The sequence below is a fragment of the Cuculus canorus genome, chromosome 4, assembly GCF_017976375.1.
Source record: "Cuculus canorus isolate bCucCan1 chromosome 4, bCucCan1.pri, whole genome shotgun sequence".
In the NCBI taxonomy this organism is placed as follows: Eukaryota; Metazoa; Chordata; class Aves; order Cuculiformes; family Cuculidae; genus Cuculus; species Cuculus canorus.
The window spans coordinates 56,677,117-56,737,021 of record NC_071404.1 but is presented as its reverse complement, the minus strand read 5'-3'; the positions used below and the strand labels follow the sequence as shown (position 1 = coordinate 56,737,021).

General features: G+C 40.4%; 1 protein-coding gene across 1 annotated transcript; it reads right to left on the bottom strand.

Annotated features, from left to right (window-relative positions):
- Positions 1-16,598: 16,598 nt before the first annotated feature.
- ENPEP (glutamyl aminopeptidase) lies at positions 16,599-51,818 on the bottom strand. Its single transcript, XM_009565003.2, has 20 exons — positions 50,944-51,818; positions 46,698-46,839; positions 44,099-44,230; positions 38,947-39,067; positions 36,651-36,805; positions 35,912-36,025; positions 34,121-34,255; positions 29,724-29,789; positions 28,193-28,258; positions 26,858-27,009; positions 23,224-23,303; positions 22,498-22,625; positions 22,328-22,383; positions 21,350-21,500; positions 20,521-20,594; positions 20,326-20,427; positions 20,045-20,215; positions 18,072-18,212; positions 17,741-17,819; positions 16,599-17,490 (listed from the first exon to the last, which is right to left on the bottom strand). Exons 1-20 carry the CDS (start codon positions 51,555-51,557, stop codon positions 17,344-17,346), a joined length of 2,826 nt encoding a protein of 941 aa, XP_009563298.2. The 5' UTR covers positions 51,558-51,818; the 3' UTR covers positions 16,599-17,343.
- Positions 51,819-59,905: the final 8,087 nt, after the last annotated feature.

Below are 59,905 nucleotides of genomic sequence, written 5' to 3'. Positions count from 1 at the left end.
TTTCTCCAAGCAGCGAAGAGGCTTGCCTCTGCCCTCATCGGCTTATCCCAGGAGAGAAAAATGGTGGTTTGCTACTCAAACCGAGGAGCCTCAAGCTGAATCTTTATTCATGGATGGGGGCAGGGGGCCAGAAAGCAGTACTCATGTGCAACATTCAGCTGCTGGGGTGGTGCGTATGTGATCAGGACTGGAAGCACTTCAGACTTCCACAGTGCATGCATGTGTCCCAGCGATTTCCCAACTCATATTGCTAGCTGATCGAGGGAGGTGGTTGTCCCGCTCTACTCTGCAATGGTGCGGCCCCACCTCAAGTGTTGTGTGTAGTTTTGGGCGCCACAGTGTAAAAATGATATCAAGCTACTGGAGAATGTCTTGAGGAGGGCCACAAAATTGGTGAAGGGTCTAGAGGGGAAGTTATATGAGGAGCGGCTAAAGTCACTTGGTCTGTTCAGCCTGGAGAAGAGGAGACTGAGGGGGGACCTCATAGCAGTTTACTGCTTCCTTCCTCACAGGGAAGGAGGAGGAGCAGGAGCTGATCTCTTTTCTCTGATGACCAGTGATAGGACCCAAGGAAGTGCTGGGAAGGTGTGCCAGGGGAGGTTTCTGTTGGATAGTAGGGAAAGGTTCTTGAGGGTGGTGGAGCACTGGAACAGGCTCCCCAGAGAAGTAGGTATGGCACCAAGCCTAAAAACACTCAAGAAGCATTTGGACAGTCCACTCAGACACATAGTGTGAAGTCTGTGGTTGTCCTGTGCAAGGACAATCTCTGATCCTTGTGGGTCCCTTCCAACTCAGGTCGTTCTGTGATTCTGTGGTTCAGGCCTTTGCTGGGCAAAATTCCCCATGCCTGGCACAAAGTTGCAATAGGCCTTGGGATGGAGATCTGAAGGCACACAGTGGCTTTGCTGCAAGTCAGTGTTGGCAGTTAGTAGCTTTTACATATACATGGGCTGGTTTATTCCTATGTATGGAGACTATGACTTATTGTTATGGTAGCTAGAGAAGGGAGATGTGGAAAGCTGAAGTTTGAGGAGGCTTGTAATCAATGCCACCCAGATCCCCATGTGACAGAGTAGGAGGCTTTCAAAGTGTTTCAAAAAAAGTTTCACTTTTCAAAGTGTTTCAAAAGTGTTTGCCCGAAGAGAATACGAACAATAAATTTTTCTGCAAAATAATTTTGTCAAACCCCACTTAGACCAATGGAAGTAATTGATACAAAAGTTACAGGTGAACAATGCCAGTGGGATTTGTACCATGTAATGGTGAGTAGCCAGAGCATAAGGGTGATACCTCTGACATAGGCTTGTTTTGTGGAAACTTCTCGACTTTAGCCTCTCCGTGCTCATTTTGCCATCTTAAAAATGAAGACAATACTTCTCCTTCTTTTCTTCCCCAGGAAAATTTTATTTGCCTTCTACCCTCAGGAAAATAGAGACAGGAACAAAAGAAAAAAGGAAAAACAAAATAAGCAAACAGAGTTAGGCTTGTTTTTTTCACTAGAAACTTTGAACATTTTAAAACCCAAACATTTTTCAGAAAAATGATCACATCTGTTATTTATAAAATTCCATTTTTATGTGATTTTTTTTTACTGACTCCCATTCAGATACCAACAAAACAAATCAGACATAAGTATTACATGTTGTACCAGTAAGTGCTAGAGTCCCTGAAAGAATATAACAGTGATTATTTTTTTTAAATAAAGATTTGGCAAGAATTGTGTTTGGAAGAGGGATAGAAGGAAGAGAGGTATCTTGAGAACAAAGAAAAGGATGATTAATAGAGTACAACCCACTTTATCTTCTTTGTCTCCAGATACCAAAAATATTCAGGTGAGTAAGGAAAATGGCGAGTAAGCGGTACATCCCTGATGAGAACCTCAGTCAAATGAAACTGACTTTCAGATAAGTCCATTTTCTTCTTCAGATGAATATGTTCAAAAAGGCGTCAGCTTGGGCACTAGACTTATTTTTAAACATTTATCTAGCCAGCACGTCAAGCTCCTAGATACGCTCACAAGCAAAATTCTTAAGCCCAGTGCTTTACAACTGCAGAATGGCACAGTTGTCTTTCTTGGGAAATGCATTATTTCAGCTGGGTCGGCACACAGAAGCAGCGTCATTTCGACGAATCTGGCATAAGAGCACCAGCACAACCTTTTCCCCCACCCCCATGTTGTGACTGTCATTATACCACTATAAAGACCCCATACCGATATTATTATTCCTCGCCAGAAAAAGGAATGAATTACAAGCACCTTCCTGCCACTGTAAGTGAATTGATACCAGGAGATGTAGATGCAGCTAAAAGACCCCCCTCGTGCTTCTTCCCCCAGATCTCCCACACAACCAACACAGTTACACTTGTACAAAATCTAGCTATAGAGCAGACTTTCATGGACCGGGAGTCTTTACTCTCTTTTAATCCACTTAGATTAACAGCAGTGCATGGCTAATTCATATGGCAAAGGGCAAAGGGCTTTCTGCAAAGCACAACTATTCCTTGTAGCAAAAATAGATGAACACACTTTCTTCCAAAGAACTGATTACTGGATGCCTTTGTGGGTTTTGTACAGCCGTCTGGCTGTGTGAATTAAATGTAGTTTGGTGAATGCAAAATCTTAACCCCCCTTCCTCCAACCATATGTGGGGAAAGAAGGCATTTTTGTTTAAGATTGTAAAAAATACTACAGTTGCATATTTTTTTACACTTAACATTTTTGATTTTATGTGTAATACCAAGTATTCTAAACTAAGAGAAATACAAAGCCCTCTAAATTTTCCTATAACATCTGTCAAGCTACGAATCCTAGTCTCCATTAACCCAGCAACATGTTTTAACAGGAAACAAATAAAAGAATAAATTTGTTGAGTTAAGGCCTTTGTTCTGTTACCATTGCTGCTAGTCCAAAGGAGTCTTGGCCCTTAAAGTAGTTACTTATGAGATGGACAACTAAATACTATCGATTTATTAAATAGTCAAGCATTACGTGCCCTTTACACGCATAGCTTGTTTGGAATAGTTTTTAGGCCACTCTGTTTTTTCAGTAATAGAAATAAAATAATTCAGAACCCAGGCTATTGCTGCTAAATCATTTGAGCTAAGTTGCTAAAGCAGATTTTAGACACGACATTGTCTCCTATGTGCTACCTACCATTTGGCTACATCAGTAATATCTGACCTAATGTGATAAAGATAGATGCTGCAATAATTCAAAGAGAACAGAAATAGATATGTACACACAATGGCAGGTGTCACCAGAAATGATTGTAAACTGGAAAGGAGGCACAATTTGTACCTTTGTTAGTTTATCTTTTTAAAATTGCCTTTAGTATTCCGACTTCTCTTTCTGGAATTTTTCTCAAAGCAATGGGAGTTGCCTCAGCAATTAAATGAAGGTGCAAATATTTTAAAGTTTCTAACACTGGGGATAAGTGTATGAACTAGTCAGTGACATTATTCATATAGTTGAAGTTAGGCTTGTTCTTCAGTACATTGCTGAAAGAACCAGAAAGATTTTTGCCTGCTCGCTCAGCAAAGGAGTTACATTGGTGTTAAGAAAAAGACTTTCTGTATGAACTGGTTATTAGTCACATTCTGTCAGTCTGTCAGATTTTGCTTCCTCCTTGCCTGACGCCACATCTACTAAATCTCCATTCACCTGTAGAGTGAGGCAAGAAGAAAAAAACAGGAACTGTTTTTTTTTTTTTTGCATAAAGTATTACTAGAAAATCTCAGTCTGGAACTAAAAATAAAAAACCTGGTGGATTAGCAGATATTGAAACTACAAAAAGTTATTTTCTCCCACTATTCAATCACATTTGAGGGTAGCTTAAATCTGCACTCACTTGTGCTTGCCATTCTTTTAAAATCTTCCAGTGGAAATTGAGATTTGATTTTCTTGACAATAAAAAGTCAGCAGCAGTATAAGGGAGGCTGTTCTTCTGGGTCGTGATGGAGATCAAGATTGCTTGGCCCTTCTTCTCCTCTCCCCGTCCTTAAGTTCTGTTTCGACTTCTTATCCTATGATAAATGGCACTGAGATCTTGGCAGATCCTGCTGTACTGCAAGCAAGGCTTCCTTAAGCATAACATTGTGCTCTCTGTACCAGCACATGGCCAGAGCCTGGGGTACTGCAGAGTGCGTACCTCCACCCAGCCTCCTCAAATGCAGAGAGGATATGAGTGTAGGCTGTCCTCTGTGTACATTGGATCTGGAAAGTAAAAGCTGAGTTTTGTTTGTATAAAGCATAAAGTCAACATCACCACCAAACATAACTGTGATGCTGATAATCTCTGCTAATAATGATAACTTCGGTCTAATACATATTGTCAGGGGTAGTAATGTCATCTTGCTTACTAACATACACCTTTTCAGCTCCAGTCCTGCAAATTGTATCATACAGTTGGTGCTTCATAGAAAGACTGCTCCTCTTTAGTGAACCAGATGGCAGGTTTAGAGCTTTTAAAGGCTGTATCCAAAACCCACCAGAGCAAATAGACTCAGTCATTTCGCATCCAGCAACTCTGCTGAGAACATGAAACAAAGAGTTAGCTTCTGCTCTCACACAGATGCACATAGCTGATCATATTGGCTTTGTGAGAAGGGATTAATCTCTGATGGCTGTGTCTTGCCTGCGACACAGGGGTGCTACACATTACCGCACCTTGTGAAGGTGGTTCTAGTGCCCTCCTAGCTCCCAGACCCCTTTTCTTGCTTCCAGACCCCTTTTCTTGCTTCCAGACTGAGCAAGGGGAAAAAAAGAATGATTGCATTCCCACATTTCATCCCAACACAAAGTCAAGACGTGGCTGAGAAAGGCAGCAAGACCCAGGAGCTAAACGATACTCAGGGTCAGACTGCATAAACACAGTCAGTATTAAATCCGTATTATTTTCTTTCGCTGCAGTGCCTCTGGTCTCTGAGAACCTTACTGTGCCAGGCACTGTACAAGTCCAGAACAAACTTACCCCAATATAGACTTTGAATAAGGACAGTATTGAACCACGACAGATTTAGAACACAGCCTTTAAAGTTATCATTAAAAATATTGAAAAACCCTGTTTTTTTTGAGCAACACCATCCCCCACTCCTTTAGAGGACAGACCTTGTCAGGCACTAAATAAATGTTTACAGAAAGGTGTTTATGACTTAACATTAAGTAATGATTTAAGATCGAAATGTTGACAGAGCCTGAGTGCTAGCAATTCTTCTGAAAATCTTGATGCACGTGGGAATTTATTTCCTTTTACAGCCTATGATAAAAAAGAGAATAGTTCTATCCATGTTTTAAAATAAAAGCAAAACTTCACATCAAGGGCTAACCAAAATGATCTGTAATCCATGAAAACAGGAACCTCTACTGGAAACAGATACAAAACCTCTACTGTAGATGTTTCAGCAGGAAAAACAACATAAAAAATCATCTCCATATGTCGCATAAATTCCATTTTCTGTTTCAGAGGTTAAGATTTTTAACTGGTGCTGTGTTTTCACTTTTCTATTCTCCTTGTTTGCCTTTTTATCTTAAAATATATATTTGCTTCAGAAAAGTCTTAATTTTGACCCACTGGTGGCCCGATTGAGCGCTGAGCTAATATTGACTAATATTTCAAAATAAATTGCTCCCTCTAGTGAGATTGCAGCAGTACTGATGTCTAGCAGATGTGACTGAAAACTGCTTGAATGTGGTTTTCTATACCATTTGATTAAGTGGTTGGCTCATTATGGATTTGATTCTGTGCTTCTTACTCAGGCAAAATTCCAGACGATCTCAAGACAAGACTTGCCTGAGAAAGGAGCGCATGATAAAGACTTCTGCATTTAAGATAATATTATTTACAAAGGCTTATGCCTCCTACACCATTAAAACCTTCCCTTAAACAACATGTCAATTAACTAGCAGACCTTTGGAGAAGAACGCTAGCTCACAGAATGCTAAATCCTTTTCTATGAATAGGTTTCATACAAACAATACTGTTATCACCATTCCCTTAATTTCTTTCAGCTCCAAGTTGTTTGAAAAAAAGAAAATCCAATTAAAGCTAGACCTCACTCTAAAGATGAGCTGGATGATTTAGGATGCTCCCCTATATCCAGAGCTCTTAAAGTAAAAAAATATTAATACAGTAAGTTTTGTGGCATCTTCAAAAGGCTCCTGAGCAAAACAATGTTAAAAAGGAGCAACATCAGCATTCTTTTCAGCACCCTCTATCGTGTCAGTATGGTAATATCAGAAGTAAAGCATTTCATAAGAAAATGGGTGCCCTTTGTCTCCTTTAATTAACAGACCTGCTCGAGGAAGACTCGGGAGTAATTCCTGGAGAGACAAGGACCAGGGTGCTACTTCTCTGCTAATGTGTGTCGAGTACTCACTAGAAGCATTCTCCTGAAGCTGGCCACGCAGTCACTGCCAGCGCTGCAGGTGCCACCTCCCAACCCAAGCGTATGCACCAGACAGCCTGCGGAGACCATCACTCGTGAAGGCTCAGCCTGGGTGGCCTCCTCTCCCAGTCCATGCAGGTGGCAGCTTCCCAAGTGACACCACACTGAGGTGGTGTGCAAAACTGGCAATTGGTGTCTAGTTATCAGCCATCCTGCTCTCTGCTCCGTGCCATCATCTGGGCAGGGCAGGGGCTGCTGCTGGCGGATAGCTGGAGCCAGTGCTGGTGGAATGGCTGGCAGCAGACCTGCTGGCTGTCCCCACCAGCGTCAGTGGGTCTGGGGGGCTCTCTGTCCGGCATGGCTGACTCGACACTGAGTGCAGCAGTGATGCTGGCTGCCGCAGGGTGATTTCGTTAGCAGCACAGCCTGATTTCATTAGCGGGATGATTGGATTAGCATTCGATGAGTGGCTGTAATGAGAGCAGTCCTGGCCACCCGTCTGTGCTCTCCCTCACGCACCAGCAGTGTGGTGGACCAGACCTGATGAAGGTCTGGATGTTGCCCAGCCTCACACGGGAGAGGGGATGGGCACTGCAGGACACGCAGTATGGCAGCAGGGACTTTATTTCTCCCTCCTGCAGCCCTATCAGCTACATGGAGAAGACACAAACACTTGGCAGACTGTTGGCCACTCAAGAGAGGTCTTCCTCATGTTGGTGGCCTTGGGTTAGCTGGGGACATGTTCTGCTGGGTGGGGCCATTCTCTCCCACGGACTGAGCTCATCCCTGAGCACTGCTGTCATCCCCTGCCATCAAGGAGGCAGACTTGGCTGTGGGTGACCACGCTACGGAGAGTCTGCTACATGGAGAAGACACATACCCTTAGAAGTGACCTCACTGGGGAGAGCCTGCTACATGGGGAACACACATACATTTGGAGGTGACCCCACTGGAAAGCCCATGAGGGGAGCTGAGGCAGCGACATCTTTGAGAGCGGTGAAGGGACCTCACTATCCAAGGGCTGAAATGAGGTGAAGTCGGAGTTGTCACGGGTGCCAGTGGGGCTGCAGGTGCGGGAGGCTGCCTTGCTGTGGGGGTCTGGCTCTGCTGTTGGCTGAAGCCCAGCTGCAGGGCCAAGCCTCGGTTCCCTCAGTCGGGTAAGAGCAAGACCACCCCACTAGATGAGGCACATGTGAGGGGAGGCAGGAGACATGCCTGAATATAGGGACTTCCTGCTGAAACACTTGTGTCTCTCGGGGTGAACTCTGCCCCACGGCTGGACACAGGCATTGTTCACCATGGCCCATGGAAAGTCATCTGTACAAGGAAGGTCTGTTTCTCCGGTGACTTCTCCTCCTGGCCTGCCTGCCCAGCTTGAGGGAGAAGAGCTGCACTCCCTGTGCCGGCTGCCATCTGCCTGGTGCTGAGGGCACAAGTGCCTAAAGCCTGACTGAAACCCAGCCTGGGCCACCATTTCCTGGCCTCTTGCTTTCCAGCCTCCCTTTTTAAGGTTGTTAGACTGGCACTGAATTACTGACCCTACAGACATCATTGTTATCAGGATCCTGGGTCCATTTTCTGTGGGGAAAGCTTGACTGGTTGGAGTTCTCTGGAGGTTTGAGCTGACCCGTGTGTGTGGGAGAGCAGCAGCCATGGGCAGTGGTGGATGGTTTGTCCTCTAAAGGAAGCAATGACTTACAGGAAGGTGCTAAGGTTTCTTGAACGAGTATTTCCTAACTTCTTTTCAGAGAGCAATAAAGGAACATATGACTCTAAAAAGCAATGAATTAAAAAAAACCACACTAACACAAGCCCGTTTTGGAAACATTTAGGGCTGTCTTGTGAGCTACTGGCAGGCATTTGGAGGACACTGCATCTGGGGGGAAGTGGCTTTGCAGTACTGGCCCTGCCATTCCCTGCCACACTTCTAGAATTGAGAGCTTGTTCCCAGCTGCAGCATGAGTCCTGCAATAGCCCCTCAGCATTTTGTTGAGTGCGTGAGTTACCTGGCATAGTCACAGGCAGATGCTTGTTCCCACAGTCCCTCAAATGCATGAGTGAGTGTGTGTGTGTGTTCTTAAAGAATCATAAAATGGTTTGGGTTGGAAGCCCATCTAGTTCCATCCCCCCTGCCGTGGACAGGGACACCTCCCACCAGCCCAGGCTGCCCAAGGCTCCATCCAACCTGGCCTTGAACACTTTCAGGGAGGGAGTATCCACAACTTCCCTGGACAACCTGTGCCAGTGCCTCACCACTCTCATCATGAAAAATTTCTTCCTAATGTGTAATCTACATCTTCCCTCTTCCAATCTAAAGCGATTCCCCCTCGTCCTATCACTACCTGCCCTGTAAGTAAGAAAGTCAAGTTTGCGTGGAGAAGTAATACCTTTTTAGTGCCTCAGTCACTATTGGTGAAAAAAGCTAACAAATACCTGGCTTAGGGTGATGCAAGAGAGTTTGTAAGCATTTATGATTACTGTAAATTACATATGCCTGATCTTGCTAGGAAGCTTTTTTTAAGTTGCAAAGAACTGCTTGAGGTAAAATAGATGCCCGAGTCCAGTGTGCTGCTCTGTACAGGTCTGCGTGCGAGCTTGTTGTGACTGTCTCGAGTCCTGAGTGTTCAGCTTCTTAGTCCTTCATAGCAATGCCTGCTGTTTTTTGAAACATAACTCATGTTTTCAGCAATTTCTGATGACTTAAATGATTAAATGTGATCTTCAAAAGAGACATAGAAGCTTATTTTATGGATTGGATGTTTTAGGTCTTTTTTTATGCTACAGATTTTAGTGTTAGTGATTGTCATTTATTCTAGGGTAAGTTACTTAGGAGGACCTGTGTGTTTAATGACTGCTGCTGTTCATAAGATCTCTAAGGCAACTTTGGGGTTTATTTTAAAATATATTATAAATAGTTAAGGAAGTGTTTCCATAAGCATAAACACTGTGTTAAAGCTGGTTTAATTAAATGCAGTGGCTACCGATCGTCACTAGAGGGTGCTCTTAATACACTGTAGAGAGAGAAAAATAAGGACTAAGTTCCCTTCACGTCCTCTGACTCCCATAAAGGAGATTTTTTTTCCTTAATTTTTCACAGGGGTGGAAAAAATTCTTCACTATGATGCATCTGCATGGTTATCCTATTTATTTACATTGCTAAAACATTTGTTTAACAATAAAATCATTCTAGGTATTACAGCTCTGTGAGATTAGGCAATACATGGGCAAACCACATTTCCCAGACCACCAATATTCCTTTTTTTCTAGTATACACAGAAAGCAGACCAAAATTTTTGATTTATATTTTAAAAGGTATTTGAGCAATAGCTCCTAATTATAATAGGAAATTTATGTTTTACTTTAACATATGCTTTTGGAGCAATACATTTCTGATAGTAAAAACTTAATAAGACTTCACTAACATGTTTTTGAATGCTTGCTGTTTTCTCTCTTTAATTTTCCCCATCTGATTTGTCTTTGGCTCATTTCACTCATCTCCTGTATAAGGAGTCCTAGCTAAAGTAATAAAAATCCCTCCAATGTTTTGCAAAGAACTCTTAAATATTTTCTGCAGAACTATTAACATATAAACCAGGTGTGTTTAAATGTTTGTGCCTGTTTGTGTCACCAGGGCATGCATGTCAACCCACTTTGGCTACTTAACTGCCTTGCTGTTCCTTTGTCCAGTACGTTGTTTCCATGCTCATTTGGACAGCCCAGAAATTACACTAAAATGTCTTTTTCCTGAGTGAACTCACCCATCCGTGAGATCAGAATGAGCAGTTTGTTTTGGCAAAATGAGGTGTTCTCTGTTCTTTCAAAAGGTAAAGACAGCCAAACATTTCTTGCCCTGCTCTATTCTCTTCTATTCATGCATCTGCACACATGAGTACGGGATGTGGGGAGTGGTTTGGCAAGGGTGAAGAGCAGAGCAGAAGGTGTTGTATTGGCCTGTAAGTGTAGCATCATCCTCGCATGAACCACGTCCTTCATCCTAGCCCTGACATTTCTTGTCAGGCCACTCTAGCCCAACTAAGACATGCTGTTTGGCTACGTTCCTGATTTCCCCTTCCTGCAATCTGATCTTAGCCATAGCTGATCATCCCCTTGGTTGTGTTGTTTCAATGCTAATTACATGTTGTTGGCTCTGATGGCTGTTCCATTTTTGTAATACACAGTGACTGACTCAATGTTCATTAAAACCAGTCCCTGCTTGCATCAGCCTTTCTCGGATTGTGCAAATGTGTGCTTCTGTTTTGTGGCGAAGGCAATACCTGGGGGTTTAGTTTGCTTTGGTTCACCTCCTAGTCTGCACTGGTTCACTTTTGTGCCTGGAGCTTGTCTTCCTTCTGTTGCAGCTCAGTAGCCCATATGTGAAGCCAACAATCGTGTTATTTCGGGGTATTCACCGGGGAAGCACATTTTTGTTTGTTTGTGTTTTCTCCTGAAATAGGGAGGAGGGAAGTGAGCTTGCACAGCATGAATGAAGCTTTGTTTTCTGTTGAGGAAATGAAAAGCTAAAATCTTGTCTTGCCTTACACAGAAATGTTCCCTTACACAGTCCCTTACACAGGACTGAGTCTTTTAGTATGGAGTCCTTGAGATGTAAAAGAAGGGCTGCATTTACAAGAGCACTTGAGGAGCGGAACACCCCTTATGTGCAGTGGTTGGAGAATTTGTGGAGGAGGTGGAAGACTTGGTGAATTATTGTTTCTACAGGAGAGAATTTTAAACCACGTCTGTCCTTTCAGGCTATTGCTAAAACCACTGTACTGTGGAATGGTCTTCCTCTACATTTTTAATTACTTAGGGTCTATTAATGTAGATCTGATCTTATTAGCAGCCTCTGTTGAAGACATACATCTTTACTTAAAGTCATAATAAATATAAGGGTCTGGCAATCCTGTGTTCTCAGGTGCTCACATGAAGCACCAAATGAGAAGGTTACTAATTTCCTCACTATTATTCAAGTACCACGGGAGAACTTGAAAGACCAGTTCATGTTCATCTGTGTGGAAGAGAGAACTGAGCCTTGATCTGCTTACTTTCCTTGCAAGTGCTCCAGCCCAAGAAAGAAAGGGATGATGACTTTTCATCAGTGATTTTGTTAATTCAGGGCTATAGTATTTTCTCCAGCTCAAGTTGTTTAGCAAATCTGGGTGGTCCATGATTTTCAGTTTCCTGAAAGTGACTATTTGCTAAAATAAATGAAGAAAACCAGTTTTTGGCTGCCCACCAGACACCTGGAAAATCTGCTACTTAGACTGACACAGCAACTCTTCTGGCTCATAAGAACTTGACCTCTGGCTTAATACCTTTTTTTTTTTTTCTTTTTTTTTTTTTTCTGCCATAACACTGTGCAATTTTTGCTCTGGTTAATAGCTATGTTGACTGCCCTATGGAGAACATCCTGCAGTTGTTTGGTTTCAGGCTTCTTCTGTGAAAGACATAAAAATTACCCTTGAGTTGCAGATCTGCTATAGGTATAAGTTCTGTAGGTCCGTGGTATGCAGTTCCTGGCTGAAGAGGCTTCTTCACTGACCTGTGGTGTGTGAATATATTTGACAGCAAGCAATACAGAATGAGAACTCTGGAATGGCAGAACTTCATAATCGATATTTGGTGTTGCACTCCTTGGAATAAACGATATCAGTGACCCATTTCTTGTTCACTGCAAAAGATTCAAAAAATTCAGAAGTGTTTGGAAGGATATTTAGAGAACATCTGGCCATTTCATCCATCTCCAAAGGAAAATTAACATTAGTAGTTTAAGTTAGAGTGAAAGTTGTGTGGTTGATATCATGTATGTGAGGCTTGACATAAAACCCCATGACTGTAGGTCTTTTTCTTTAAGAAATTAAGAAAATCATCTTCAAAATAGTTCCCTTCTGAGTTGACACACAGCTGCATATGATACTGACAATGTTGAAAGCAATCCCGGACATCATTTTCTGAAGGGCTGTTGAGGATCTCTGTCATTTTTGCTCTCACATCTTCTACTGACAAAAAATGGGTTCCTTTGAGCATTGACTTGATCTTTGGGAAGAGGGAGCCATGTAGGGTGAATAGGGTGGGTGCTCAAGCACAGTGATGTTGTTAATAGCTAAAAACTGCTTCACAAAGCAGTTGTGGGCTAGTGCACACTGATGTTTTCCAACCAAGGGTAAGAAAATGTCTATATTTGAACATGTATCCTCTTGTACTGAGTGAAGTGATCGATCTAAGACTTGTCTTACTGTGACACGTTAGAACATGTTCTATAACAATCTGTTTGTGTCTCTCCTCCTGCTCTTGGTTCCTGAGATATAGGGTTAGTCTATTTTTTTTTGTGTTGGACGTTGTACAGCTGCAGTGTCCATTTCAAATTAACTTTTTGTTCTCTTGAGAATAATGACCTCGTATCCCCAGGCTCCATTTTGAAGAATTAGGCTCCAGGCCTCTCTTGTGTCTGGATCTCTTTCTTTCTGTGACTGGATCTTGAGACAATGCATACGCATTACTTCAGCATCATTAAACCAGCAAGCAAATATCGGCTTAAAAACAATCCCTGGAAATCAATTTGTGAAGAAGAGAGGGTTGACATGGAAAGGTTTGTTGCGGGTGAGGGATTACTGAAACAACCAGTGAGTGCTGCTTAAGAGTGATCTCTCTCAGATACCATGCCATGGTCATGTTTTCTTCCCTCACAACTCATCAGAATATACGGTAGGAAGCCAGAAACTCTCAGAATCATCTAAACCAAATAAATTTCAGATGCTCTTATAAAGAGATTTGGGTTTTTTTCAGCAGCACATCTTGGAAAAATTCAGGTATCCGGGCAGCCATAAGAACCACTGTAGTACCTGTGAATTGGATAGTCTCATATACCTCTATCTTTCTGTACCAGTTTTCCATATGCAGGCATACATTCAGCTACCATATGTGGATCTGAAGTTGTAATACCTGCAGGTCAATTGGCTTTTGCCTAAACACTTGGGAAAGCAAACGCAGCCCTCTTTGACTAGCTTTCTTAATTGGATATATATAACACAAAACAAAGTTTTAATCTGGCAGTATGGTATTGCTGCTGCTAACAACAGGATGAGGTCCTATCCTTCTGACCCTGTTTTTCCTATGCCCATCACAAACCAGCTTTTTCACTTTCACTTTGGGTCCCAAAAGCTGCTGGAAGATGCCATCATCCAAAATGGTAGTAGCGGAGAAATGAGAAGACTGGAGGGATAATTCCTAAGCATGTCCTATTTCAACAGTGAGACACACCATACATATATGCTACTTTTGTGTGCTTTTGTGTGTGTTTGCGTGCTTTGTAGTGATCTTAACTGCTGTTTTAGAAACTGACTCAGTTGGGATGCTGTAGACACTTTAGTATTTGCATTGCTGCTCTTTGTTTTTTTGTTCTGTGCAGTAATACAACATTCTCAGATTTTTTTTCTACCTGAATCATCAAGATAAAACTTTTTCACGTACCTATTAGGTTTACAGCCTCCTGGGGCCCACCAGCTCAGGCTCAATAGGATGCACAGCTGTGGCTGATATGAGAAGGATTTGCAGAGCTAGTGTAAGGCAACACTGCAACAGTCACAAGTGGCCCCTCTTTGACTCCACCACATTGCACTTCGATTACTCAAAGCATTTCTCTACCTCACTGCATGCAACAGCTTTTACTGTGGTACAATACGAATAGCAGAGCTTCAAAAAGCTGTGTGGATGTAAGGGGCCAGCCAGTTCTGCACTCCCTCACTTGGCTTTATCAGTGGAATTCCTTCCTTGCTGATCGAATGACCAAGGGGAAATTATCTCTTTTTAAAACAGTTCACATTTCTTTGGCTTCAGTTTCAAATTGGCATTCTTAAGCTTATCACAGACCATTTGTAAATGCACTAGTTCCTGACCGAAAGATTTAGCGCGTACCAGATTTGTTATCCGCCTAGGACAAACAGTCTGAAAGAGGCACATGCCATACAGTACATTCTCCATAAGCCATTTAAAGGTAGCGAGAGCACTGCATAATCTAGAGAACATTACTTAAAATTGACAGAACCTTTACCCTGCCATAAAAACAGCCTTCTTCTGGGGCTTTTGGATTTATTTCCATGTTCACCTACCCACTTAAGATCAGTGTAGAAATCCAGCTAACCTTTCTGTAACAGCAAAAGTATCCAAGCATGAGCCAAGTATCTTTCTGATTCAGTGTTGCCCAGGCACAAAAGGTACATGTGATCCTTTTCTGAACGGTGCAAGAATTAAATGACAGGCAGCAATTGCTTGATTCACTGCTTTAAATCTCCTTCTCTCCTCTATTCATTCAGGCTCACAAGCCCAGAAGTTGTTCAGGCTTGTCCTTGGCTTCTTCCTTTCTTTTCCTCAGTGGTATTTTTCAGTTGTTTCTCGCTGATTGACTTTCTTTAATTTTTTTCTACTGCAGTGGTACACAATACCAGCAATATGTGTCTTGTCTTGAACAGGGTATGTCTGCGTGATTTGGATGAAGGTTGCTTTTCCTATATCTTTTCAGCACTACAGCTTATGTTTTCTTTGATGAAAGCCTGCTACTGTAGCTAACAGTGTTGGTGTGTCTGTTCCCATTCAGTGATGGCAGGGGCTACATGTGGCAAAGATAGAAATCTCTTAAAGTAACTACTTAATTTTGTATCATTCCCATAATTCTCATACCTGGTACTTTTCTTCCTACAGAAAGTTGTGGCAGAAGCCTATGAATGGTTAGAGGATCCTTTTCTTTTCTGCCAAATTTAATTAAATCTCTGAAAGGTGAAACAGCTGAGCTGTGTGCTTAAGCATCTTCATATTGGTGTTGCACTGTTATGTGGGGAGCTGTAGTTAAAAACTCTCAATTAAAACACACAGCACCAGCAGAGCACAGATTTTTTTTCTAAGCTCGTTATACTCTTGTATAGTCAAAAAAATAAAACACGCTCATAGTATTAGAGTGCAGTGCTACCAAACCAGTTTGTGACCTTGAAACCAAGACAGCTGCTGTTTGGCTTCTGCTACTTCAATTCACTCATCAAAACTGTAAAAGCGTGAAGGTGAGTTGACATATGTTCTACTGAGCAGGCTACTGTCCAAGAACAGCCTGCTTCCTATGTGCTGAGCTGCTGGTAATTTGGGTGTAGACCGCAGCTTCACTTCCACAGTCTTCTGTGGGTGAATCTGAGCAAGAAAAAAACCTGGAAGAAATTGCCTCGCTCTTTGCCACCTCTTTACTTTAAGGAGCAGCTGGTACCTATAGCAAGTTGTAAGCACTGTTAGTCAAAATCCTGTCATGTTTTTTTTACAGAAGGCAAATGACTGGCATTTTCCTTTAACAGGACAACTGACTTGGTCACCAGATTTGTCTGGGCTTGTCACAGCTGTTTAGGTATCCAGGGAGAGGCCCAAAACAGCACCAACCCTGATTCTCCTGGGCAAGTGCGGTAAAGTGTTTCCACTTGGGGCTATATAAGCTTCTCTGGAGCCCTCTTTGCCATACCAAGGCCCAGAGGTAGGCAGAGCCTGTACCCCAGGATTTCTGTACATTACAGCCATCTTTTCCATGTCTCTGGCTTTCCCTTTGAATAGCATTGCAAGATGAGGGGAAGAGAAGTGGTTTTTCATACTTCTGTCCTTCCATCCTTCTGTAGAGCTTTCTGACAGCTGTGCCGAATCTCTCTCAGGGCTACCTATGGTGAGATGCTCTGTGGTCCAGCTCCCAGGGTATTTGGACAGGGAGTGGTTCTAGATGGTTCTCTTCTGCAGTACTTTTCCACCCAGAAGACCAAAGAGAAGGCAAGAAGGCCAGCACTGATGCTCACTGCATAGTGTCAGGGTTCAACACATGGAAACCTGGGAGCTCCAAGGCACCCCATCTCCCATCTTGGGAGAGGTTGATGTAATGGTCCTGCTGCCTTCTCCAGCCTCACAGCAGCAGAGAGACTTGGAACCAAGAGTCATTTCTTTATTGCCCGTACTTCTGCAGTAGAATGAGTTGCAGCAGTGGGACTCATCTGCCTTCTCTGCCTGAATTTGCTGTCTTTTTCTTGTATTTTCTTAGAGATAACAGATTTTGCCCTCTCAAAATCACTGAAACTATACATACAGTATATTTGGGCTACGTAACAGCTGCTTTTCTATATGCCAGAGAGTTTTACCACTGTATTAGAAAGAGGCTGAGATTTCCAGTAATATTTTTAAATTTTATTTTTTCCTAAGAAAAGAGAAAGTAAGTAAAGTATGTCTTGTTCACAGTAATGGCTGCCACAAATAATTCTTTCAGGAAGATTTAGAAATAAGACAAAAATAACCAAGACAACTCCTACACCAAGCTACAGAATCCCGACTAATAACATTGAAAAAGAAGATGGTAATATCAATTTCTTGTGCACTGGCAGTTAAATTTAAAAAATCAGCGGAGACAGAAGCTTAACTGGCCTTTCCATAGTAGCAGAATGCAAAGCTAAATCCCAAATGTAGAGTTTTTACAGGTATAAATATAGGGCATGATTTTCATAGAATGTTAAAATCACTGCTTAATTCCCTTTCCTTCAGGAGAAAGGTCTTATGAGGCGCACTTGGAAAGGAATCCCTGAGTATAGTAGATACACTTCCATGTGAAACAATAAGTAGCTTTCCAGAGCGGCATGTGGAAGGAGTGAGACTGACTTGATCAGGGAGGACCCCAGCTCTGCCATCGCTTCTGCTTTTTTTCAGCTTTAAACCTTTGTCCTGTTCATTCAGTCAAATTAATTTCAAAATATAAAGCTATTCTTGCACACAAGTACTGGCAAGATCTGGGATCAGCAAGTACATAAACATTGCTCTAGCAGTGGTGTCCTAAATATTTGTATTAAAAACATTAGGCCTTGGTCCTCTAGGGTACCTAGATGAGAAATTCACATTGCTAATGTGAGGATCTGAGAGCTCAGAATGAGTTCCTGGTATTTTTAACAAAGTAAGAGTTTAAGAACCTGACTGTTCTAGCCATGCTTTTATTTCCTCCTTATTTGATTTTAGCCATTCAATGTTGTTCTTCACCTGCTCAATTGACTGACTCCTGGGCAATTCTCCTGCCCCAGCATTAGGATATTTCTCAAAGAAATATTCCATCTGGAAAAGAGAGAGGAAAAGAATTTAGATGAAGCAAATAACACTTCTATTGGACAAGTGGCTTTCTACAGGGAGCTGCTCAAGGGCAGTTTTAGCTGGGAGAGATATTTAAGGTCAGGCTAGTAGCACTGGGGGAGTTTTACAGTAGCTCATACTCCTTTGCACATTTTGAGGATAAAAAGTCAAGTTGCCTGGTCAGTTGATCGTTAAATATATTAACTTAAAACTAAGAGAAGGGCTGTCACCATACCTCCCAAAGCTGGAGCTCAGTGTTGAAGTTTTGCGTGATAGTTACTATTCGACCAAGATTTCTGTCATTGATAGTGAATCTAGAAAAATAATTTAATAAATTATGTTTGATGCAGAACTGTTAGAAAGGAAAAGGCCCAAGTAATTATTTGAAGCTTGAACTTCTAACTATGCTACAATAAAACAGATAGATATAATTCCATTGAATATGCTTTCAGTTATGAAAAGGTCAATGATTATAGCCGTCTAGTGAAAATATAGAAAAACATGGCAGGTAACAAGATACGCAAATAGATGCAGACCTTAACTTTCAAATGAGTTCATCAGCATACCTGTCAACTAATTGCTGCCAGTTAAGTCGTATCCAGTCCCAGGCCATTGTTTTCCCATAGGTGTTATAGGAGATATATCTCAGGACTGTGAACACATCTTGGCTCTTGATGAGGCTGGTATTGGAAACAGATTTCAGATACCTAAGGGAAATGTCATAAGAGTCAATGAGAGACTTTCATGAAAGACCATGGAAAACAGATAAGTGTACTTCTACTTCTAGTGTAGACTTAACTGATGATGACAACTATGAGAAATAATGCAGTACTAATATCTGTATTTCTCAGCTATTTGCCACAACAGTCTACGTCTCATTTCAAAGCATGAATGTTATTTTTGTCTTCAGCATTTTGAAGGTGAAGTACACCAATCTAAAACATAAGTATCTGTTGACAGCTGTGTCAAGAGATAATTGTATTGAAAGAAATCTAAGCAGTTAGACATTTCTTGAGAAAGTAAGTAGGGTTTATATCTCTAAATTACTTGAAAACAGCCCAAACCCATTATTAGTCAAGTACTGAAAACAAGATTGGATCAGTCAGTAGGCCAGCCTGTTTAGCCAAGTCCCAAAAAAGTAGTAGTTTGAGCTTTAAAGATCTTATAGGGACCATGAGTACACATACAGATGGCTTGCTAAAACTGAAATCTCTGCTGTTTGTTCTGAAACTCTTATCCACAAAAAATTAAAATTAAAATTCATTTAGACATAGCACGCCTGCAAGTGCTGCAGTTATAGTTCCAGTTACCGCACAAATGGTTTTGACTGACAGAGTAGGGGGATCCCTCAGCACCCACATTTGCAGGGACATGAGTAGCATGGTCACAGCTTCACAGCAGCAGCTGTGGAAGAACACTTTCAAGCTGTTGTTTGCCGGGGTTAAAGACTGTCTTTTTTTTCCTGTATGTAAGGGACAATTTTCTCAATCTCTTTGCTCTTTCCCCTTTCCTTGTTATTTTAATAGTAAATTAAGTGACAAGTTTTCCCAGCTTTAGGGGGAATTTTTTATTTTCTGCAAGTATAGGCCGATCTAACTAATTAATTAATGTGTTAAGCATGTCAGATTATGGCTGTTGTGGTCACAAGAATTTAAGAATACAGCTGCCTCCTGCCATTACTTTAATTACTCTAATTCTTATATTTACTCTTGCTGAACCTCCTATAGTTCCTTGTTTTATCTTGTTTAAATTTGGAGGTCTTCCAAAAGGGCATAGACTGTTCCATCTTATGACATTGAGTCAGGGCTCCAACAAAATGGTGAATAGCCCTGGTGAGGATGTTTGCCTGTATCTCGTGGTACAACTACATGCAAAGCTATCAGAAAGCTTAAAGGAGCTGGTGTGTCTACACAGGAGCAGCAGCCTGGGGAGATACTTGCCCAATCTGACAGCTGGACCAGCCTGAGCGGTATTCAGACTCCCCATCACTGCCGTGGCAGCATGGATATGTAATTTCTGTTTCTAGCTCAAGTACCTTTGCACAGCTCTTCAGCCTTCATAGGGCTGTTAGTAAAAATTGCTCAAAGTTTGTTGCCTAATTTTTGTACTATAAGGCAGGCTTCAAGCCTAAGCAAATTCCCTCTGTATCCAGTGGTGGGTGACTATCAAGACCCAAAAGCAATTCTTTCAATTTATCTTATGTCCCTTTCCTGGTCTGGAATTAACAGTGCTCTGGGGGCCCTGCCTCCCTTTACATAGAGAAAACATAGAAGACTAATTTTCTTCTGATGCTGGAGGCTGTTGATTGTGTGCAGAAACTAGCATGAGTTCAATATCTTTCCACTGAAGGAGTAAGGCTTTTTTTTTACTATAGTACAGTCTCAGAAGATGATGTTAGACAAGCAGTCTTGAAAATGTACTACGTTCCTCACGCTGCAATCTGACAAAAATAACAGCACCGGAGAGAGGAGGGGGTAGTGAGCAAATGGTGACCAATTGCCTCTGTAAGGAAAGAAAAATCTTTGTGTTTTTAAATCACCTGTCCAAAAGGGTGATGTCACTCACTGATGCTAGGCCGTACAACAGCTTTTCTTTTTCTTGTGCTAATGAAGTTTCTTGGTATTTCTCAAACATGTAATTCCATGATGACCCATTCCCTGAGTTCTGCATCCCATAGCGATATACCAGGAGTCGGAGATTTGGAGGAATACTAAAACAAAGAAACAGTATTTGATTATTCTTCCCTCTTTCCCGCTTGAGATCAGTGACCAAGTCAAATGCTGTGTTCTTCACGAGCCACAAAAAGCCATAAGCACTCACCGCTCTCCTTGTAGCCATTCCTCAAATAGTTGAGAAGCATTGTTCAAAGATTCTGTGTCATCCATACTGCAAGCAAAGTCTAGAACGGATGTACGAAGAAGCCTTTAAAAGATAGAGGAAGAGAGATATTTTCCTACTGTTTAGGTTTCTTTGAATCCATCAATAATATGAGAAGGCAAAAGAAGATTGTTCAACCTCTCCAAATGGTCTCCAGAATCATTCCATTGCAGTTGATCCACAACGGGTTTTACCAGGGAGCGAAAGTATTCCTGAGGTAGAAAAAGGGGTTTGGTTACTTGTGCAGATTTCTTTAAACAATAATATATTTTGTTCATAGTTTATTCTTCTTCATTTTTCCCAGAACTAGCATATTTTAAACAAAAAGTAGCACAGGCACTCCCACGCACAAGCTTTCCAGTTCATCAGAGCATGCCAAGCCTGAATGCTTATAACACTGATGTGCAGGTAGAACAAAGCCAACCTGCTTGTCTCCAGCCTCATCTGTGCTGCCAAATGAAAGTTGGGTTACAGCAAGGACACACCGCCACAACTGTTTTCCAGAGGTAATGTTGAGTTCAGGATATACTTATTTTAGTGACTATTAAATCATATTCAGCATATTAGGTCAACTAACAAACCTGCTCACTGCCACATTAAGATATAGCCACCCTTCCTGATAGGGAGAGGTGCCAGAGATTTTTCTGCCCTATACATACTTCTTTATTGGATGCAGGACAGCCTCGACTAACAAATGTCTGTACTGTGACTTATGGTGATGGATTATATGAATAATCAGGCATAATTTCTTTCCTCCAACTGCATAGTCCTAAACGGAGTAACAAGGTAATTCAGAGATCAGCACTAATCAGCTTTCAGCACTTTTAGAAAGTCCAGTAACAAAAAGTAAACACTGATAGCTCAGCAACATTGGAAATGATTTGAAATTCAATATTATTGATGTTACAGATCCTGAACTGTCAGAATCAGTGGTACCATGCAGGAATGGGGTTTTTTCCTTCATCACCTGAAACCGCGGATAGAGATTTGTATCATCTTCAAGCATGTCTGCGAGGTAAGTCACAGATGAAATAACTCTGTGCCAAGGTAAATAGTCTGTTTCATTTTTTAGGTATTTTGTGAGCTCCAGGGGAACAGAGTAATTCACGAGTCCAGCTCTGTGGAAGGAGAAAACATAACTCCTGTTATTTTAATGAATTTGAAGAACTTGCTTCTTTAAAGATATTAGAACACTATTTACTTTAGAAGGTCTGAAATAATAAATTTTGTGAGGCAGAAAATAGAATGGAATGTAATTGGGAGGTGCTTTCCAAAGAGAACACTGAGGATCGCTGTCGGTCAATGTCTAACTGCAGGAGCTTTCACTGCTGTTAGGAGGCTGCTTACATTGCGCAGCAGCCCAGTGTGCCCAGAAGTGTGTAGTCTTCAGTGGAATATATTAACTCCCGTCACACAAAAAAGTAATTGATGGTTCTGGAGACACCTTGAAAGACTGAGGAGATTTAGACTTACAGGCTGTCACAGAAGGTGGCCTAAAATTTATCCATGTCAGCATGGCTGGGTACAAGAGTTAGAAGTTTCCAAGTAAGTTTCTAAACAAGATAGCTGAGGTGGTGACTTCCTAGTACCATGCTATGCATTGTAGGCATAGCTCTGATTTTCTGGACACCTAACTTCTTCCAGAGGGCTTCTACTATTCTTACTTACACTGCAAAACCACCCCTTTCTAAGACCTGTGCAATTAAAGCCCTCTTTTTTCCTTCCACTGAGCAGGACAGATTTCTCTTGACCTCATTGGTACTGCAAGTTTCCAATGCATGCTTGAATTTGCCCCTTTTGAAGGACAACATAAGCCAATAAAAAATTCAGTCTTGTAAAAAATTCAGAAATTTTCTTTCGTCCAAATAAGTTGAGTTAATTCTAATTAATAGGCAACAGAAAGTAGAAAAACTTGGATTGAAGTCCCTGCAGGAGATTGGTTTACCTTGCTAAAGAAAAGGCATCATCCAAAATCCCTGCGCGATCAGCAGCTGAAAAGCCCTGTGTGAAAAGAGGGAGTAGTGATCAAGAATTTACAGACTATTTGCAGAAAAAAACAGCCTCTACAGTCCTCTCTAAGTGACCCACCAGACAGGTTAATGTTATGACACTCACTTTGTGGTTGCTGACCAGAAGATTTCTTAAGTTGTCCCAGTTTTGACTATCATAATTCACTCGATAGAATCCAATGTGGTCTGGATTAACGTTTGTAAAAGAATTAGGGGTTGATGCTATTACAATTCCTGCAAAACAAACAAACAGTGATTGATTTGTGCATCTTCTATGACACAGAATTCACTGGAGATTCCTTGACTCCAAAGGTGTTATTTGGTTTGAATGGATATCAAAATAAGATCCAAACCTTAATTTTCTTTGTTTTATAAGTGGCTGTGAGTAAAGATGAGTTGTTACAGACTTTAATGAATACCAGCACTTGTCTTGGAATAGTGAATTGTGGTAATTACTTGGGCCACCTAGTTTGTTGAATTCAAAATGGAGATCATTGTGATTAGGGTGCAGGTGGTAAAAATTAATGTCACTGAGAAAGTAAAAAATTCCTGAGAAAATGTTCTTGCAAATACCTTTCTTAAAAGGTCTTTCACCTTCATGTTTACCATTAGTTTTAAAGTTCTCTTATTTTATCCTCTCTTTGTTTCATTTTTAGTTTATATCAAATAACTTTTTAAGGACTTTCTTCCCTATACTCTTCTCTGATTCAATTCTTGTATCTAGAGGTAAAGGAATTACAAAATAGGCTGAGACTTCACTCAAGCACTTGTGTTTAAGGACATTGAAAAGCTTTATCCATTCACTACTCTTAAAAGAGCAGGGGAAGTTTACCTGCGGAATCTGATGTGTTGTAGAAAGTATAGTTTGTTGAATGCCCAGCTCTCCATTTCACAGGTATATTCCACTGGTAACTGAAATTATTTACAGAGAAAGAAAATTTAATTATGTTTAAAACCAAATGCTGAAAATAAGTTCAATGCTTACGTCTTGTTTTATGAAGCCAACTGTGTGCTTATTTACATACGTATTTACCAAATATCTCTTGTAACAAAGCACAGCATTATACCAATGGTTGTTGTTTAAGTTGTAAAGACGTTTCTGTGTTCAGGCAACAAAATGTCAGGTATCAGTGTGGTATGATTGGGGCAGTTATGTTTCCTGAAAAGCCAAATAAATAGAGTGACTTGTCTGAGCATGTTCGTGATTTAGAGATAGGGAACAGCAGCAGCCTGTCTTAATACTTTGTACTTACCAGTAGTTCTCTAAATGCATCTGGTGGACTGAGCAAGGAACTGGAGTAAGATTTTGTCCAGTATCTGATGTGGATCTATTAGTCAAGTTAATATGGTGTAGTGTTAATTATGAGCCTAAAGTTAAGTCTCGATCTGGTTCTTTTTTTTTTTTTTCAAATCGGTGGAACTTTTAGGACCATGTCCTTCTGAACGCAATCTTCACCTCTTGGTGACTCTATGCTGGAGAGCATAATAACTACCCATACTCAGAGAGAGGTCACATGAACTAATTTCCATTGTTTTAAACTCTGTAACTTATTACCACAGCTCTGGAATACACAGCCCCACTAAGCAGTAACTTCCTGTTGCGTGAGATAATAATCTAGCAGGGCAAAAGGCAATTCATTTAGTTAAAGATGATTATATGGCGATGGTTGGTGTCACTATCAATGTTGATGTATCTAGGGCTTTGCACGGACACCAGTAAATCTTTAGAACGGTAACTTGAAATAAGTGGTTAAGTACTATGAAACCTTTTTTACAGTTGGGAAAACCAGAAGAGATTTAGCAACCACTGTCATACAGTTAATAGGACTTGTTGCCTTTTCTGGTCTATTTTCTTTCTCCTTAGACAACCTTGATTTCTCCACTGTAAAGCACCGGGAGTCAAAAGTGACCTTATCTCTTGCTCTCCAATTTCTTGAATTACTCCAGTGAGTAGGTGCAGGGTCTTCAGTCCAGGGTACGCCCAGGACAAAGCTGAGCCATTTGGGCCAGAAGTCAGCCATGGCCAAGGCTGTGACAGTCAGGGAAGTAGGGTGGCAGACCATCTTCTGAGTATACCTGCACAGCCACCTCCATGGGGCTGCTAAAATTATTAAGCCCTTTTGAGCAATTAACTGCTGTTTCATGTTAATATACTATAGGCCACCCCAGGGAAAGTTTTCTTCCATCTTAAGCCCCCCTGAGACCAGCACTACAGGAAAACCTGAGTAATCTTTACCACTCTGGATTATGCGAGCGTTCATTAACTGCCAGAAAATACCAAAATGAAGGTTTCTCTTGCTGACTCCAGGAAGAAAGATCAGCTATTGTTTTGTATCTTCTAAACAAAAATATCTTAACCGATTTATACACGTCTAGTTTTTACTCTTTCTCTTATGGAGCTTACTGCCGTAGAGTTTAGAGAGGTTACTCTTTGGTCAGAAACCTGAAAGAAAGCCCAGGATAGATTTTTTTTTTTTTTTAAATAAAAAGAACAACTGCTTTTGTCAACGCATTTAGTGAGGGGGATTTTATTTAGTTTTTTTTACATGTTCCTGAGATTACTTTTCCTGAGCAGGAGACACAATAGCTGTGTCATGTTAACTGTGCCTGTTGAGGACATGTTCCTGACATGCTATGCTATAGCTAACACATTTGCCTAGCAGCACCGTTTTAAGAACACGAGTTATTGACCTTCCATTTCTTTTGAACGCCATCACGCAGGAGAGGACTCTCTCAAGCCAAACAAGACTGAAACAAGCAAGCAGCTCAAGAGACTATCTCTGTGTGGTTCAGTGAATAAAGCATACACAAGGCCTGGAGTTTTCACTGCTTAAATCAAAACCCTGCACCAAGACATGAAATGCGCCAGTCCCAGGTGGGGTAGGATCACTTCAGGAACGTCCTCATCCTCATCTATGAGGATGGAAGATATTAATTTTCAGTGGGCTGACTTTTAGGCAAGGGAGTAAGTCTGTCCCAGAATAGATAATATCAGCATTATAATACACATTACTGCATTTCACTCCTAAGTCATTTATAAAAATTGCACACACAGAAATTATTTCCACTCTCACTTTGGGAATAGCAGGGGGCAGTGTGTAGCTCTGCTTCTTGACAGGTTAAGGTAGGAACAGTGCTGGGATTTTTACTCAAGAAATGACAAATAGCAATGTACTATAAGACCTGAGCCTGCTACCTTAAAGCACAGTGTACTAAGTCAACATTTTTAACAGAAAGAAGTATTTTGGCCCAAATAATCTGTAACACCAGCCTTCAGATGGCACAGTGCTGTAGTTTGCAGCTGGAATTGCTTCAAAAGCCTGCAAATTCTTCTGTTTAGGTTAGAAGAAAACAACATTGCAAATACACAGGCAATTATGTCATCCCAAATCTTTTCATACCTATCAAAAACTGCCAGTACCATGGGCCTTCTCATTGCTCAAAGTGGCCACTACTGTTTGTCCTTTTTTCTCCTTGTTCTTGCTATTTGTGTTAAAATAACTTGTAGAACCTAATGGAAAACTGCACTTGTGTAGATTTAGTTCCAGTTCATACAGGTAAGTTTTACTGGTTTAGTTGTATTGGGCTAGTTCAAGGAACAATACCTTCATAATATAGGTTAATTTGAATATCTTTCAATGAAATGTTAGCAAAGTTGTATTGCCTCAAAATTGGGGTTGATTAAGAATACACACAATACCAGCTTGGGACAGTTACTCAGCTGGTTAACACCAACATGCAGCCAAGTCATTTTTCTGTCCCCCAACTGGCAGGTAGTGTTCATCTCCCCTCAGGTTAATCATCTGTTAATTAACAAATATGTACCTCTACAGTATCCCATCTGCCTTGAATAGAGTGGTTTAATTTCTGCAGCTGTCTGTCTGCATAAGAGCCCAAGATGGCTAGCTTTGACTAGATAACTGGCTTCTAGACAGCAAAAATTAAACAATACCATCCTGAGATAAACAGGAAAAAAATAGCACTTTATCAGGATAAATATTTATACATGACTAGCTACATGTAGAGAAGACTGTATTATATGTGTAAATGGCTGTGATGTATGATAGATCCTATACCACGTAGGAAAAGGAATAAACTGTCGTAGTATGAAATACCTGGATCATGGTATCTGATTTCTGGACAGAGATAATTTTGAGTCGATTTTCCTTAGTCTGGCAGACTATAATTTGTGGTGGTTCAAAAGATGCATAGGAATAAGATCTGAATGATGCTGTCCAATTTTACTCGTCTGTGTTTGAGAAACAAACCCTGAGACAAAGGGCTGACGCTGTCCTAAATTTGCAATATTTGTATCTTAACTTCCTGTTGGTTTCTTTTTAAAAACAAATGCTGAGAGTAAGTTTATCAAGAATGGGTGTAACACTGCCTATTTGTAAGTGAATTGGAGAGAGTATTTGTATGATATTTCTACATGTTTTGGATAGACATTTACCACTGGAACTCACCCAAGATCAGAAGGAGGATAAGAAGCATTTGCATTGGGATCCAAGAGAAAACGTTTCTGTGTGAATACTGAGTTACTTCCCATCACCAAAACAGGGTAGCCCATCTGTCTAGTCCATGTATCCATGACTTCCTTCACAGGTTTATTACTTGCCTATGAGCAATGGGAGAAGGTTGCAGTGAAAATGTAAATTCAGTCCAAACAGGAAAAACCCAAATATCTCTGATATTGAGAGGAAAAAAAGCATAAAGAGGCAGAGGAAAGAGCAGATTCAGTAAAAAAAAATAATCCATTAAATCCTTTTATGGTGCCTGTCATTAAAAGAAGGAATGAGCTGGAAACTTAAACGTGGACAGAGAAAATGAGAAGTATGTGGCCAGGAGACTGTCCGGTAACATGCAAAAGGAACACTGAGAAACTTTTGAAGCCTCTTCCATGCTCTAATCTATCACAATTTTTATTGAGGAAATAACCAAACTGGACAGAAAAGATATAAAGAGACTTTTCAAAGCCAGAAGCCTCCTTGCAGCATACCCTATTTTGAGTGTGAAGGAGGAGCCAGTACGAACCACCAGCAGCTGCACTAACGCAAAATTTGATCCTTTATGTAGACTGTGAACTTCTGTCCTAGAGACTGCAGCTGGTAGGTTTATGTGAAAATGCAGAACACCAGAGAGAGTGAGCAGGAAGAAGTCTGGGACCAAGGAGAAGATGGAAACTTGAAAGGAGACACAAAAGCATGCCTTAGGCTGTGTGAGTGTCAGCAGTGGTAGAAGGAAAGATTATCAGAGGAAGAATGTGGTAGTATGCAAGTGGGCTTTTGCGGGTAATGAAGTAGATGGAATGAAAACAGCCTACCCTTAACGAAAAGGAAAGATCAGACAATGATGGCACAGAGAATGACCCAACTGGGACTCAGAAGTGAGAAATGGAGATAAGCACCAAAACTACTCTTGAGAGCTTTCAAAGAGTTCAGCCTGGTTAGAATGAAGGTAGAGTATGGGGTGCATGTGTGATGGATGAGGGGTATTTTCACCTATGAAATGAGTTTGAGTTGTGAGGGGAATGTTTCAGTAGCAGATTGTTTGTTAGCAAGGCCTACTTTCTTGTTTCTTATTCCACTCCCACAATCTTGTGCCAAAAAAAAAAAAAAAAAAAGAGGAAATAATACATATTTGCTAGAAATTAGATGTGTTGGAATATACTGGGAGGCTGCCTAACTTGTGATCCCTCATTGACAGAAAAGCTACAGAATAGAAAAAGCTTGGGAAACTGAAAGGAGTGGGTGAGATATGAAAAATTTATTAGCAAAGGTTTTGGTTGCTGCAAAACATACCTCTTCGAGAGCTTCCCAAAATTGTTCTGTCTTGGCATTCTGGAAATGGTATTTCTTCAGATAAGTCTAAAGAGAGGTAGAAGACCATGAAAATACTACCTGGTCTTTCTCTGGTAGTTTGTTTTTTTTTTTTTTTCTTCTTTCTTTTCTATTAAAACAATACACATATTCAGTTGTACAGAAATACAAAAGAGTACAGAGAGTACAGATCACTTGTACAGAGCATTTATCTATGGGTGGTAGTACTCTGAGTGGGAGGTTAAATAGATCAAAATTCAGCTGTTGACGTTCCTTTGCTTTCCAATGCATCCTCTGATACTAAAAATCAGCATTTTCCAGTGTGACTTGTTAGTATGAAATAATTTGATACTTGAAGAGTTCTCTGCGTTTTGTTTGCGTGGACATCAGCATAACCTGTTGCAAATTTCTGATGATGTAAGAGGTTGTTCAGAAGGAGGAGGATGTTTTAGGATATTTCATTAGCTGTGGAGTCAGAGTGGAGGTAGGAAAGTCTAGTCAGCAGTGAGTTGTGATCAAAATTACTATTGAAAGGAATATTGGTTTTCAGCTAAGTGTTTGCAGCTCCTAAACACTATTCCTAAGCTATGTCTTACCTGGCTGCTTAACAAGTGCTTTCCTGCTCTGTTAATCTGGATCCTAGTGATGTTTAGTCAGTAGGTGGTGCTGTTTGTTTCACAGTTAGCCACAGCTACCTACTTTACCGTTCTTGAAGGCTCTGAATAGAGGGGAAGTGGTGGTCTCTTCAGGACAAGGTGGCTGTATTTTTTCATCTTGTGCAATTATCCAATTGAATATATCAAAGGAAAAACAAAAGAAAATGCAATTGTCTTGTAGGGGTCCATAAATGTGCTCTCCTGGATGGAGGTAGGTAAGGACAAATGTGGTAAACCTGTGCTGTAACTCTTCAGAGACAACAGATGTCAGTTCAAAGGAAAGGGCAGATAACCTTTCTCTTTCTAGGAGGGCTCCATTCTCACATTTTTAACTTTCTGTAATTTTGTAATATCACATTTTTTTTCTCCATGAGAAAGGACTGTGAACTGTGCAATATCTCCCTTTTCTACTCCCTAAAGCCTACCTCAGCTCTCTAGGGCTGGTGCCCCTGCATCAGGGCACGGATATGTTTACACCTGTAAGAGTGTCCTTACATAGTGGGCTTTGGTGGGCTGGAGGATTGTGGCTCTGTGAAGCTGCAGACATGCTTTATAGCTGAACGAGAGGATCCTAGTTGGCAAGAAGAAAGCAGTGGGTGAAGGAGGTTTCTCCTCTAAAAGCTGCCATGAATTTAAATCCTCACTGGCAGGCTATCAAACCTTAATGCAGTTCACTTTCCTGCTTCTGTAGGAGCATGAGACTTCTTCCCCTTGACTTTGTCCACTTAGTACTGAAATTCATTATATACTTTTGCTACTGATGCTGGAATCTCTGATATTCATTTTTTGAATAATGGCCTTACTACTATCACTTGAGGATGTGCTGCGTTTCTGGCATGTTTTGGTGCCATACTTACCTGACAGCCTTTCCGGAAGAGTTCTGGTGTAAGCCAGTCTTGGAGCATTCTGAGGATCGATGCACCCTGAGGACAAAGGGAAAGGGGAGAAAGTCATTCCATGCTGCTCAAACACTGGATTTCTGTTCACCTAAAAAATAATACGTGAATGAATAATTTATAAAGTAAAAATAGAAACCATCCATCTGACTATGGAAGTGTTTTTACTGATTCCTTTGCGGCGTGGCATGCCTGCCTGCCTGAGCTTAATTCTGGATATGAGACCTGGTCTTCAGCTGTGATCAAATGCCCACTTCTAAGTTCAGCTATGCCACTGGAAGGACGTCCAAGCCCTGTTGCTGGGGGTTACTGTCCTGTCACTCCACCTGTTTGTGAGCAAGGCACCCTGTTTCACGTTGAACAGGACTGAGGTGAGGGCAGCTGGGGAACTAGCCCCGTCTGGCAGCACAAGCCTCATAGATGAAGTGACTTTGGCTGAATGCCCAGTAGAGAACTCCTAAAATACTTCACGTCTAGGGGTTTACATATTGAGTGAGCTTTGCTGAGGACTAGTGTAAGATCTTTGGCCTCTGAAAAAGGGTAGAATTGGTATCAGAGAAGTTACTTACTTGGGTGTCACAGAAAAAAAACAACAGTTAGGTCCTTGAAAGAAGAAAGAAACAAAGAGAAGACAGGAGAAAGAAGTAGGAGAATCACAATGGAACAAAGAACAATGTGGTCACAAATTGATGAAAAACAAAAACAATGCAAACACAATCTGAAGCACAGAATATTATTTTAGGATTAGCATGTTTTCATTTTCTGAACTAAATCGAAGGGCAGCTAAAATCCTAATGCTATAAATGATTTAAAAATCCAGTTGTCCCATAAAGTCAGAATGCTATCTGAATTCTCTGTAAATCCTGTCTCCTCTATTTATGTGTCTGAGAATAACTTGGCTGCACAAGTCGCAGTGGAGGGACTGTTGCAAGAGATATGCCTCAGACTGCTCACCAGACTATTGGTGCAGAGTCAAGGGGGCCAGCAGATGATTCTTTTCTGATAAAGTAGTTCAATATATTTGCCATGAATTATGTTCAAAAATTATTAACTGAAATTTAGAACAAATATCCATTAGTGGTAATCATAAGGCTGCTTACGATTAATGGTGATCATGAAGCTACGTGTGTGCACTACAGTGTCTCAGTTCCTCAGTTTTGTCAGCCACTTCTGTGGTTTCAATACAGGATGGGGGATGATGTGACTGAGAGCAGCCCTGCGGAGAAGCACTTAGGGGTGCTCATTGAGGAAAAGCTTGACATGAGCCAGCAATATGTGCTCGCAGCCCAGAAGGCCAACCATATCCTTGGCTGCATCGAAAGAAGCTTAGCTAGCAGATAAAGGGAGGTGATTCTGCCCCTCTATTCTACTCTTGTGAGATCCCACCTGAAGTATGGTGTCCATTTCTGGAATCCTCAATATAAGAAAGATATGGAACTGTTGGAACAGGTCCAGAGGAGGGCTACAAAGGTGATCAGAGGGCTGGAGCACCTCCTACACAAGGACAGGCTGAGAGAGTTGGGGTTGTTCAGCCTATAGAAGGCTCCGAGGAGACCTTATAGCGACCTTCCTTACCTGAAGGGGGCCTGCAAGAAAGCTGGGGAGAGATTTTTTACAAGGGCATGGAGTAATAGGGAGAGGGGGCATGGATTTAAATTGGAGAGGGGAAGATTTAGACTAGACACAAAGAAGAAATTCTTCGTGATGAAGGTGGTGGGACACTGGCACAGGTTTCCCAGGAAAGCTGTGGATGCCCCATTCCTGAAGGTGTTCAAGGCCAGGTTGGATGGGGCTTTGTGAAGCCTGGTTTATTTGGATGTCCCTGCCCATGGCAGAGGGTTGGAACTTGATGATCTTTATTGTCCCTTCCAACCTAAACCATTCTATGATTCTATGATTCTTATCTGGTATCAGCTTTTCCATTTATATTAAAGGTCAGAGTGGAAACACACACTTGTATACACACTTTGAGGGCAGTGAAGGTTTCTTTTGCTTTAAATTGCATCTTCTAGTGCTGCTTTTCAGTCTCTTCCCTTTATTCCTGTCCTTCCTCTATCACCCATGGTAGTGTGTGTTTGAGGAAAAACTCATGCTAACAAAATCACCAGTGTTTTCATAAATTTCCTTAACTATTTGGGGAGGTTTAAGAGAGTAACCTTGATTTGAATAGCCGATCTTGTCTGATGAGAATATGATGAAGTATTTTTATCAACACCCACATAACTTCTCCTAGAGAGTTGTAGGAATTGCCAAGTATAAGACAAGAGTGTATGTGGCAGAAATGTGGAATATTTAATCCTAAGCTTCTTTAGCTGGGAGGTTCCGAATACATGGGGATCCAAGAGCAATTTTGCAGCAGAACTTAATTTTAAGTATCTGTTTTTTGAAAAGGTAATCAATGTTTGTACTTCAAAGACAAAAAACCCCATGACTTTATACAATCTTTCACACTGAGAGAGAAGATTAAACTGAAAAATAGTTGAAATACAATTTATTTTTAAAAGCAGATTAAAAACATTATACACATTAATTGTGTAGTCATCAGCTTTACTCCAGCACACATTTCCTAGGCACATAATGCCCTGCTGTTAGAGGTTCCCTTACAAAATACAGCACAATTACTCCACAGACCCTTAGGCAATTCATTAGAGTTTTAGGGTTGTATAAACCCTGTAATTGCACTGGTAAAACTAACAGCATTCCAAATTATGCTTTATTTGTTTAATGATTAATAATATAGTGAGAAGGTTTTATTTATAAGAAGCACTAAAGAGAAGCCGAAATAAAGCCAACTCCCCCAAGTTAATTTTGTCACATATTTATACAAAAATACCAACAGTAATTTGAGCTAAATCTGCATGATGGCTTTCTCCTTCAAGCCAAATTATATTCCAAAGCAAATTATATCCCAAACAGTGCATAAGTCCTCAAGTATTTTCGATTAGAAAAAATTTGTTCGTCTAGCAATTATCTAGGCACAGAGAGATTAGTAACAGCTAGGATTTTTTCCTCCACTGTTTTTTCAGATCAACCAAAAATGTGTCTCTTTCTCATCAGCTTACCACTAAAATACATTTTTGTCCAGGCTATTTGATTTAGTTCTCTCTGTTTCCCGACTTTAGTTAGTTTGATTTAAGAATAGTGCTACACAATACAGGTTTTCACACAGTTTGTGAATTGACTGAGAGGCATTTATGATGCCATAAATACTGGTATTGCTGGATAGAGGATTTTACAATTGAAACCAGAAAACTTTATGGAAAAGAATGGATCAAGTCTAGCTAATAAAAGTAATATCTACGGCTACAGACTCCAGCACAGCTAAAGCTAAAGGCAATGCAATACATACTTTATGTTTAGCTAATAATGGGAGCTTGGAGGGAAAGCAACAAGTTGGACTTAGTAATGGTGGATTTTGTATGTTCAGTTGAGACTTGCTATGGCATCAGATACGAAACAATGACAGAGTCATACAAGAAGCTGTCAGTGCCAATGTGGTGTAGCAGGGTCAGAAGCAACATGGTTGGCCCAAGACTTAAGGGATTCTTCCAGTCAATTCCAGCTGACCCCTGAGAAAGAATTTATAGCACAGGTTCCCCGCAGTGACTGAGAAGGACAGCCTAAAGATGACCAAAAATCTTGTCAAATACCTAATGGGGTGTCCTTTACCACCTCCTAGGCTACAGACTACTGTACTGCAGGTCAGTCCTGAGCTCCACAACTCTGAGTGAAATGTGGAGCTAACTTATCACCCAATTTAGGGACAATGCCAGTAGAGGCTGAAGGTAGCCAATCTTTGCTATGGCTTCTTGGGTGGCTGGGATACTGTGGACAACATGAGAAAAAAAGTTAACTTTCCTGTTTTCACTGCTCTGTTCCCTACCTTGCTTCCTAAAAATGGAAGTTATACTGCCCTGAAGGTGTGAAGTAAGAGAAAGGACACCTGAACATCTGCCCTTGTATGATCTACCCTTGAATTAGATTATGAGGCTTGATATAAATGAGCTGCATCAGCATGAGGTGATGGGAGAAGGTAGTGCATAGGAGGTAGTTTAGGATTATTTCAAAACTGACAAATCTAGTGGCAGAATCTGCTGGCACTATGATTTCCCTTCTCTTCTGCATTCTGTGAACAGGTTTGCATGGCACATCATGGCTGGCTGGAACTCTGGCTGCACTGCTCCTCTCCCAGTCACTTTGACTGAATCATCACTGACAACAGTTGGTAATGTCCCAGAATAAAGATTCACACAGACAAGTAGCTTAGGAGTTATGATTTTGAGCTCCCCTGACTTTTACCTCCTCTCCCAGTCCTCCACTTTCTTTACATCCAAAGTCATGAGAGAAGTATATCCTACCTTACTGTAGGATATCCCATCGAACACAGAGGTGATTTCAGCTGGAGATGACACATTGACCACAATTGCATGGGAAGACAACAAAGAATCATCCTTCATTACAGGAAGAACATCATCAATTAAAACCTGTTCAAGCTGAGAAAGAGAAGTTGTTAGAATACAAACAAAGGCAGGACTATGTATCTAACTTCACAAAATAAATAGCTTGAACTGCATCTTCTCTAGGGGAAGGCAGTTGGAAATGGAATGAGATTTCTCTTCCTATACAAAAGGACTTCCAAACTCTTACTTCACCTCTGAGAGGGATATGTTTTTCCTTTAACTAAGATATATGACCTTTTGCAAATCGTGTTTTCCCATGTGCATCGTAACACTAAAAACTCCTCAGTAGGCAAAAAAGGAACCTGTATTGCCAATTTCAGTAGTCTGACAATATCTGCAAAGCATTATGGGCTTCTCTTGCAAAAGTGGAGCTGGGGAGGAAGGGAAGGAGGGAAGAAATAGGCAAGGTTCCCAATTCCAATGTTTGTAACTTTAAAAAAGATTATAATTTTTATTTTTTTTTGTTAAAATTTGATCTGCAGTCCAAATTCCCTTACTTCCTAATCAATAGTGTCCAAAAAAAGACTAAATTTCTATTCAGTTTTCCTCTTCTAATACTCACTAGGATGATAATACTGAAATGGCTCTAGATCTTAGGTAAACATGGTCACTAGATACAATTAAACAAAAATTTTGCTTATGTAGGTAGCACAACAGTTTTCCTATTTCAAAGTGTAAAAGAAGTGATCCAGGAATGATTTTGTTCTCAGCCTAACTTAACATGGATGAGAAGATATATTTATGGGGAACAGTGAGGGAGGCAGGGGAAGCCCTAAGTAGGCACTGCCTGCTTCTAATGTTGCTAGGCTCAGGAGCTAATAGATTTTGAAATCTGGGTCAACCTGTGCAAAACCTATCCTGCTTCCTTCCACTGATATATGTATTTTTTACTAGCCAGAAACTCATTATTCCTGGATGTCTGGGGGAAACACACAGGCTATGCACATCTTTTTGGATGGGGAAGAAGGACAGAGCAGGAAACCTCCCTTTATTCACACACTGCTACCATTCTTCTCAGTATAATGCATATTTAAGGCTACCCTCTTTGTCTACAACCCCCCTGAAGTGACTGGAGATGGTTTTGCGGCACACTTATGGGCTATCCACTGTCACTACCTATTTTTACATTGTTTCAGAGTAGAGATTATCTGAGCTGGAACATTTAAAACACTACTTAAGATGCTGGCAGCAGCTGAATGGAGGAGCCTGATATTCTCCTTGACAAACAGCCCGAGCTGTGGAGAGAGGCTCAGGTTCCCAACTCTCACCAGGTTGGATAACAATCCTAAGACAAGTGCTGTGACAAGACATTACAGCCCAATTAAATAAATAAAAGGGAATCTCCATCTTTCAGGGTTAGACCTTTAAACAACACTGCAAAATCGCTAAGGCCCTGTCCAGAATCCACCTAAGTATTATTTGGCATATTAATAACCAAACACTTGACTCACTTGTAAAAAACAATTACTCTTCTCTGCAGGCTAAAACATCACAAAGTTTACTTTGACTGTTTTCAGATCATAACATACATAGATGGAAAAGCTTATACCAACTTTTTCTTTATGTGGCACAGCACTACAATAGTTTTTCATAAATATACTTTGTCTTCATCATCCTTGTCTAATTTTTACTCCCTTCCCAAACACTCTTCCCAGCCCTGCCAATCCTCAGTAAGAAAGAAATAATTACCATTTGCCAATTTGGTTCTACAGCATCTACTCCCAGGAACTCAAAATAACTGGCAAAACCTTCGTTTAACCACAAGTCATCCCACCAGTCCATGGTCACAATATTTCCGAACCACTACAATTATAAACATTGAAAGATATAGGGTTAGCTAAATGGTAAACATACATTTCAGTTTCTAACATTTCTACATAGTGCATTCATTTGTTCATATTTCCTCTTTTTTTCCAAGCAAAAATTATCATAATTCCATGGTTTAAATAGGAATTCAGGCCTCAGTTTTTGATAAAACATCACTTTTATTATAAAATTACATATTACTGGGGAGATTGCTGATGACTCACGTGCCACTGAAAATATTTTTAGTCTCACTCTCTGACGATTTGCACTTGTAAGGATATGTTTTCAGACAGCTTTCACAGTGTATAGCTGTCCCTATTTGCTTGCCCCAAAGACACATCTGCACATGTAAATTAGTTCTTTTAAGACATTTTAGTCACATTTTCATAAGTTGGCTCACAGTCTGGACCTAAGCATCTAACTACTTGAGAAAAATTTAAAGTAAGTCATTATGGGACTTTTAAGCACTATCAGGGAACATTTTTAAAGCAATATTTTGCAATCAAATTGTAAGCACACCTAGAAAATCCCAAGATGGAGTTAACGACAGTATTTTCAGGATTAGAATTTTGTTATTATACATTTGAAGCACTGTAAAAATGAATCATGTCCTAAAACGTACCTGATGAACAAGCTCATGGGCCACCACAGCAGCTACTCTCTGTTTGTTGGAAGTGGCTGACTCATTGGGATCATAGAGCAGGTTTGTTTCTCTGTATGTGATCAGCCCCCAGTTCTCCATAGCACCTGTCCCAAAATCTGGAATAGCTATTTTATCTACATTGAAAAAAAAAGAGAACATGATTACTACTTTATGCTTTAAGCCACTTTGCTCGTCCTCTTTCTGTGTATTCACAGCCTGTTGTTTTGCTTGCCATTTGTGGGTCTGGCTTACTGCAGTGGACTGCAGCCTATAACCTAAGAAGCAGGAGGCTGGCCTATGGCAGCTGATAGCAAGTGCCCTGATTCTGCTGAGATCAGTAGAGCTAGGATCAGTTGAACTAGCTGAGGATCTGTCCTAAAAGGTGATGCTATGCCACCTCCTGGGAGTGTGCGTATCATGCATTACCTAATTTTGGCTCCAGAAATTAATAGTATTGTCAGGGGATGTGCCGTAGGCAGTAAACCTCCTGAAACTATCTGTAGCATAATGAGGCATGTCATTATTTGTCACGCTGTTGTATTAAAAATATTTATTGATGTGTTAACTGAAGTAAATCCCCCATGCAGTGAACAACATCTGCTTCTACTCCTGGCAATTTGTGGGGTCACTCATTTATGGTCAGTAATCAATACAGGTTTAAATGAGAATTGAGGACTCAATTGTAATGGCATTTTCTTATAGAAATAATGACCTCAGCCTTTTTGCGTGGGTTAGTGGGAAAGTACAGATGGATTTAAAACTGGATAGAACAAACAACCTTCTCTCCACTCTAACAGAAGATCAGCATTACTTATTTTAATTTAAACAACTCAATTAAAGAATCAAAGCTGATAGTCTGGCATGGGCTTCACTGTTAGTCCAAATGAGGATCACAAGAAGAATGACAATATCAGAAGCCATAAATCAATGAGAAATATAAGACTTAAATAAATCGTTAATTAGAAAAATTATTTATGAGCTTTGGTCTAAATGACTTCTAATACTGAAGGAACAACATGGGAAGTCAAGATTTGTGATCCAACAAATAGACATTCTGAGAAAAACAATGGAAAATCTATGAGGGCCCAGCCTCTGGTACTGCTGACCTGCTGTTATCAGTCCACCCTGTAGCACAGACAGGCTCCTAACTGTACACTGTTGCGACAAAATCATCAGGCTTTTACATAAACAAAAGTTTGAATGTAAAGCATAGGTGTAAAGCGTATAGTTCCATTTATCACTGGAGATCAGTGTACAAAATAACAACGTACTATATTGGTTTCCCCGATTCAGTTGCCATTGAAACACAATCAGATTTACATGGTAAACTCAGGTGATGTTCTGAAAGGAGGAGGTAAAAATCTGTTGTTAAAGCCTCAGGTTGGCCTGATAGGTACATGTATGAATAGCAAATAAAAGGTTTGCACAGCATGGTAAATTGTGTTCAAAATGTTGGTGGTTTTTTTCACCATTGCATTGCCTTAACTTGTTTGTAGCTAATATTTTTACATTTTACTTTTGAGTTCATGAAACTGACTTCTTTGGAGGTCTTAGAAGAGGCCATTTCTGAAACACTGATTACATTCCCAGCTTCACTAGTTCAAACTGCACAAATCAGATACAGAGTCCAGATAGCCCAAGCTAATGGATGCCCAACTGCACAACTGTGTTTTTGCTTGTTTTGTAACCACAGATGAAATCTGATAATGTATCCACTGTTGTTCAGATCTGGGTCTTTATTTAGCTCATCAGTAGAAACTACAAATAATGCGCTGGACCACATTCATCTTTCTAGGAAGTGGATACACATTCACTTTGCACTAAGATTAATAATTAGCATGACATACACTCTCTGGCAGCTTACATCTTCACTTATCTCATTACTGACTTGTGTTCTGAAATTCCTATGGAAATGGTGCATGTTTTTCTCAAACTTCTTCTGGCTTTATTTTAGCTCATGATGTTCCTTTGCTGATGACACAAATACTTCCCCTGTTTTTCTACAAGACACTTTAAAATGAACATGACTTCACTGCAGCAAACTGAACTGTGAGAACTAGTAACTAGACTATTACTGAGATCAACCCTCCCATCATGACATTTAAGAACATCTTAAACTGTATGAATACAATTTTAAAACATCCTGACATAATAGCAGCTGTTAAAACCAAAATGCTTTAATGCTCTGTTTTCCACCAATGCACAGAGTCCTGTAGAAGAAAAGTAACCGTGACAGTGAATTGATAAAATGAAAAATATAAGTATTAATAATCACCTAGTTTTGGAAGAGAATAGTTCATATCAAAGTACTCTTCAAAGAAGTCGAATATGAATTTTGTTATGTTTGCTGCATATTCTGCCGTTTTTAATTGCTGTGGCTGGGCATAAACTCTCAGCTGTAAAATACAGAGAGACAGAGCAGTTAAAAGAAATTAGAAGTTGGCATGGATTTCTGGGTGTCCAGTTTTCCTAAATGATCTCTCATCAGATATTTCTTCATCAAGGTACAGTCTTCCTTTCTCTAGACTTTTACTCTTTCCTGTAAGGTCTGGGATTCCTGAGAGCTGGCCTTAGCAGCAAAGAAGGTGTTCAGTAACTCCACTCTCTCTCTATCCTCCGTCACGAGGGCACCCACTCCATTCAGCTGTGGGCCCACATTTTCCCTAGTCTTCCTTTTACTAATGACATACTTGAAGAAGCCTTTCTTGTTGTCCCCTGCCAGATTTAATTCCAAGTGGGCCTTAACCCTTCCTCGTTGCATCCCTACATACTCTGATAGGGTTCCTATATGTCTCCCAGGTGCTCAGTCCTTTTTCTAAGAAGTCCTGTAAATTTCCTTCTTCCATCTGAGCTCTTCCAGAGGCTCATCCATGCAGGTCTCCTGCCTCTTTGGTTGATTTCTTACTCTTATGTATGCTCCAATCTTGAACTTGCAGGAAGAGATGCTTGAATATTGACCAGCTCCCTTGGACCTCCCCACGTTCTAGAGAAAACCCATGGGATTCCTCCAAGCAGATCTAAAGTTAGCTCTCGTGAAGTCTGAGGCTGTAATCCTGCTTATTGTCCTGCTTAATGCAGGATCCTAAACTCCACCATTTCATGGTCACTGCAGCCAAGGTTGCCAGCAAATTTCACATCACTAACCAGACCTACATAAGAAAGATCAGGTTAGCATAATCTATGCACTCTTTCCACATGCTTAAATTGTCAGACTGTCAAGACCCATGTCCAGAAACTCACAATGGCCAAGCTTGGTGCAAGGTCTTGGTGCATACCAGCCCTTCTTTTCATAATATCAGGTTTTCTCAAGAAAAAAGTCTGGGCAAACGCAACCAAAGGGAACCCACTAGTTTTGAGAAGTTCATTGATCTGAACTGACCCCATCAGACCAATCTTCAGGAGCATATTTGTCTTAAAATGTCTCCAAAGCCAATTACATCTTATTTTCTTCAATTTCTTCCTACTTTTCCTGGTTACTATAATCATAATTTCCTCTTGTCTTTGTAGGTATGAGAATCTCAAACCTTTTGAAGATAATGTCTTTACCAGATGTGTAACACTTCCTGGACGTACTGGCCCATGCAGGTTGAATGACTGTTTGCCCAAGACTTCAGACCATACAGCCACCTAGTCACAGCTGTGGTGCTTGCTGGGCTGCCGTGCCTCTGGAAATCCCAGAAAAAAATCAGCTCTATTTTTCCCCATGTGGCAGGTCTAGGAAAACTGTCATGCTTGGTAGTACTGTGTGCGATGAGTGATCCTCTTGCACATCTGAGCGTGCCTTTTTGTTCCCTGAGTGCAAAAAGTGGTGCAAAACTTCCAACATGGAAAGTAAGAAATCTTCATATGGAATGAAGTTTGGCTTTGAGAAGACTGATCCATCTCATTTTGCAGGCTCTACATCCCTTATGAATGGGCCGCATTCCTCTGGTTGCATTGGTGTTGCTTGTTTACTCCTCAGTCCTGCCTTCGGCCAGGAATTCAGGATCCAAACTGAGCAAAGGAGCTGGCCCACTTTAGGAGCCCTCTTGGAACCTGACAACACATTGATTTCAATACCATGAAATTACACTTCTTTTAATGAGAGGGAAGGATTGGAAAGTGGTCAAAAATAAAGCTAGAATGAAAAAACAAAACCAAAAAAGCTCATGAAATTCAATCGGGAATCCATTCCAGCCAGAGGATTTCCCTCAGGGTCAGTTTGCAATTACAGTCTGCAATTTCCACTTCAGTAAGCTCTTTACCCAATTTAGCAGCCTTCGTTCCCCTAGCTGATCCATATTAATGGTTTCCAAAACCTTCAGCATGCACTAGAACTGACTTTGTGTTTCATTTGTATAATCTCCTTTGTGATTCTCCAAACCAGACATTTGGTACCTGACAGGTAATCAGCTCAGGAGTATAATTTCTGACTTTAGGCATCATTTCCCACCATCGATTCCGTTAATGGCTTTGTCAGGACAGTGGTTTTCGGAGTGAATGGTAGAGTTTTTAAATATTTACTATGTCATGCGAGTTGAATGCTGTTTTTGTTGTTTATGAAAGCAATATATGGAGCAGAGGGATACATTCTATTGGATGAGGGACTTATTGCTAGCAATTTATACAGCAAATTGTGGAATGTTCTTCTCAGCAGCTGGTGAATGTAAATATCTTATTGCTCTGCTGGGCTTCAAAGTTTTTGGAAAGGAGCTGTTTGTTTAGGAGAAGGAGTTTCTAAATATCTGAGTAAAAGCTCTAAAGATAGCCCAGGGAAAAGACAATTTTTAGTAAAGAAGTTTATGTGGTTCACTTAATTAAAAACAATCTTATTCATATGCTTTTTACTGGTAAAAATCTGTCCATACTAAGATGGAAGGAATGGTTTATGATTTTAACCTCACTTAAAAACAAAGTTTTCTAGTGCAGCAGTTCCTCAAACAATTGTTTAGTGAACAGCATTAAAAAATATGTAATAATCAAGGCCTGAATTGGAAGTTGTTTCTTCAGGCAACCTCTGTACTGACACTAATACCGGTACTTGTACACACACACACTTTAATTACCATGTTTCAGTGAACACTCCTTTATATTTAAAAAAGTTACAACCAGTCAAGTACATTGTGGATTTTACTATTTTGCTTCAGGAAAAAAACCCAGATATTGTCCTTGGGGTCATATTCTGGAGCATGGTATGTATGAGCAGAGAACGTTAACTTTTGCTTCTAGACTATTTTGTTTCTTACCTCACTATGTTCTACAAAAGCTGCACAAATTCTGATTCTTAAAATAACTAAACTCTAGAGCATAGCTGTTGAGCCCAAATAACCAAAGTCCTATCCCTGATAGTGAATGGAGCAGCCATGCTGAAGAGCATCTGGTTAACAAAATCATGAGGCTGAGTGGCCTAAAATGTACTCCTGTTTTGCAAATTACTGAGCCAGTGAGCAGGGAGCAAGACCATACAATCCTGGGACCATCCTCTGTCTCAGATGAAGAAAAGATGTAAACTAATAAGTAATCACCAGTGGTTTGAGCATACCAGACTAGGTTTCAGCCAGATGAGGAATTTGTGTTGATGGGCAATTTGTATTTAGGATTTCAGGTTGTGATTGATCTTAATGTCTTGTGATCTCATGCCTGATCAGCTGCACCTTCAGGAGGTTCAAATCTAAGCAAGAACTGGATTGAACTGCCTGATGCATATAAATGAAGGAACAATTTTAATTTTATGCATTCAGGTTCAAACATTCTCACTTCATGAAGGCACCTACAAAATACCCAGCTGTTTAGGCAGTTACAATCACTAGTATACTTATTTACAAGGAACATAAACTAGGCATTTGCCTTTAGCCACTGCTGTAAACAAAGAATATTAGAGCCTATACATAATGGCACTTAGCATTGTATTCCTTTGTCTCCATGACTGTAAATAAGAAGACATGAAGCGCGTAGATTCACTCTTTTTAACCCACAGAAAACTGTGAAGTGTTTGTATCCATGGCCTGTGAATCTCTTGTACACCTTGAACTCTACATTCCCACAGTCTCTAGGCTTGAGACCAGAGGGCCAACCATATCCTTGGCTGCATCAAAAGAATCACAGAATCACAGAATCACAAGGTTGGAAAGGACCCATTGGATCATCGAGTCCAACCATTCCTAACACTCCCTAAACCATGTCCCTCAGCACTTCATCCATCCGTTCCTTAAACACCTCCAGGGAAGGCGACTCGACCACCTCCCTGGGCAGCTGTTCCAGTACCCAATGACTCTTACTGTGAAGAATTTTTTTCTGATATCCAACCTGAACCTCCCCTGATGGAGCTTCAGGCCATTCCCCCTTGTCCTGTCCCCTGTCACTTGGGAGAAGAGGTCAGCTCCCTCCTCTCCACAACCTCCTTTCAGGTAGTTGTAGAGAGTAATAAGGTCTCCCCTCAGCCTCCTCTTCTCCAGGCTAAACAACCCCAGCTCTCTCAGCCGCTCCTCATAAGACTTGTTCTCCAGCCCCCTCACCAGCTTTGTTGCTCTTCTCTGGACACGCTCCAGAGCCTCAACATCCTCCTTGTGGTGAGGGGTCCAGAACTGAACACAATATTCGAGGTGCGGTCTCACCAGTGCTGAGTACAGAGGGAGAATAACCTCCCTGGACCTGCTGGTGACCCAGCAGTCCAGCCTGTTCAGATCCCTTTGCAGAGCCTCCCTACCCTCCAGCAGATTGACACTTCCTCCCAGCTTAGTGTCATCTGCAAAGAAGTGTGGCCAGCAGGCTGGGAGAGGTGATTCTGCCTCTCTGCTCCTCTTTTGTGAGACACCATCTGCAGTACTGTGTCCAGTTCTGGAATTCTCAGCATAAGAAGGTTATGGAACTGTTTGAACCAATCCAGAGGAGGGCTACAAATGTGATCAGAGGGCTGGAGCACCTTCCATATGAAGACAGGCTGAGAGAATTGGGATTGTTCAGCCTGGAGAAGAGAAGGCTCCAAGGAGACCTTATAGGGACCTTCCAGTACCTGAAAGGGGCTACAAGAAAGCTGGGGAGGGACTTTTTACAAAGGCTTGTAGTGATAGGACTAAGAGCAATGGGTATAAACTGGAGAGGGGCAGATTTAGACTAGACATAAGGATGAGTTTTTTTGCTTCTGTGATTCTATGATTCTATGAGGTAGGAGAAACAGTTTGTTTTCCTGACCTTTGTGCCTATATGGAACGTACTGACCAGGATGCCACCAAGATGGAAGATGAGAAAGGGCTGCAAAACACTGTATGTAGTCAAAGGTCAGTGGGACCACTGTGAACACCCAATCTAATCTGCTACATAAAATAAGCTATAGGAAAAAGAGAAATGTGTTCCTGTTTGTATTATAAAAAGAGATGGTTCGTTTTATCAAAATGCAAATCACAGTATATTTGTCATCTGAACCATGTGCAGGCTGCAAGAGGACTTACAGGTTTTCCACTAGCGGACATTTTCTCCTCACACTGAAACTGGTGCACTGCAAAGCATACCAAGTAAGTGCTCATGGGAACAGACTTCTCAAATGTTGTCCGGTTCCACCCATTGCCCAGCTGTACAGTTTGCTGCAGAAATGAAAAAAATAATTACTTTGATTTTTGGAATTGCAAACATATGCAGAAGAAGGTTGCAACAAATAAATCACCTTTTCAGGTTCACCTCGTCTGGCATCCCATTGCTAATGGCATGAGAACAGACAGAATTCTTTTTGTGCAATAATGCAAGATACTAAAAGGGACTTGGTTTTTCTTCTCTAAATAAGTTTACCTGGTTCTAATTTTGTGTCAAGGATTTGAAATCATGCACATGCACAGGAATTTTGCCAACAGGAGTTTTCCAGTGTATGCTAGGGTGTTTTGTTCTTGAAATAATTGCATAAAATAACATCACTTTGGACAGGTAAGAGAAGAGAATGGATTCTCTCCTCTCTTAAATACATACATCATGTAACAGTCAGGGACTGCAGAGATGCTGCTCAGAACAAAGACCAGTCTAATGAATCTGTCCTGAATACAGATGCAAATTAGCACTGCTAATTGGTGGATTGATTAACTGTACAATAGGTTTAGTGTTGATCATAGTTTTTATTTTATAAATGAATTAAAAAATTCCTGATTTTCCCAAAGGTCCTTAACTCTCTGCCGAACCAAACCTGCAGCCTGTTGCATGTGATTCATCCTCTAAATATTTATTTTTGCTATTTGTTATCTGCTATTGCCTGTCGGATATTTTCTTGTTTCTGACTAGATGACTAACTTAAAAAGGACAAAAGAAAACAGCAGATAAGAAACACTAACCTTCTACTAGAGATGCAATACTTCATTATATTTGTTATAAGTACAACATTAATAAAGCACAATTGTTAAATGTTACAGGTAGTATGATTCCATTCTCAAAAATATCTTTTCACAGATATATTCATAACTGCCTTTTCACAGACATATTTGCAATCTGCTTTTCCATAATTTAAATCTATTTTCACTCTATTTTGTTATCTTTTGTTCCTTCAATGAAGTCAGAACTTCAGTGAAAAGAAAGGTGAAAAAATATTCACTGAAGTGAAAAATACAAATGAAGCATACATGTTTCTGATTTTGCCGAATTGATTTTGCCATGTTGATTATAAAGCTACACAGCTCCAAAGCTGCTACAGAATATGTAACACACAATGTGCCTTGCATTTACAAACTACTACATTTCCGTGTATTGAAATTATTTCCCAAAGATTTTTCACTACTAAGATCAGGGCTACTGACCTTGTGACCATGCCAGATGAAAGAAACCATGTTCTACTACCTGTTAATCAAGCCCAAGTAGGAGCCCAGTATAACCTACCTTTCCCTGCCTGTACTTGGATTTTAGCAAATTAATTAACAAGCAGTAGTTAGCTCTTTGAAAGCTTAGTTTTGTTTGCCCACACTAGAGGTAACACCTATGTGTAAATGTACAAAATAAATTCTATAACCCAGTAAATCAAAGTGCCTTGTGCTCTATCAGGTATCATAGAAGTATTTTTAATAACAATAGGTCAGACCTTTAAATTTGCAAACAGTCTGGGAGCCACCTGTACATCTGTATCACTTTGGTAACAGTTGTCTCAGTGCCATTGCTAGGGGATAGTTGAGGTTTGGGAGACTCTTAAAATAAAAGAGTACACGGTAAAGCAGGCCTTTATTTTCTGGGTGGGGGACTGATTGGGAAGTTGCAAATGTCAATAGCCTGGAGGCTGGAAACTGTTTTGTTTTGTTTGTTTTTTTTTTTTTTTTTAACTTGGCACTTCAGATAATATTACTTAGAAATTACACATCACAGTACATAGTCAGTTAAACTATTCATTAGAAACACTCTAGGCTGGAAGCTGTTCAATCTTCTTCCAGAGAACCCAGAGGTAGATAATTGATGCCATCAAATTTTGTGCAAAACTTGGAACTTGACCCACTATGTACAGAAACAGTTCATTAGGAAATTGCAGTCATAGTGGACTGACAAGTGTCCATGCCTGTGAATTGACAGATGGATTTCAGATCCTGTGTTCTTAAAAATAATAATCTTGGACTTTCTTGCTAGCAAGATCCTTTGCCATTAGAGTGTGATCAGCAGACTCTTGCTTTGGAATATTAAGAAGTTTCAGTGATTATTTTAGACTGCTGATTAGGGAAGCAGCTGTCTGCTAGAGTATTTCTTCTCAGAATCCACCTGGTTTGACTGAAGAACCTACCATTACCTACCTATTAATGGTTAGTAAGGGATGCTCATCTAGTGTCTGAAAAGAGAGGGCCAGCTACATAAAGACAGAAGAGATGTTTCCTTTGTGCTTTAGATTTGTCTCTGTTTTGCCATGTTGAGTGCTGACTGACCATGGGGAGCCCTAACCATCCAACCAGTCCTGTTTTATGCAATATTTATTAACCTTTAGCTTTAGAGTGTCTGCGTGGTAGAGTCTGAATATGCAACAACCTCACGATTTATGCTACCTTTCCAGTAGCTTTACAAAAACATTCAAAATAGGCAATACAGTTGGGAAATACATACCTGTACCGGCATGTTTGAAAGTGCTTGGTATGTGTCTTGATGGATGATAGATATATTGTAAGTTGCCTTTTTGTTTGGCTCGTCAAAGCAAGGAAATGATTTCCGTGCATCTGTTGGCTCATGATCAGTAGCTGCAATGCTCCTTAAACAAAAAACACATTGGCAAGGCTTCATTTTGTATCTTTTAAATTTTACCTGCATTTCTAAGCATAATTATTTAGCAATTTCACAAACTAAAGTGAACTACAAATATTTCATAAAAGTAGGTGACAGCAGAAATGCACAAACTGACATCGTGTAGGCATGTGTAACACGTATACATCGAAGTCTGTCATCAACATCCTGTAGATTTCAGAGCAATAGCTAAAGCCAATTGCTTATCATCAAATACTTTTAGGAGCCAGACAGTAAGATATAAATGATCCCTCATGAATGGTAAAAATTTTGCTTACTTTCCTGCTGAGCTTTTCCATTGATTTTTATGTGCCTAAAATAAATTGTGATGGTATAATCTGAAAGGAAACTAAGGTTCTGGTAAACAGATGTTTACTTAGGTCACTTCACGTGTTTCTTACCCGCAAGAGTACATCTTGGTACTGGAGTCTTGAATATCCTGAGAAGACACATTGGGATTGAACAAAGACCTCTAAAATATCATCCTACTCATGTGTTTCTTTTCCTGCAGTTACTACATACAGTTTTCTGCTGGTGCTGTTATGCTGTTATGCTCCCCTTACTCCGTTAATGAAACTGCTGAAGAAAGCTTGGTAAATCCAGGTAAACATTCTAGTACACAACTGATGCTATGCTAGCTATGTTGCGGGAGTTAGAAAGTCATCTCGGTTATGCAAAAGCAACTGAGGGAGCTAGACAATAGAGGTCACATAAAAAAATAAGGTGGATGTTGGAAACATTCATATCATGTTGCTTCTCACAGTAACACCGGGCTCCTCCATTAATGAGCCATACGGAGGAAGAGCATATTCTCCAATGATTGATGGCAAAAGGGATCACAGATGCTTCTTCAATTAATCTGGAATGTTGAGCATTTTCTGACAGCAGTTCTACAGCTGCTCCAACTATATTAAGGTAGTTTTTCTTTCTAAAGAGTAATTAAAAGTGTACATCGTAAATTATGGATATGCAGCAATCCTACAAGCTCACTTGACAATCAATTTTACAATGTTTCTGTTGCCTTTGGCATTTGCCTGGGATGCTTAAATACTAAAGCGGTGATTAGGAACTTGTAGCAGCAAGGGTCATTTACAAGCTTGATGGAGGTAATATGTCTGAGTTCTTACTGTTCATGTTTATTGGAATAGTAACTCAAAAGTTCATGGGCAGAAAGTATAATGAACATTAACCTTAACATAAGTCCAAGCTCAATAGAGTTTCCTTTTCTTGGTAAATTGTTTGATGTCACTTTATATTTTTTTTATAGGATTTGAAACCTGTTTCACAACTAAGTTAACTTCAAGTCCTCAGAGCAACACTTCGTAGCTATTGCTTAAAAAAATGGCTATATATTTTGACACATTTAGTTCCTACAGAGTGATAACATTGTGATATCTCTGTTGATTTATAAGGTGATAATCCATCTATCTTCATATACTTGTGGAGGCAAACAGACATCAGCAATGCAAAACCTTAGCACTACCTTTTCTATGGGGTAGATGATAGGAACTCCAGGCTATGGCATACATAGAAGTGGCATAACATGAAATGTTGTAATATCCTTTCAAACTGTATAATGTATTTTTTAGATAAGATTTTCTTCACTGCTTGGTGGCTTCTGCCCTTCTGCTTGCTGCTGTTCTCCAGACATCTAAATGTGAACTAGAGGTGACAGTTTTAAAAATCATGATAACAAGAAGTGAAGATATGGCTGAGACTGCATCCAGCTGTTCCCAAATTAAAGCAGTGTTTCATCTAGAACTATGATGAATTTCCTTTTCCTCCTTTCCCTCAAAGCACAGAGGGTTAGTCCAAAGCCCTCTCCTCTTGAGTTAATTAAAGCATTTTTCTCCTAGTCTTTCCACAAATGCAAATGCATTGCTTCTTCTGAGAAAATTTTCTCCTTGAGGAAGAAATCCAGGAGTGCTACTTCAGTACACTGAAGAATATGTTGCCTTTCCCTAATTAGTACAATCCTAAATGCAAGTCTCCCAGTTAGAGTTTCACCTAGCTGAGTATCTTTTTTTATAAGCCTTGTGTCCTTCTTTCATGGAGATTACAGAGAATTCCTATAAAAGAGAAGCCATACCTTGTCACTAATATTAATACAAAATCAAAACCAGCTTCTGTGACATGTTTGTATTATCTGTGATATTAAGGAGAAAACAAAAGAGGATTTTAGCACATTCCTTGAGAGAAACTAAAAGAACCCTACAATAGGCAAGGACTCCTGTTGTTTCCTTTCCCTAGTATCCGAAAATAACATAACTGTAATGTGTTTACACTCACTGCATCATGCAAGGTAAAGAAAGACTGTTATTCCCCTTTCATCAATGGGGAAATTAAATGCACAGAGAGAGGAATAGTTTTACCAAAAGACCAGTGCTTGCAGATGGATTCACGCACCCATAGGAAGATCTGGGCAGGTCTTTGTCTAAAATTTCCATTCTCAAAAGTTTCTGCTTCCTGCTCCCCATTGGAATGCACATATCAACTTAAATAGTTGTGTTGCCAAGGTATCTCAACATCCGCTTCTGGGCATTTCCAAAAGCACTTTTGTCCTGATGGGGATTGTGTGATCTGTCTGAACAGGATTCCCAAATGAGGTGGTTTTTTCCCTAAGCCTATCAAGGATATCAGACTTGCAGGCGTGTTCGGCACATGCCTACTGGTTTTCCACAAAATGTGGTGGGAGATTTAAATCTAATCGACAGCAGAGCCTGGACTTGTGCCCAGTTTGTAAACAAAAGGCGTTATAGCAATACTTTGGCAAACCTTTGCCCTCCCAGACAGACAGCTAGGGAGCAGCTAATATCATATCTAGGCATCCTTCACCAATAAAAATGAAGTAGCAGACTTCAACTTGGAAAGATGCTAAAAGGTTACACTTTAAAAATGCTGTGGCAATGTCGGATACTCAATGTATAAAACCAAAACGTCTTCCAAGTCAGAGCAATACTGAGGTGATATGTGGAGGAAAACAATAGGGAAAGAGCTGGCTGTGGTTCAAGCTATTCTCTATGTGGCTTCTTCCCAGATCAGACAACTATGTTTAGGTATGAAAAATAAATGTCTGCTTTTTATTTTTGTCTCTTGGATTTGCTGCTTCTGCTGCCTGTCACTACTGCTACTCCTGGCATTGCCTGTCATCGGCTGAATGCAGCTGATGCAACTCTTACTCTTGACACCACTGTCCCAGGAGGGCAAACAAGCACCTTGAAAACATACCAGTGTTTGCCTCTGTGTTCCTGGTACAGGGCCTTGGAAAAGTCTACCCAAGTTTATCTTCTAGCCGTAAAGGTTGGAATGAGTCACTCTAGAAATGTAAATATTGGAAAATAGATGAGTATCCTCTCCATATAAAAACGCCTTTTGAGCAATTGCAGCGAGCGATGGCTCTTTCAAGCTTCCACCTCGAAATAGTGCAAACCTGGGAAGTGGAATGGTTTGACTGAACTGGTAGAGCCTTTGTAATCTTTTGATAACTATCAAGAAAGAAGAGCTGAGGCACAAAGAAACCAAGTCAAAGTTAACCTTAGTCATTTGAACTTTCCTACCCACAATTTAAACCAGCTGCAGGAGAGACAGATGAGTTCCTTTGGTTTGGATATTCCTCAGGCTTACAATGCCAAGGAAACATGATGTCAAGAAAACTATCAGAGGAACATTTTACAACAAAACTGTCACTTTCGGGAGTGACAGGAGAGAGTGGTGAGAGTTGCATGATATTTATTGTACTAAAAAGATAAAAACAGGCCTTGACCCCTCCAGCTCTCTGAATGAACTATTCACAAAGCTTAAGGGTAACTTGGGACCAATAGTTTGAAAAAGTTCTTCATAATAATAATAATAACAACAAACTTCTTATCTCTCTAGCCCATATTCACTTCTCAATAGCCAAAGGGATTTGAATACAGCATCTTCCTTAGGGGAATGGGAAAACTAAGAACAGCCCAGAAATGTCAGCTAGTTGGTGAGAGAAAAGACTGAGAAGCTGAAACAGGAATAGAATAAATCTGAGCAAGTAGAAATAGATAAGAAATTTTAATAAATAGAAGAAAAAATGCTTTACTTGATCTGTCCTTTCTCTGTGTAGGTGGTCCTATAAAACCCAACCAGGGAACCGTTCAGCCAGCCTTGGAACTTCAGGGTAAGTATGTAGGGATCATTTTCATCAGCGACAGAGAGCTCAGCTTCAGCCTTCATCACTATGTATTCTTGCAGGTTGTACTCAAAACATTCATTCAAAGCAATCTGCTGTCCTGAGGATCTCCGGAGTGTCGGCATTTCTGTAATCTTGGTCTCTCGCAGGTGGAGCCACAGGTAGCTGGTAGATTGTTCCAAAACAATAGAGATATTGACTGTCCCAGTGTAAATGTCTGTTTCCATTTCAGGCTTCATTTCCAGATCATAGTGGACAGGCTTGACATAAGTTGGTAGCCTGAAATGTCTCCAGTCTCCGGTGTTATCATCTTTAGGAGGACAGGGACCTACTTCCACTTGGGGCGGAGGACTTGTTGGCTGATCTGTTTCCTCTGAAGGCTGCTGAGATTTAGGTCTGGTCAATCCAACACCAAGCCCCACAGCAAGACCTACAACGACCACAACACCACAGATGATAGCCACATGCTTTGCCTTCATGCAGTACCTCTTGGGCTTCTTATCCTCAAAATCCATGCCATCCATCTCTGCTCCCCGATCCGTTCTCACAGCAAAACATTAACTGTAAAAAAGCTTATTAGTCACTTCAGCACTTGCATTCAGTAAACTCAGCAAACTCGTATTTTACTTCTGTAGCTATAGCTGTTCACTGCCTCTCTCCCCCACCTCGCTTTCCATGAGACACTCAATTAATTAAAGACAACACACATTTGGTGGAAATGTGAGTGATCAAAAGGAGTGCAGCTGGGCTGGGAGACAGAGGGAACTAACACAGAAGAACATTGTTCTTGCTGTGCTCCCCTTATAAGCAGTGCAGCCCCACCCCCAGCCCCTTCTGCTCTGGCCTGAGTTAAATATAAAACAGTGATATGTTAATCAGCAGTTAGGAGATGATCAGATGCCAAAGCTCTGTCAGCAGCTTTCAGAAAGAGTTTGTAGATAGAGGCATAAATGCTGCAAACCTCAACCTTTGCCACTACTTCTTTTCTTATTTTCCCTTGCCGTGTCTTCTTTGTGTTTTTGAGGTTTGGGGATTTTTCACTTTTTCCTCTTGCTAGCAGAGAATTCCTTGAGCTTCCACCCTATAGTTTGTGAAATGACATCTCCAAAGTCTCAAAAATCCAGCAAAAATCACATACATCTTTCAAGGTCTTTTCAACTGTTTCCTCTCTTTTCTAGCCTCATTTACCTTTGCTGAGTAATTTGAGGCAGTCATGGGCAGAAGAATTCACAGTGGAACAATATATTTTGATTGCTGACTTCAAATTTATAACGTCTAATTCCTCTCCCTCTTGCATAGGGCCAATTTTCCAGGAGATTGCTCATAACTATGCATGCAAGCTGGTAGCCTGAGGCAGCATTGTCTTGTTGGTCAGTGCAATTACAGTGCTGCCTGTGAACCCTTGCTGTGAGGGACACTGCTAAATATGTAGTCATATGATTTATGTACTAAAGATCTAATTGAGCATTTACTGCATGTCATCGCCATGTGGCGCTTCATTGTAACACACTAATTCAATAGACCCTGATTCTCCTTGGGGGAACTTATTCTAAGTAAGGCTTTGCTAAGCCTGCAAGCAAGATGTTGCTAATGCAGTATGAAACTGAGTACAGCAGTAGTCTTGACCTTGTTTAATGCTGAACTAAAGGAAAACAGTGAGGAATAGAAACCTCGGTCCCTGGATCTCTTAACCATTTTTCTCCACCTACGGAGCCCACTTGAGTAAATTTTTGCTCAGGAAGGTCAGTTTGGCTTCATGCCTGCTGTTTTAGTTTATTAGGAGACAGATTAACATCACTTTTCATATTAGTTACAACTAGTTTTATGTTTTGTTTGTTTTTTTTCTTATATGGATGCAGTTTCACCTGGATCCATAGAATCAGTCAACATATGCTCTGTGAGATACACTGAATCAGTGAAGAAGCTTTTCCAGAACAGACTACATCTAGTCTGTATAAGGCTCCCTTTGAAATATTACCAGCCACCACGGGCAACTTAGCCACACAGTCCTGATCGTCATTCTTACAGCACACTGCTATTTATATAGTATCTTGTTTTAAAGGCAATATTTTTCAACAGAAATTGAGAAAATGACTTTTTGCAGAGCATTCAGTTGACTCTTATTCAGAGTTTTCAAAAGTGAAAAAACAATGCAAAACCCCCTCAAGCAGAAAGCTAAAAATGTGCTTCAGATTATGTCTTTTATTATTGCAATCAATTATGATCAAAACTAGATACAACATGGGAAACCAGTGCCCTTTAATGGATTGGGTGAGAATTTCACTTCTAGCAACAGAGCCAGCATTGAAGATCAGATCATGGTCTTAACATTTAAAATCATTTCAGCTTTTCTTTTGTTCTGGTTGGACAGGACAAAGAAAAAGACAGAGAACAGATTTTAAATAAGACATCTTAAGCCAGAGGAGGCTATAAGTGATAAGATAGTAAATGTGTCTTGATTTCAAGAATGATTTTTACACCAGTACCATTTTCATTCTCCTTAACCATGAGATTTTCTGCTACACTCTTAATCCAAAGATGAAGAATGCTGCTTGAGCTTACAGGCTGCATAGAAGGATAATTAATGTAATTATGAAGACACTTGCTGATTTCTTCACTAGTTACAATTACATCTGTTGGGAAGAGCTAGCAGGCATGTGGATGAACAAAAATATATTTATTTCTTATCCTAAGCCTTAAAAACAACACTAGCAGTAAAAGCCATTGCAAACTAATGAGGAGTGACAAACGAAATAGCTCAACAAGTAGCAGAGATCATGGGTGTTTCTTCTGTCAGTCCAGACAAGGTCCAACACTGAGCTCCTATTTATAAAACTGAGGTTCAAGCCTATTTGCAGTCAAAACCAGGCATAATATATTTCTGATAGTGGTAGTTATGAGCAGACTTATCCCTCCCACATCAGAAATATATTTTGTTCCTTGCTGACCACACTGGGGTCAGCTAGCAGCACTAAGAAGATGACTAGCTACCAAGACAGCTAGGGACCAATGACCCAATATACGTGTCCAAGGATAAGACAGGGCTCCAACTATTTATTCCTCTACACAGGAGCAAAAAATGAGGGCAGAGCTGGCAAAGGCAATACCAGTGCTCTCCCTACCTGGTTGTGTCCATGTAGAAAGTGTCAGGGAACAGGATCTGCCTCCCCAGAAAGGAGAACACCAGGACCTTCATCAACAAGGTGTAGAAACTTCGTCTATCCTCTCCCCATGGGCATAAGACAATGAATCCACATGTGGAAACTGGAAAAAAATCTCACCCCGAGCTGCTCCGTCATAAATCTCAAGCATGACTGCAGGCAAGTGCTGGCTAAGCTTGGAGGGGTTTAAATGTCTTTAGTTTAATTTCTAGAAAACTAAAAACAGATTAAACCAATCTTCTCAGTCAACTGGACAATCCTAACACCTGCTATCATTTGTTTGTTGATTTTTATCTGAAGCAATTTCACCTTAAGTTAGAATTTATCCTCAGTCTGCACCAGAATTACTGCACTAGCTTGTCTCTGTCCCTTTGGCTACCTAAAAGTGAGGCAAGTTATGAAGCCAGCTGACTCTGTCATGACATTGCTGGTGAGGACATGTACATGCCTGTAGGAGCAATAGCCAGACAACTTTTCAGACAACTATCAGGAATATGAACAAATCCTAATTTTTATCCCCAAATTGTCAGCCATTCACTTCCAAAATAATTTCCAATTTTAAGTTTGGAAAATGGAATAGAATTTCCCCAAGTGACAACCAGGATCAGCACTAGCACAGGCCTGCTGTAGTCACGTAGTCCCAGGAGTCCTTAACTGAAGCTGACAAGGAGAAAAGAGCTGCTCTGGAAAACATCAAACACAAGGAAATAAAGGAAGTATATTATAAATGAAAGAGGAAATAAACCTTCACTGCAACTCTTTCAAGCCAAGTCCATCCTTAGAATAACTTGAAACACTTACTGGGCCTATGCCAGGGAGGTCTTCGGCTCCTTGTGTCCAGGGGCATTAAGACAACATGAGGACAGCAGAGTTTATGGAACTCCAATTTTCTTCTGTTCTCTGAGCTGCCCCTGTTATGAGATTTAGGGATAATACATTCAGCCTCTCTGCCTCCATCAGAAGGAAATTGGCTCACTTTATGTTAAACTAACATTCCTCATGCTTGTCACTGCAAAAGAGGAAGGCATGAAGCAAATTGCTGTAGTGACTGTTTTCTGGCAGACCTGCATTTGTAGACTTCTCCCCCGTGGCCCTTTACCAAAAAAAAAAAGTTTAGGACAATTGCTTGAGAAATGTGAACTTGTTGTGGTGTTCCACCAAGTCACAAATGAGCTGTGCAAGAAATAGTTCCTTTGTCCAGTGTTTTCCTATATCTGCAATGACTACTTTTATCTCCATCTTTAGCTCTGAATGCTTTCTAGCAATCATTAATCCTCCAGAGTTCACAAGTCTTAGCAGTTACTGGCTTGCAGCGATCCTTGTTCGACTCACAAGCTTTCCTATGACAGTTTTTAACTACAAAACAAGTGATTTTGGGTTTGTGTTGTTTGGGAATGCAAATATTTTGAACCGATTTGAGAAAGACCATCAGGATTTCTTCAGTTATATTTGTTTCCCCATGTAGACCTGTGAAATCTGGCCCCAGCTTTGGGGTACTGTATGCTGCAGTGCCTTGGAAGAACTGTGTAATCTCCTGGTGCAGCCTGATGAGCTTGAAATGTAACATGCAGGTTGAAGTACAGTGCAGCCTCATCAACTATTCTAGGTTGTGCTGTGTTCCCCCAGCAGGTTAGTGCTGCATGTTTTATTTATCACTAGGGTCAAGGCTGAGGGGAGTTACCTCAAACCCTCTTCACAAGGAAGTACTATGAGTTACCTTTGGTCGAGACTTTATTTTCTTCCTTTCTCTCCCTCTTTCTTTCTTTCTTTCTTTCTTTCTTTCTTTCTTTCTTTCTTTCTTTCTTTCTTTCTTTCTTTCTTCCTTCCTTCCTTCCTTTCCTTTCCTTCCTTCTTTCTTTCTTTCTTTCTTTCTTTCTTTCTTTCTTTCTTTCTTTCTTTCTTTCTTTCTTTCTTTCTTTTTCTTTTCCTGTTTCAAATTACTGGATATAGATTCGGTGCCTTGAAATGTGAATGTCATCTCTTAAACTCTTTGTGTAAACAAAGCAAGTTTGCTTCATCATATCATATCATATCATATCATATCATATCATATCATATCATATCATATCATATGTGATTTTTCCCTCCCTCCTTCCAGTTATTTGTGGTGATATTGTGAGAATCAGACAGGTCCTGTCTATTAACAACTTTATTTCCTGATTCTTCACTGACAACCGCTCTCCTCAGCTCTTGTGGATCAATGGACAACAAGATGGTGACCAGTGGGGTAAAACCCCTCCCACCGTAGGGGAGGATCAGGTTTGTGACAGCTTGAGGAACCTGAACGTTTATAAGTCTATGGCACCTGAAGAGATGCACACCAGAGTCTTGGGGAAATTGGCTGATGTTGCCAAGACACTCTCCATGATGTTTGAAAAGTCATGATAGTCGGGAGAAGTCCCTGGTGACTGGAAGAAGGGTAACATTGTCTCAATTTCTAAGAAGGGTAGAAAAGTTGACCCTGGGAAAATCATGGAACAGATCCTCCTAGAAGATATGCTAAAGCATGTGGAGGATTGGAGGATGATTAGTGGCAGCCAGCATGGCTGCACCAAGGGCAAGCCCTGTCTAACCAATCTAGTGGCTTTTGGTGATGTGGTAACCATGTCAGTGGACACAGGAAAACCAACAGATGTGATCTATCTGGACTTCTGTAAAGCCTTTGACATGATCCTCCACAACATCCTTCTCTCTAAATTGGAGAGACATGGCTTTGATGAGTGGACTGTTCAGTGGATAAGAGATTGGTTGTATGGTTGTATTGAGAGAGTAGTGGTCAACAGCTTGATGTCCAGATGGAGATCCATGACAAGTGGTGTCCCTCAAGGGTCTGTACTGGGACCAGTGCTGTTTAATATCTTCATCAATGAGATAGACAGCAAGATTGAGTGTACTCCCAGCAAGTTTGCAGATGAACTCATGCTGAGTGCTGCAGTTGCCACACCAGAAGGACAAGATGTCATCCAGAGGGACCTGGACAAGTTGGAGAAGTGGCCCTGTGTGAATCTCACAAGGTTCAATAAGGCCAAGTGCAAGGTTCTACACCTGGGTTGGGACAATCCTCATTTTCAGTACATGATGGGATATAAAGTGTTTGAGAGCAGCCCTGCAGAGAAGGACTTGGGGGTGCTGGTTGATGAGAAGCTTGACATGAGCCAGCAATGTGCGCTCACGGCCCAGAAGGCCAACCGTATGAGGGGAAATGGCTATAAATTGGAGGGGGGAGGATTTAGACTAGTCATAAGGAGGAAATTCTTCACAAAGAAGGTGGTGAGACGCTGGCACAGGTTTCCCAGGGAGGCTGTGGATGCCCCCTCCCTGAAAGTGTTCAAGGCCAGGTTGGATGGGGTCTTCAGCAGCTTGGTCTGATGGGAGGTGTCCTTGTCCATGGGTGTCCCTGTCCATGGCAGGGGTGTTGGAATTAGATGATATTTAAGGTCCCTTCCAACCCAAACCCTTCTATGACTCCATGATTCTATATCACAATTTAACCTTCCACTGCATTGCTATCAAGATGAGCTTGCTTGGGTTCTTTCATTCTAATCATTAACCTTTAATCTAAAACCAGAACAATAGTCTGGATCCTGCTGGTTACTATTCCAGCTTTCCAATTCTAAGATGTTTTATTTTGTTTACATTTTAGGATCCTATTTCTTATCAACACTGGTCATTAAAATAGTAACAGTTTATGGCACTGTATTCCAAAGTCTAGCTTCCAATATGAAATTTCCTTTTTTGTCTTTAAAAGTATGCCTCAGGAGGCTTCTACTGTATCAACAAAATACAATTTAACTTATAAGGACATTTTTTAAAGCTTAGTCAATATATGTCTTCTTTACCAACTTCCTATGCAAAAGTGAGAAAAACAAGCTTTTACAAAGCTCAGGTGCTCAGGGCACCTCAGGGAACTGCAACTCATATCAGACAGATTAATAGTAGTGCCCTGAATTGCAAGTGGAGAGAGGATGTCTTCTAAGGTACCACACTCATTCACAAGAAGTGAAAAGCGCAGAAAGCAACTTTTTAGTTCTCAGAGGATAAAATTCCTCCAGAAATTCATCAAGGAATTTCCCACTGAATTTCTAAACTGCAGTATCTGTTTTTTTCTGTGGGCCTGCTGGTGTCCCAACATATCATACCAAGTCACAGAAAAATAATTGCTCCCGTGATTTGCAATACTAGAAAAGTCCCATAAATGAAACCAAGTCAAGAGGAGGCAACAGTTAAACATTTTTGCTCAGCTGCACATGTAATCTCAGAGGAATTGTCTGTCGAGATGTATTTAGGTTGCTTCCTAGTCTATTGCCTCTGCATTTGCCCTTGGGTTTCATCTTGTTGGCCAGTGCGATGAAGCTGATAAAAGAAAATAATCACAGTGGCATAAACAGTTTCGTTCACCATTACATAAAAAAAAAAAAATCCTTTTTTCTCTCTCTTTATAAACAAGATTGTTGATAGTAAAGCATTTGAAAATTAATCAAAAGATTTGAGGATGAAAAAAAAATAGTTATAAATCAGTCTTCCCCCTCCCCCACAGTTGAATCTATTTGCCTGCAAAATGGGAGCAGAACAAGCTAGGGTTTTGGGTCTTCAGCTGAAGTATCAGTTAGAAAGTTTGCCTGAAAGGCGATGTCACATTAGGAGGAGGGTGTTTGACATGAGTAATATTTATTTTGATGTTATTTGTGAGTCATGTCTTTCAGACCAACAACCAGCCAATTTTTTTCACACAAAAAGAATACTATAAAATATTTTGCTTTATTTTAGCAAACATAAACTGACTTGGGAGTTCAATTTTATTGGTCAACAGTGAGTCCTCATATCTAAATTAATTTTTATTATGAGCAGCAGCTACCAAAATAGTACGTGTTTCTACACAAGGATGAGGACATCTTTATTCTTCAGGCATATAACATGTTCTTTCAAGCTTGTGTGCTTCAGGCATATAGGATGTTATTTTGCACTTGTACAGGTTGCCAAGAGCATAAATGAGCAGACCAGCAAAATTTAGCACTTGGTAAAGATCACACTGAAGAAAAATCACCACAAGCAAAATCAAAGCAAGGTAGGAATTTCAGATCTTAGAAATGATCAAAGCAATATTTCACCTTCTTTTTGAAACCATCTAAGGAGCCACACCCTTTCTATTCAAAACCAAATGGAGCCAAAGAGGCTTAAGAATTGGGGAAATAATCAAATAGTTTTTTGGGCTATCTGGATCCAGGTCAAGGTTTTAAACCCTTGATCAAGATCAAGATGTTAATGTTATTCCCCAAGTCACTTTTAAATTTGTAGGATCACTGCATCTGCTCTTTCAGAGAAGTTCTGGTGACTGAAGTTCCAAAAAATACCAATAAATCTAATAAATGAAAATAAATATGAGTAATATTTATTAATCAGATAAGCAATAAATGGAAGCCTTCACTTTTCAGCCTCTGTCCTAATATCTCTCAGAAACACTTTCTGCTACTTGTGTATGTTGTTTTCAGCCTATTTCTTGTTCCTTCTAAAGTCAGTAATAATGTTTCTGTTCACTGCAGAGATACCTAGAAGTAGAGCAGAAAAGTGCAGACGTACATTTATTACTCATCTGAAGGAAATGTTTAGGTGTAGAATGTTTGATACTTCTTCCTCACTGCATTTTCTACTTATATACTTACTTTCAAGATCAGCATAATGGTTTTAGATGAAGTAGAGGCTTAGTCCTTGCC

Bases quoted from the DNA above. Each gene is read 5' to 3' on its own strand.
- ENPEP (XM_009565003.2), bottom strand. From the start codon at position 51,557: ATGGATGGCATGGATTTTGAGGATAAGAAGCCCAAGAGGTACTGCATG. The intron at 17,820-18,071 runs GTATGCTGATGA...TTATTTTTCTAG, and splicing joins TGGCAGCAATTAGTTGACAG to ATTCACTATCAATGACAGAA. The intron at 17,491-17,740 runs GTATGGTGACAG...TCTCTTTTCCAG, and splicing joins CTGAGCTCCAGCTTTGGGAG to ATGGAATATTTCTTTGAGAA.